The sequence below is a fragment of the Mycena indigotica genome (assembly GCF_014461135.1).
Source record: "Mycena indigotica strain 171206Taipei chromosome Unknown Mind.scaff0005, whole genome shotgun sequence".
NCBI lineage: Eukaryota > Fungi > Basidiomycota > Agaricomycetes > Agaricales > Mycenaceae > Mycena > Mycena indigotica.
Genome location: NW_023503004.1, coordinates 4,997,038 through 5,068,041, shown reverse-complemented (window position 1 = coordinate 5,068,041; position 71,004 = coordinate 4,997,038). Strand labels below are relative to the sequence as shown.

Sequence of the window (71,004 nt, the reverse complement as noted above, 5' to 3'; positions counted from 1 at the left end):
GCGGTCATTTGCGGATGCGTATCAGGCTCGGTCTGTGGATCTGCGCAGGTATTCTTTTGAGTTCGGGAGCATCAGCCCGAGGAGGGCAAGTTTGCGTTGCTACGTTCGGACCCGCGCTTTGAGGACCTTGTCGGGCTTTAGGGTTACTAGGTGTCCAAAAAAGTAACCGCACGCTGAATTCGGATATTGTGAACTCGCATTCTTTTGATGCAGGCACTACAGATACAACTTGTATGGGTACATATGACAAGTAATAAAGGGAATTTGTCCGAAATAGTGGTTAATAGCGGGTGTGGCCGCCCTCGGCGGCAATGACAGCGTCAACAATCTTGGGCATGCGATCGATGTATTTGTCGATGTCGCGCTGTGGAATTGCGTCCCATTCCTCCTTGAGTGCCTGTTTGAGCTCCTCATAGTTCCTTGGCTGTGGTGTGCGTGCTCGGAGACGCTTTTTTAGCTCCCACCAGCAAGGTTCGATGGGAGACACGTCCGGAGATGTCGCGGTGATGAGGGTGGATGACGGGTGGGGAGACCGGAGATGAGACCGACACTACACAACTAAAACTCAACAACAAAACAACAAATAGTCGTTCTGTCTGAGCGATAACCGTATAACACCGTTCCAAACGTCCAACAACCACCAATAACCGTCTCCTAATACGAGTGCAGAACCCTGGGAACAGAGCCTGTACACGGGTGTGCAAGGTTGTAGGGTAGATCGAATGAAATCTTGTTAAAGATTTGTTTTGTGGTTGTCCTTAAGCGTACTATCGACGAAATCCAGCAATAGGAAAGCGCCAATACGATGCCCAGAACCGTTTATACTCGTTTGGATCAGGAACTAACTGCCTTAAACCCAAGGAGTCGTCTCAAGTCAGGAACTAACTGCCTTAAACTCTCGACCGCCAACCGAAACCAAGTGTACGCCAACCGAAACTCTCTTATACGGCAACCGGAACCCTCAACTCTTTGATCACAACGCCTTTTTACTTGAATGAAAGAGCTAGCAGGATGATATTGACAAGCTAGATCCCCAGATGCACCTAGTAACGGGGCAATCCGTGAATCGCTCAAATACAGGACAGAGATATAAATACTAAAACAGAAAATGATAAGATCAGGTAAATCGCCACAACAGAATGATGGTCCATGTGCATAATTTGTAAGGTATCGTTTCGCCATAAGGCCCAGAGTCGAAAATCCAGGTCTAGATGACCGGTAGCGGTGTTTGGTGTCAATGACCTTTGTAAATCCTCCTTTATTGCGACCGTCTATGCGTTTTTGTGAACGGTCCGCTAACCGTTGTTGTTATCGTCGTGTTGCTCCACTTCCTAGCTTTCCATCGATATCCATGACTTGAGGTTAACCGCCAGACACCGTTAGGCAAATCTCTTAACGAGATAACCGCAATCTGTTGTCGAGTTGTTCGGTTGGACGGTTGCGGGTTAAGGTCGCCGCGATCTGCAGCCAAGCCCTCGTTTCCACTGAGTCATGCCTCCCGTTTAACCGCACCTCCACATGTCCTTATCCTTGCGTAAGTTCCGAAACCGCGTTCCAATGCTGTCAGGGACTGATCCGTTCAAGCCTGGTTGAACCTTCGTCGGAGCGTTCTGAGTTCGAGTCCCAGCGGTGCCAGACCGAATATGCCTTTTGGTTTACACTCCCTTTTGGTATATATAAAGGATTGGATGGATCCTCTATGTTGGTTGGGCTCTGCTGTTGTTTTTGGTTGTTGTAAGAGTCGTTCTGAACGGCCAGTTGCTATCAACAACGGTCGAATCGAAACGCCTCTTCGCAGATATCTCCCTAACTGGCCATTCGGGACTCATGCCAGTTCCTAGACGTGCGCTGTAACCATGAAACGAACAAAAATAGTGGTTTCCTATGTGTGTTCCAGAATGCGGCTTATCATCTCCCCCATTTTTAAATCCCGACTGTCCCCAGTCGCTTTTGCAATACTCGGCGGCTACATCGCTGGTTCCTTCTAGCCCATCACTCTCCTCTGTTCTGTTGTTCGAACGGGAACTCTTTCGTTCTCGTCCACGGAACCAAATTTCGCTTCTCACGTCACAACCTCATGCCTGCCAAGCAAAGGCGTTTCCGCAGATCCTTGATCCTCGCTCGAACAATGAATTGCTTCCGTTTAGTCTCACAGTGGCTCGACCCTGCGTGTCCGGGGAACCATCATTTTCCAATCGTCTTTTCCAAACAACGTCGACACGACTGAATAGAGCTCGTGTTTTTCCGCGGCAGTGTCCTTGAGCTAATTTTCCCCAAGTCCGGTTCGGCATTCAAAATTAAGCTTCAGAAGCTTCATTACAGTCACGTTTTCTTCCTCAGCGTTCTTTTTCTTCAACTGCGCGTCGACCATATAAAGACGGCCCGTGGTTTTTCTGCTCCTTTAATTTTCTTTCTTCCTCTCCTCTTTCCTCCATGGCTGCTCGTCGCCCTCCCCCTCGTAAACTCACCACCGCTCCCAAGAAGACTGAGGCTTCGACCCCTGGCCCTTCCTCCTCCGGCCCTGACTTGGTATATCCGGACTCCAACAACCCCTTGTGGGCGGCTTTCGCCGACCCCGAAGGCGCTCTTTTTCTGCGTTATCTTCGACACGCTACTAGTGACGACCCCCGCGTTTTCCGTACGAACGTAATTCCGGCCGAAGATATGGCCAATGCCTTCGACAAAACCCTCTTCCACTTCGTGCGCTGGTCTCTCTCCTTCATTGACCATTCCACTTATCCGTTCCCCAGCGCTATATTTTCTCTCGCACCGCCTGCTTGTCCAAAAGCGAGCCCACCTACGCCACGAAAGACATCGTTTTGCTCGTCGAATTAGCCATCCAAGTCCGGGATTCGTTTCCTCCCACTCGTCTTCACTATGACTGGCCGAACATGACACTCGAGCACGCAGCTATCAAGGTTCGTACACCCCCGTTCTGCTTTTCCTTCCACTCACTAACGCTGTTTTCTTTGTTTCGTTAGGATTTGGCCCCTTCTTTCTTGAAAATCGTTCGGGGTTTCCCAACGAGCATTTTCAAGAACCAGAAACAAGTCTCCCACCACAACCCTTCTTTGCACGGTTCTACCTCTAGACTCCTCGAAAAACCCTCGTTGTCAGACATTCACCAGGCTCCATCTGACGACGGTGAACTCAGTGAAATCGATTTTGGTTCCACCTCCATAACCCCAAAGAAGGAGAAAGGTCGTTTGCGCAGCTCTCAAGGCAAACGCGGCCCTCCCTCTGATGATTCCGACGAAAACGACGAGTTGGAGGCAGAAGAGCCCGAGTCCGAAGAGGACCGGAAGGATCGCAAGGGCAAAGGTATGCTCCTTGTTTTCACCTCTCTTTCACCCTTTTTCCTAATCGTTTTCTTCCAGGCAAACCTGCCCCCAAGAAACCCAAGATTAAGGCCGAGACCAACGACGACGAGGATGATGACGACGACGAACAGTCCGTCCTGACTGTTGCCGCCTTGGGTGGAATGGATCCCGAGCTCATTCCTGACGCTCGCGGTTATTTCCACTATCGCGCTCCCAACGACAAGGTTGCGTTCAACGCTGGGGTCCCCGCGCACACACATCGCCTCAATCGCAGCTTAATCAAGTTGATGCAGGGCACGACTGGCAACATGCGCGACGTCGTTACTTTGGCCCCAAACAACCGCGTTCGTATCGTCCTCACCGACGTTTCCAAAACGTTCTCCCCGAACCTCACCCTAGTCCAACTCGTAGTCTGTCGTTACCGTCAAAAACAAGCATTCCTGTCGTTACAGTAGCGTTTTGAAATGCCAAGGATGCGTTGTGCCTTGATTTCCTTTGTTCTGGCCCAACAAAATCTCGTTGATAAGGTACTTTTTGAAGATCTTGGTTTCCGGATATTACGATCGAACTCCTTTCAGCGATAGAGCATACGGTCGAGCTCCGGATATATCGTTCTCCACGTTATTTCACACCATAGTTGGTCCCTTCACCGGTAGTAAGGCGTTTTGAGGGTGAAAACATGATGTTAGTCGTTTTAAGAGCATCGCCGTTGGTGCGATTAATTCAATTGCGACCCACAACCATGCTTTCCTCGTCAAACGGCCACGCTGCGCTCCATCCGGACCACGTTGTGCCCATCTCCCCCATTTTTAACATCTTGCTGTCCCAGCAATGTAGCCCACCTATTTAGGATGCCGTGGTTAGACAACCCATTCCAGTTCCTCTCCGCTCTCTACCCCAGAACATTCGCTCCATATCTTTCCCCAAAAGTACGGTCCATCGATCTAGCGACCCGAATACTTGCGTTAACGAGCTTCCAGTCGTCCTCCAGTGACGAATCCATGGCTGACTCCGAACACGCGCCTCGATGTACGTCCTATCGTTTTACTCCGTTTTTCGAGCGTTTCCCTGATATAGAACACAGATTCTCGATCCTTGCAGTTCTTGCAAAGTTCTCAACCGTGATTGCGTTCACATCATGGCAGGAATTCCATGTCTCCCTTGCGGTCTGTCGCGCAATGATTCCTGCGACTATTCCACCCTTGAAGGCTTCTCCGTTCTCTACTCCTTCAACCGTGAATCGCATTTGGCGTTCCTTGGTTCGTTCTAACTCCCGTTTTCTTGTTTCGGTTGACCGTTTTTCAGATCACGACGATACCAAAAGCGACGAGGAGAAGATTGCTAAAACCGTCGCTCTACTCCGCAACTGGGATGAGCTTCGTTCCAGTGAGCATCTCGAAACATTCCTGGACTCTATGCGTCAAGGTCCAGAAAACGCTCGAATGCGGCATCCAAAGCATTTTCGGCACTCTCGATAACGATTCTCTCCAAGGCCTTGAGTCCTGTCTCGAAGGGAGCCCCAGCACCCAGCGACTCTCCAAACTCGCCCACTATTCTCGCATTCTCCTCGAAGACAAAGCTGAGATCCGTCGTGACCAGATCCGCAAGAAGATCCAATCTCTGAAAACGGAGTATTACGCTGCCTGCGAGTTGCTCGCTCGGCTCGATTCTGCTCATTCTCAGGTTATTCCTCCCGATGTCTCTGTTTTCTTTCGGTTCTCATTCCGTTTTCCAGGCTTCCCTTCATGGTTTCGTACAAGATAACGACTTCCTCACAGAGTACGGACACACAACGATCATGAACATCGCCGATATCGCGTCTTCCAGCAGTTCGTCGCTCACCAGTCTTCCTGACCTCGAGGCGGTATCCCCTGTCATTCACCAGACCGTTATCCGTAAGGTTCCTATGGGTGCCACCGATGCCCCCTGCGTCTCCTGCGCTCCAGGTAGCTCACACTCCTTCGGTTCCTGCCCTACCGAACGTCTCCCTTGATCATCCTCCACTAGTTCCTGGACGAGCTCTGAAAATCCGACTCCGCTTCGACTTTAACTCGATGGTCTCGGTTCTCCTTTTGCCCTGGCGATTCTTTCTGCGCATTCTCAATCCTTTTCGAATTGGTTGTCGATGAAAACGTTCCCCGCTTGGGTTGGAATGACACATCGTCGCTCCTTGTTAGGGTCGCGAATGGTGAGCATTTGATTCCCATTTCCAAAGTTTTCCAATTTTGACTCGGTAACGATGTCGAACGGTCGTCCCAACAACACCTCATACGCTACTTGGTCGATAACGTGGACTTGCAGATACACGGGTATGTCCCCAAACAAGAAACAAACGTTCCGCTAATCCAGCCGACTTCTTCAGTTGCCCGTTCGCTCTGCATGTAGATTTGCAGATCTGGATCCCAAGGGATTCCCAACCGCTCAGCTACCGATAACGCCATCGAGACTATCTGAGAGCCACTGTCTATAACGCATTCCACATGTTCCCTTGCTGCGATTAACGGCCATACAACTCGTAACGACGCAGAGTCCTTTCCCGAAAACACTTGTTTAGGCGGTTCTCCTGGGGATAACGAAGCGACATACTGCAGATAAGGGTCGGTGCTAACATAACACCCTTCCTTTATCCCGTATTGACGATCTTCCTCAGTCGAGATATAGAACGAATCAACCATTGGTAGTTCATCTATATCCACAGCATCATTTTGGAGTCGAGCTTCGACACCCTCGTCCTCCATGAATGGATATTCCGATCCTTCGTCAAGTTTTCCGTTAAGTAACACTGGCTTTATCGGTTGCCTCGTTCGATTCGTTGACTTCCTCATAGCTTTGGCATATTCTGGCGAAAGCGAGATCAAATCGCCCACGGTAATATCGTGTACGACTGTACTCTCCGTTTTCTCAACAATACGCTTAATAATATTTGGGTCATCGAACTTGGTAGCCAATTTATACGCCCGTTCCTCGCCGTTCTTACGTTTCCCCGTTTCTCGCCCTGGAGATTCCGAATGAGGAGCCATCCTCGCTGCGTATTCCAATTTCTCATCTTCCGAGTCTTCTCCTCTGAAACGCGCCTTTCGTCTCTTCTTCGGCACATCCTCTTTTTCCAACACTTCGGGTTCTGTTTCTTCTCCACTATCCGAATTCGACTCCTCCTCCAGTTCTCTTCGGTCCTGCCTCCGTTTTGACATTTCCTTCGCAACTTTAGATCGGTTCTCAAGAGACTTCGTTGCCTCGGAAGCCTTCTTTCGTTTGCTTCCGGTCTCCATCCTCGAACTATCTAAAAATTTTGGTTTCCGCCAGCCGAGTTGTCTTTCTGCGAACGTGTGTTCGCGTACTGCGACTCCATCGACTGTCCTCCCGATTGCGAACCCGACCCCGGCGAATTCTGCATTGCCTGAACCATGTTATACATCGTCAAGAACTGTTGAAAGTTCGAATCCCCTGTCGGCAAGCCCGGTTGAACGGGCGCTTGAATGAAGGAAGGATAAGCTTCGTTCCCAACTCCACTCTCCCCCATTCGCTGCTGCGTTCTTCCACCACTTCCGTTTTGCACCATGGGTTCCCGTTGAAGGATCTGTGGATAGGTCTGCACTGGTGCTTGAGGACTTGAAAAATGCTGCTGTTGGCCACCAGTCGACATGCTATTGGCTTGCACTTGCTTCGCCATAGCCGCCATCTGGGCCCGTAACGAACGGATTTCGTCTTCGCTTGTGTCATACAAGAGATTGTATTGCTCGTTCGGAGTATACTCGTTGAAGAACGACGATTGATAGTTCACTTGCGCGTTCCCAGTCGTTCCAGCTCCTCCTCCCTTGCTATACCAATCCAACACTCGTTGATAACGTGACACGTTCTCAGGATACTTGGGGATATAATATCCACCAGGTAATCGCAAACCCCCATTCTCCATAACGATCTTTCCTTGGTCCAATAACGCCCTCTTTTTCGGACAATCCCGCACCATATGCCCAGTCTCTTCGCAGAAATGACACTGTTCATTTCCTTGCATTCCACCATAGTTTCGCTCTCCACCCTGGCGATATTCTCGTTGAGGCTGCCCTTGGTGCTGGTGAGTCGCTGTTTCCTTCGATCTAGATTCAGTTGCTACATGCATCTGCTTCATAGTCTCAATCAACTGCTTATCCCGCACGGCCATGACGTCCTTTAACACATTTATTTCCAGCGCAAAACTCTCCATTTGGTCTCTAAACTCCGACTTGACCCTCGTATCCGAGGTTAACGGTCCTCCACTGAGATTCGACATCGAGATCGATGGTTTAGCATCATCCCTCGATACCGCATCCGCTTCTCTGCCCGACCAGTTGTTCGCAAGCCATGCCACCACCTTGAGAACCTCCTTGTAGCTCCAACGATCCCCTCTCTGAGTGTTTGCTGCGTTCTGATTTGCATTTGCGTTTGGCCCTAGAATATTCGCGATATTTGGCTGGTTCAGCGCCGCTTCGACTGCTGACGCGAAAATCGCTACGCAACGTATTCAAGATCAAGGACACCAACTCTTTGTTCGTGACCAACGAGGGAGGCAGGAGTAGTTTCTCTGCTTCTGGTACGAAGAACGCACAAAAACGAGTAACCAACCCCAAATCCTCTCGACTCGCCCCCTTGGCTTCCGCAAAAATCTCTCAAACGCCTCCTCGACCCTTCGTTCACCTCATCCAACTCTGGATACATCGACTTTATCGCCGTTTTCCACTCTTCGAACGTTCCTCCTCCATATGGCGTCAAGTTCTTCCACGCTTCCTTCACATATCGAGTATCCAAATACCGCAACACCGTCTCCTTCTTTTCCGCCGCTTCAGTAATACTTGCCTGGTCGATAATGCGATCACATTCGTCTAGGAATTTCTCCAACTTGCCAGGAGTCTTCCCATCGAAACTCGGACGACCCGAATCCCAGGTTTCCGGTACTTTAAAACGCGCAGCCGCTCCTCCCAGACCTCCATTATTTACGTTTCCGTTATCCCCCATGTTGTTGTTTTGTTCAATCGGTTGTTCGTTAATCCGATTTGTGTTGTGTTCACCTTCAGATAGGTCCGTTAAAGGCGAAGATGGTGTCGACGATTGCTGTTCTTCTTCGACTGTAGTGTTCCTTTCGGTTGTTTTGCGCTTTGTAGCTGGTTTTGTTGGTAAGCGCTTTTTGCTCGATGCTTGAATCGGTTTCCGCGACGAAGATGCTTGAGGTTTCGTCGATTTTTGTGGTGCTTCTCTGTTCCGAGCTCCTTGTGAGTTGAGCGTGGTTCTCGGTGTTGGTTTCTTCGTTAATTTGGGAACGAAAAGTGGTGTTGGTCGCAGTTCTCCAACGCCTCTTAACAATCCAGGGAAGTCGTTTGGTTGGGAATCAGTGAGATCTTTCTGTTTCCCTTTTGGTGGAATTTTGTACTTTGATCCAAGCGTGTGGGCGCTTGCTTGTCTTCTTTCTTGTCACAGCTGTTTTTGCACTAAACAGAGTTCTTTGCAATATAACACTCGATCACCCCTCGGGTGGGCTCCAGATGATGAGGGTGGATGACGGGTGGGGAGACCGGAGATGAGACCGACACTACACAACTAAAACTCAACAACAAAACAACAAATAGTCGTTCTGTCTGAGCGATAACCGTATAACACCGTTCCAAACGTCCAACAACCACCAATAACCGTCTCCTAATACGAGTGCAGAACCCTGGGAACAGAGCCTGTACACGGGTGTGCAAGGTTGTAGGGTAGATCGAATGAAATCTTGTTAAAGATTTGTTTTGTGGTTGTCCTTAAGCGTACTATCGACGAAATCCAGCAATAGGAAAGCGCCAATACGATGCCCAGAACCGTTTATACTCGTTTGGATCAGGAACTAACTGCCTTAAACCCAAGGAGTCGTCTCAAGTCAGGAACTAACTGCCTTAAACTCTCGACCGCCAACCGAAACCAAGTGTACGCCAACCGAAACTCTCTTATACGGCAACCGGAACCCTCAACTCTTTGATCACAACGCCTTTTTACTTGAATGAAAGAGCTAGCAGGATGATATTGACAAGCTAGATCCCCAGATGCACCTAGTAACGCGGGGCAATCCGTGAATCGCTCAAATACAGGACAGAGATATAAATACTAAAACAGAAAATGATAAGATCAGGTAAATCGCCACAACAGAATGATGGTCCATGTGCATAATTTGTAAGGTATCGTTTCGCCATAAGGCCCAGAGTCGAAAATCCAGGTCTAGATGACCGGTAGCGCGTGTTTGGTGTCAATGACCTTTGTAAATCCTCCTTTATTGCGACCGTCTATGCGTTTTTGTGAACGGTCCGCTAACCGTTGTTGTTATCGTCGTGTTGCTCCACTTCCTAGCTTTCCATCGATATCCATGACTTGAGGTTAACCGCCAGACACCGTTAGGCAAATCTCTTAACGAGATAATCGCAATCTGTTGTCGAGTTGTTCGGTTGGACGGTTGCGGGTTAAGGTCGCCGCGATCTGCAGCCAAGCCCTCGTTTCCACTGAGTCATGCCTCCCGTTTAACCGCACCTCCACATGTCCTTATCCTTGCGTAAGTTCCGAAACCGCGTTCCAATGCTGTCAGGGACTGATCCGTTCGAAGCCTGGTTGAACCTTCGTCGGAGCGTTCTGAGTTCGAGTCCCAGCGCGTGCCAGACCGAATATGCCTTTTGGTTTACACTCCCTTTTGGTATATATAAAGGATTGGATGGATCCTCTATGTTGGTTGGGCTCTGCTGTTGTTTTTGGTTGTTGTAAGAGTCGTTCTGAACGGCCAGTTGCTATCAACAACGGTCGAATCGAAACGCCTCTTCGCAGATATCTCCCTAACTGGCCATTCGGGACTCATGCCAGTTCCTAGACGTGCGCTGTAACCATGAAACGAACAAAAATAGTGGTTTCCTATGTGTGTTCCAGAATGCGGCTTATCAGCGGGATGGGGGAAGATGGGAATTTCGTGGTCAGCGAGCCATTTCTGGGTGATTTTCGCGCGCGCGCGATGTGAGGCTGCCCCATCTTGCTGAAACATCATTTCACCGTCGTCGAGCTGAAGATCAGCAAAAAAGTGCCGTAAAATGGGCTCGAGAACCTGGTCGCGATAGCGCAGCGCCGTCATCCCGCCACCCTTGCCCCCAGGATACTCCAGAATCACCAGGGGCCCCTTCTGCCCTTTCGCAATGCAGGACCAGACCATCGCTCGCACCGACGACTGCTTCGCAACCTCCACCAAACACTCCTCCAGCATCTCCTCCCCCGGCTTCCGCGTCACGTAGATGCGTCCTGGACTCTCGCCGAGGATGACATAGGCCTCGTCGGACCACAAGACATGTCCAAATTCGTCGTACTTGCACGCTGCGCGCTCCTTTGCCCACGCCAGTCTTCTCGCCCGGGTTGTCTTGCTCAGCGCGGGGACCTTTTGGACAACACGGCGATGGTAACCATCGGAGGCAAGCAGCAGGCGTACTGTCTCAGCGCCAACATCCGCGGAAACGTCGTTGGCAATGTCCCGAAGCGGTCGGCAACGATTCTCGACCGAGCCTGTCGATGCGGCAATCGCCTCCGGGAGTGTGTTCTCGTCGGTTTTGCGGGGTCGGCCGCCTCGCGGGAGCTCGTTTGTCGTCCCATGTGTCTGCCATTTGGACCACAGATCGCCCGCTGTTGACTTGGCAATGTCGTGCAGACGCGCGTTCTCAGAGATGTTCTCGTTGGCCATCATGGAGCCAATGAAGCGGTTCTTTTTGGGTGTATCGAGGTGCTTGGATGAGGGACGAGGTCTCCGATGAGACTGGGAGGACTTGGGCATGGTTGTGGTTGACTAGAGACCGCGTCGGGGCGGCCCCACGACTGATGTCATTTACAATTGAATCGTCCGGTTACTTTTTTTGTACACCGTGTATCAGAGTTTCCTCTTCTCCTATTGGCCGCGTTCCAACGAGGATCTGTTCCGCCGAAGTCCAACCCCCGTTGGGCCAGGAGCGCAATGACGGTAGTAGTGTCCATTCTGTTGCGGGTGTAGGGGGATCACTTAGATTCTGTCAGACTGCGGGTCGGGCCGTGCAAGGTCCTCTCCCAAGGACGCACGCCCGGAACAGAACAGACAGATAGTCGGGCCCGCGAGTAGGGCGAGCAGGGTAGATCGAAACCGAAAGGGCCCGTTAACTTGGTCCCTTGTCGTCGGTGATGGTCGAAGGTTCGAATCGGGTCGTGGCGGGCCTGATAAGTCGATGGCACCTCCTTGCACGAAGTAAGGTAGTTCTTCAGACGATCTAAGCGATAGAGTACATGGTACACTATCGCGCCTTATATACGCGGGCCCGGGAAAGGGGTAATCGGACACCCTGGCCTCCCCTCCTCCTCCTCTCTCCCGTTCCTGGCCGCAGAGGGGATGGTCGGACATCCCTTGCAGGCCAGGCGCTACTCCTAACCTCCTATCACTCCTCCCCAACCCCTGGTGTTGAGTTGGGCTCGGCAACGGCTCGACGCGTCGTTCTCGCGTGTGTGTTCCTCCTACTGAGGCGCATGTTCCCCGTCATCACATGCCGCATGTTATGGCCTGCAGTGGCCTGACCCAGTGCTGGAGCAGATGGGCTGGGTCTTATCTGTGACATGGTGTGGCTCTCTAGGTTCATCCATGGGATTGATATCTCCCTCTCCTGCAGTGGAAGGCTCCTCAGTGTGCTGCTGAGCAACTTCAAACTCAAGGAATGCTGATAACAGATGACAGACCTATCTGATCATACTCTTCAACTCCACGGCTGACTGCCAAGGCTGCTTGGGGAGCCAGAAGCCGCCGCATTTGCTGCATTGTGTGCTTGTGATCTGTATTGATAGTGATTTGTGTGATCATTGTGTGTTTTTTTCTTGGTTGGACAAGTGTGGTAGCAGAAGGCAAGAAGATTGATGACTTGCTGATGTGACATACCATCCTGGCAGGCCTGGGGACTGTGGATAGGGGGAATAGCAATGTGCTCGCCACGATGGACTGTTGCACGAGTACGCTGCTTTCCTTCGGAGTTGTTGTCCATAGTGAGTCAGGTTGTTGTTGTCTTGCTGTAGGCGGTATTCGAGGTTGATCAGACCCAGGGGTAACCAGCAGGCAGCAAGAGGAAGTTGAGCTTCAAAAAGATGTGGTAGAGAGCAGGTGATCCTTGTTCCAACACACAGATTGGGGCACCTGCCAATCTCACTGGGCTCATCATTCTAATTTGAAGAGATGACATGAAAAGGCCTATGTTGCAGTAAAGTACCAATAAAACTACTTTAAATGCAATAATTTGGGGACTTGACTTCATAATATGAGCAGAGTCCCTGCGCTACAATAATAGTGCCTATGCTGCTATTATAGCACATATATTACAGCTTTAAAAGAACATATAAGACTTATGCTGTAGCTGTAGTGCCTATGCTGCAACTTCTAGTACTTATGCTGCAATATATATTTGATATTAAAACAATCTAACAACTAGGTACATGCTCCACGTTCCTCCTCATCAATCCCCACACCAGCCAAATAGTAGACCAGCTCAGAGATATATTCATCTTGCTCATCATCTCCCATTCCCTCTGCATCCTCTTCATCTTCCGAATTAATATCATACATGCCATCAGGTGTGCCCTCCGATTCGATAAGTACCGTCAGCTCGTCGTCTTCCTCTATCTCTGCACTGTCTGATGGGTCGGCAGATGGTCGCATTGCGGTTTGCGAGACGCCGGAATCTCTCCATGTGTGCTTCATTGAATCGGTGGGGGGCGGACATGTACTCGACAAGTTGTGCTGCCATCAACAAATCGTCCTCAATCTGCTCCTCCGACTTCCCATCCGGCTGTCACAACTTTCTCTCCATCATTTTCAAGAAGGTGTCATCATCTCGGATCCATGTAACCACCCGGCGTATCTCCACATTCAACTGGTCGATCTCCTCATGAGCCTGAAGGATCTTGAAATACCGATGCATCAAGTTCCGGTATACCGGTCACGCCCAGCGTTGCTGTTGGACATTGCTTGTGCTGTCACACAGCAAGTCGAATTCGGAAAGGAAGGTATGCGCAAGGGCATCCTTCAGCTCGACTGTAGGCCTTGGCGGGTCTTGTAGCACGGCCAGCATATTGTACGTCTCAAGTACCGTTTAGACAGTTTTCGATCGGACTTGCAGAGATTTCGCCAAATGAGTGCGCATATTATATCCTTGGGGCATATCAGATCTTGTTCTTGCTCTGAAATTGAAACCACAGACCAAGGCCAGACTGGTGAAGCTTTGTTAGCTGCAACAGCCGTTGGACTACAAGAAGCTCCAATCGATCGATCGCCTGTCGATACTGGAACGCCAATGCATCGTGCTCAGCTTGTCGATATAGTGGGTCGTCCTTTCTCCATTGTTCAACAATCTCCAGCTGGACTTCGACCTCCTCAACAGCTTTCAAGTCCCGCTCCATTTGAGCCACAGCATGGCGCTCCGCAATCTCCACGCTTGATCTCCCTGGCATATACTCAGCATCATCAGCACGAGCGCGACGAGTAGTGCTACAGCATTCCTGTAAACGGGACCTGCACTACATAAGATAGTTGGTCAAGTGCTTAAAGGAGACCGCTTACATAGATGTTTCGAGCTTCTTCAGCTGTTCAATGTAGCGCGTCGTATCTGTTTCTGCTGGTTTGGCCTCTTCAACTCCAAAAGATACTCCTTCTCCTCTTCTAACGCTCGAAGGAAGTTGGAAACATCTTCAATCCCTTCTTGTGACATCATCTCTCGTAAGGTCCGCTCGCCATCCAGAATATCGAGTGCTTGACAATAATTATTGCAGAGGAATGTACCTAGTGTTTGTTAGGCAATGAAAAGTGGCTAGAAGACGAGCACATACTAAGATTCGCACTTGTTTTGAAAGTATCGACATGTTTGAAGTAACTTGTGATTTTCCTGTTGACGATGGAAGGCGCTTGCGTTGCGGCATGAGCGTGCGAGCGCTTTGGAGCGTGAAAAAAGCGCTCCAAAGTCTCCAAATCCTTGAGAACAAGGCCCTCGATGTAGCTCGCGAGAAACAACAGCTGACAAAAGCAGTTGTGCGGCGTGTCCGTGGAAGGCACCAACGAGACAGCGAAACCCTTTCTCGGCTGCCAAATCCGCCAGGGGACTATTGGCAATGGTCTTCTACATCATAGCCCCCACTGGTGTCCTCATCTTCTATAAGCCGAAGAATCATATCGATGACGGCAAGAGCATATTTAGATCTTGGAAGCATTATCAATACAATGACGAGAACAGGATAATAGGCACATACAATTCTCCGCTCTGCACCATATCTGCTGCTACGATGACATATCTGTGACGACAGAGCGAGAGGAAGATGCCGGTTTCATCGAACATACCCCACATTTTGGAGGTGGCATCGTTTTTGATGTTGTTCCAATGCTCAGCGCAAGGATTGCCATGGGCCTGCAGCACTGTCAGTGTTTAAGTTTCAAGGGAATATGAGACACTGACCTCGCCATCCATTGCAGATAGCCGCCCAGATGGTACTTTGGCAAAATTATCGACACGTGCGCAGGGAATATAGTAGCCGTTGCTGGCATCACAGTTGTCTGGGTGTTCCTTGCTTTGAAGGTGTTCCCCATCGTCACTCAGCTCCCTCCGCGCAACCCTCTTCAATGAATCGTTCCCATCCATCGCGAAAAGAAAGCCAAATTTAAGTTTTGGCTCTTCGCTGAGCTTATATGTACAGGCTGGGCAGATGTTCTTGATACGCCACGACCCGTTATTACGACCGAGTCGAAGAAGAAGTTTTGCTTTGGATCGATGTCGCAAGTCCATGAGAAGATTATATGCGATGGAAAATTGTTAGGTAAGGTATGGTCGAGGGGCGCCTTATCGACAGTGGAGATAAGTTAAGATAAAAAGGGGAAAGGATAGATGCACCCCATGTAAGTTATTCAAAGTTTGGACAAAAGCATTGATGGTGTATTGCGGACATCTTGCGTGAGCAACACAATAAAAATTGAGTGTTTTGAAGGTAATTGCCACAGTGGGAGACCATGGCGCGCAGGGAAACAACCCTTGTGCAATGAGAGCGGGTACGATGCCGCCTGCGTTTAGTGCCAGCCAGACCTCCTTGTTGGACCTCGTTTCTGGAGTAGTAGTTATGTGTGGAACGGGAGGCAGAATATAAATAAACCAAATATGTCGATGATGGTTATGCATGGAAGTTGACAAGGAGAACAACGAGACAGATGGAGGTTCAACTGATGGCGGTGGGAAGGCTCTTCGACGTCTCCAACGCTGAATGGGCAAGGAGACAGACCACCCTCAACCTCAACCTCAACCTCAACCAACATTCGCAGGTGCTGCTCGTGCTGGTGTGAACACTACCATCAACACACCGCATGCTTTTGTGATGGGCAAGAAGGGCAATGGTCCGCCAGGTACACGGGGCTAATACTACTCACTTCTCCATACCTGCATTTCTTTCTTACATCTTGAAACCTAGAATTTTGATGTCAACCAGTGGACTTTGAATAATCTACGATACCCTATGTTAGTTTCTTTAATAAACTCTTTGCTCACTTGTCTTGTGGGCTTGTCATTACTTCTATATTAAGCAGATGTCGTGTGAATGTATGCACATGTTTGGCACTGGCCTTAGCAATTCATTTGCTCCACATTCCTATTTTTAGGACCACTGCTGTTAAGGCCCCAAATTGGTAACAAAAGCTGTAAAATGTGACCAATCCTAATTGGGATACAAAGCTGTATATGATATGTTGAACCCAGTACCATAAAAACATTATATCTAGGGTAATTTACCACTGTAAGATTTTATTCAATTCAAATGGCCCCCGGGGCCGTGACACTTTGATGTCCAAAAAGATTCGTATGATCTTCCCCATTTGGTAATTTAGCGCGCGCGCGCGGGAATCCTGCGAAATTACCATTTTGGGAAGCTAAAATTCACTTTTTGTTGTGACATACGAAAAAATTTCGTATAAAATCGGCCATGTGACAGGTGACATACAAATTGAATAAATCTTACAGTATGGTATCACCTGAGTATATACTAAGTACTCTCAATTGGCCCACAAATCAACAAATAAATATATAAAATTTACTGACTTGAGTTGCAATCTACGTAGATAGTAGTCAACCAGACGTTTAAGAGGGTTATTATGCACCTGTGTGCTATTCTGTAATTAGTGGGATATTTCTTTAATTTAAAAATTCACTTTATCAAGTAATATTAAAAGCTGGGGCATAGCCCCAGCCCTGTCTAGTTCTAATTTAAAGAGATATTTGGGATTGGCAGGTGGATTGGGGAGAGTGAAGTGGTCGGCTTTGCAGGGGGAATGAATAGGATAACTGTAGGATTAACCAAGGTACTACTGACTACAGACAACTGGTATAAGTACTTGATCATAATAGCAACGGGTAGGGGAGGAAATGAAAGAGACTTAGTAAAGGAAATCTGAGATGCTACAGTTTGGTTATAAGAGGCATGCTCTGTATGTCATATCTGTCCTATCCTCCATCAACACCTCCTTCCTCTCCATCCAACTCAACATCAACATTATCATCATCATCATCATCATCATCATCATCACCATCATTAACAAGACCACCACCAACACCACCTTGTACACTATCAACACCAGCAGCACACTTCCCATCATCAACATCATCACTGATACCATCACACTCACACCACTTTCACCACCTCAACTTAGTCAGCATCATCTTGCTCTTATGGGTTGCAGCATGGATACACTTTCCATGGGGCCCTGAACAGACCTTGATTTGGGTATTTTGGTTGTTTGTGGAGTTGTTTCAGCATTCACCATTGCTCTCATTTCACATGTTTCACTACTTATGTACACTACTATCATGTGTTTACCATGCCTAATATGAGAGGCAATGATATCATACTTTAGTCATGCCTTTACATGCTGTCTACCTCAAGTCCAACTCCACGCTGTCAATCAACATCAACATCAACATCTGATGATCCGATCACCATCTTATCGTCCATCTTATCTCCTCTTTATCTTATCTTATCAACCAGGGCCAGAATAAAAGGTTTAAACAGCAAAGAAATGGGTTTCTTGAACCCAGGGTTTGACATTCCAGTTCGAAATAGTCAAACACCTCCACAGCAGCTATGTCCCCAACTGCTACCCTCCACCCGACTCTGGCAGTATGAATGCCAAGACATTCATTCGATAGATGTGACACTTCATATATGAGATTTGATGGCCCAAATTAGAGCCATAGTGGTAGTATTTAGACTAAAACCCTAGCAGTAGCCAGGCCGTCGTAAGCCTAAATACCTAACTCCAGTTAGTTTCCTGGCTGTAGTGGATATTTTTCTGTGGAACTTATATAGTATTTGGAAGTACTCCATACATATTTAGCATACATATAGCAGTTCCCTTCACCCATTTGGGATCACCAGAGCCGATTCAATCGTCCTCCAAAGACCGAAGTTAAGATACGAGGCAAAACATGAAACCCCGTTCGACACAACCACCACCAGGAAACGGTCTGTCTATGGAGTCCTCTACCATGTTCGTGTCACCCGCCATGGTGTCTGGCTTTTGTATGTGGGGGTGGTCAGCAAAGAACTGATTGATTTGGTTCCAGAACTCCGCGTTTTCGATAGGTGAGTTCGGAACATACACTCCGAGCACGCTTAGGGGGCGGGCGTCATGCGAGTCGATCTCGAGCAGCATCGCTCTTCCCGGTATGATTTCAGTTGTTCGCGCTGTTTCGGTCTTGACCAGTGTCTTGTTTAATGCAAAGGTGAGTTCTACTGTGTTAGTGGATTCTGGGTTTTCTGAGTTCATTACTCTTAGAACCCTGCCGAATAGGAATTCGACATTGTTGTGGCGCTCCCTGTCGAGGTGGGCTTCTCCCACCACCATCATACCAACCTTGTTTTCGTGCATATTCTGCCACAGGTGGAACCACTTGTTATCTGGGTGCCAAAAATTGATGTTTCTGAGGCCATTTATGTTGATCGCACCCAGCTTGATTGATGCTTTGGTTAGTTTTGTTGCATTCCTGGGAGGGCCCGGGAATTCCTCCTGCCTGCGTCGGAGGGGAGCTTGTCTTCCCATAGGTAGTGCTATGGGAGCACGGTCTTGTGCGGCCGTTCGGCCTTGCGCTTGGTCTTGCGCGAGCCGTTGGTCTTGGGCAAGGATTTCTCCTGCGGCTTGTCGTGCCGGCGGCTGGTCATGCCGCGGTGTCACCAAATCGGGCGGTACACCTATTGGGACCTGTTGGGTCAACGGCTGTTCGTGCCGGGGCTGGTCGTGCCCTGGTGTCACCAAATCGGGCGGTACACCGATGCGATTCTCGGTCGCTTGCGCATCCACAACCCCATCATTAACGTGTCTTGGGGTCTGCAGTTGTTCCCATTTGGGATCTGGCACCCTCGGCGTCTCCAGGGTGTCTGGTGCGCGGTCTTCTCCTCCTGCATGTATGTGGTCTTCGGGGTGCGGGTTGCCGGTAGTGGAGCTACCCTCCCCTCGGGCGTTCACACTCGTGTTGCCTGTTGCCGCTATTTGTCCCGGTAGGTTGGTAGGTTCTCTGACGCCGCTCAGGCCCTCTGCGCTCTACGTCGGCAGTTACAGACGACCAGTATATAGTTGGCACCCTAGGCTATCACCAAGTTATATCTAGGGTTATTTACCATGATAACACTGAAGTGTGTACTAAGTAAGTATTCTCAAATTGCCCACAAATCGAGAAATAAATACATAGATTTTACGGACTTGGGTTGCAATCTATATATACTAGCAACAATACTAGACCAGACATATAAAAAGGCTATTGAGCATTTGTGTGCCTTTCTGTAGTTACTGGCAATGTTCTTAATCTAGAAATTCATGTTATTCAAGCAACATTCAAAGCTGGGGCGTAGCCCCAGCCCTGTCTCGTTAGTACAACGCTCCAGAGTCCAGACTTGACTTGGCAAGCTGCTCACTGTCCCCGTCAGCGTGGACTATGGCTGACCAGCCCAAGTCCGTTGCAGTCTTGGTCTGGCCGGTTCCACCTCTGCTACACGGAACTGGAGTCGGATATGATGATATAAGCAGGAAGGAGGAAGGAGGAGGAGTAGAGAAATATGAGAAAAAGAGTTGTGGATGGGAGGGGAAAGAAATGAGTGGCTGTTACTTAACGCCCGAGTTGTGCGACGCGTGATATGCGCATGACCGTGGAGTCCACGTGGCGGCCACGGGGCACTACCACAGCGCAGTGGTGACAGTAAGTACTTGGGCGACCGCGTGACGCCGCCGTCGGTCACGGTCACACTTTCGCTGACGTGGCATCGCTCTCCCACGACAGCGAGCATTTCGGTCGAATCTGGGCGCCGTGGCACTGCTGTGCTGTCTTGAAGACACTTCACAAGGCTCACAAACGCCCTCTCTCCTCTCTACTCGTCGGACTCCTTGACTGCGGCGGCCCACGAATCCGATTCAGACGCGACCGGTTGTGCTAGACATCGATGTCTCTGCCTTGGCAACCAACGGCGACACCGTGCTTTCACCCAAAAACCACTCACAAAACACGCATGACCTCGATCCCCCGCTGGGCTAGCTCGCGCTCCGAGTCGCAGGCAACGCCGCCAAGCACTGGCTCCACCACGTGGCACGAGGTCCCAAGCGCGCTCTGTGGCAAGTACAACACGCCGTACGTCGCGCACCCCAAGGACGAGGCGAAGAACCACTCGCTGAAGTGCGTTCTCTGCTTACTATGAGATCGGGGTGCTGATGAAGGTGTGGCTGAACAGGATCAGGCGGAAAGGCGCGGTGCGTCTTCCGAGCCGTCTCGTTGCGGTGGAAGGTAAGGGTGCTGACTGACTAGTAGGGCGCGATAATAGATGCGGTACTCCACCCGAATGCAGTGGACGACCGCAAAGACGCCGTATGTCACTTCTTCCCTTCATATTCTCCTAGGACTGACAACCGCATTTCCTTGCGGACCTCCTCCACACCCGCCAAGAAGATCAGCGACGCAGCATTCAAGTTAACGCCGCTCCATAATCCGTGCGTCCCATGCCCCTCCCTTCTTTCCACCCTAGCCCATACTAAGTCGCTTGAGGCGGGCTTTGGCCCGGAACGCACGCAACGCAGGGAGTCGCCGCGGGCGGGGCGGGAACAACATATTGAGTCCAGACATTGGGCGGGCGGCACGCCGTATGCCCGCAGGTGTGCAGAGCCGGACGCGCGGCACTGGGCTTCCTGTGCCGCACAAATCGTGAGCGCTTTCCCCGTCGAGACAAGTTCTTTGAACTTTCGCTGATGAGGGACAGTGCGGCATACGGCCAAAACAACCGGCCACCCCGAAGGCGCGTATACCGAATCCGAGCTTCCTGATATGTCCGGCACGCTGTGCAACAGCACCTAGCTCTCCGTCGACGACGCCGAGTATAGCTTTGCGGCCGCGTCAGTGGCGTCACGGTCATACCTTCGCTGACATCGCAGCGCGCTCTCCCACGACAACGAGCATATTCGACCCACAGACGCCCTCTCTCCTCGCTACTCGTCGCACTCGGGCCTCCGCCGGGCATGGACTGGGCCGGCTGCCTCATTCTCCGACAGCTCGCACGCCCAGATGTCGGGCTGCTTTCTGGTAGGCCGTGACCCTGGGCGGCCTGGGTCAGTAGGTCGGTACCAGCACGGAGCTGAGCACGCTACTTCCACGCGTGGTGTGGCACGACAATGGCTTTGCGAACGCCTGGGGTCTCGGGCCCTGAATGCTCGCATATGTGCGCGAGGCATTACGTGCGTGTTCCATATCCTCTTCCATCATAGTTGCTGAAGCCGGTGTCTGGCGCGAATGCGTGAAAGACGGTGTCATCGGAAGTTGCTATTAAAGTTTACTATATATATCAAGTACATGCTCAGGCCGGCAGTACTAGTAAGTGCTACAACACATCTCCACCACCTACTCAATAACGCAATTCTCCAACGCCGACACAAGGTTCGGTGTTTGAAGCTTCGTAAGGAGGCTCTGGAAATTGGGGTTCCCACCCTGGCCCTTGGTGTACAGCGTCGACGTCAGCGCAGGGGCCTTGGGCACGTTCTTGCAGATGATATTCTGGTGCCGCGCGACCAGCCTGAGGCGCGAATCCACCGCAGCTTGATTGACGATCGTGTATTGCTGGAAGTCATCAGTCAGGTCTAAATCTGCGGATACGTATGAGCAGCGGGCCTAGCAAAACTTGAAGAGAAGACGCACCGACAATGTCGTTCATCGGCCCCGAAATCAGCACGTTCCTGTATATCGCCATGGCTTGGGCATGGAAAGGACTTGCTTTGTCCTCCTTGGTGGTATCGATATTGCCGTTGTACGCTTGAAACTGCAACAACATGTGGGTGAGTTGCTATGCGGTGAACATACGTATTACGCACCTGTTCCCACTCTAGTGTCTCCCCCGGAAACTCGAATACGGCAGCGCCAACTCCGTTCCAGGTGTACTCTGCAACGGAGGGTTCATACAATCAACGGCCCTTCAGCTCAGAGGGATCGAAACATACCGAAGACATCAACATTTACCGGCGGCGGCCGTGGAACTATTGGAGTGCCATAACACGCGAATTGTGCTGCAGCGATGACGCTGTCGGTGAGATAGAAGCCACCGGGCACCTCGGGCTTGTGGTTGAAGTCGCCGATTGGGGCGGTCTTCGCGAGGTTCACGCCGGCCACCAGGGAGGCAGCGTTGCTTGGAACGGTGCCGTGGAAGAGCGTGATGCGGCCCTTCGCGCTTGGGTGCACTACACCCGCGCGCGCCTCGTGGCGGTTTGGCGCGAATTCGGCATATCGTGCTTGCAACGCCTTGTCGATCTGTGCCTGGGAGCACGCTTTTTTGGGGGTGGCTTTCGTCGGAGCTTTTGAGGCCGGCGCTTTCGCGGGTGCCTTTGCAGGTGCTTTGGCGGCAGGTGCCGTAGCCGGTGCCTTCGCGGGGACGTTTGCTGGAGCCTTTACTGGCGCTTTGGCGGGCGCTTTGGCGGGTGCTTTGACCGGCGCTTTTGCTGGCGCTTGGGCGGGCGCTTTGACCGCCGCTTTGGCCGCCGCTTTGGCCGGCGCCTTGGCCGGAGGATTCGTCGCCTATGTACGAGGCAGTGAGCGGTATGGCTGACAAACACGGGATTACGCACCCGCTTCTTCAAAGCCGTGCCAGTGGCGGGTTCCTTTTGGCGCAGTCAGTAACAGGGCAGATGACCAGCGGCGAGCGACGTACGGGTTTTGTGGCGGCCCTGCGCGCTGCACGAGCCTCAAGCGCCTATAACGTAAGCCGTTTCAATGCGACGGAAAGATACACTGGAAGAGACAACTTGGCGCACCATTAGTTCGGCGTCGTCCGCCGCGGTAGGCCGCCCAAACGCGGGCAGTGTCAGGAGGAGCGAAACCAGGAGGCTTGTCGGGAAGCGCATCGTTTGGTCGGTAGCAGAGGGACGTCACGGTGGTATGAGTTAGCGAAGAAAGTTGCGATCTAGCGCAAACACAAGTGAAGGGAAGAAAAGCCGGTCTGGCGGCAAGAACTCGAAGGGAAGGAATAAGCCGGGGGAGTACTACTAGTAGGACTCGTTGCAGAAAGGAAGAACCGACGACGACCCCATTCCTAAACACCAAGTACATATACTACTTGGGGAATTACTCACAGGGGTTTCGAAATTTGTGCTGCGAAACCCGACATCGCCGGAAGAGCCAGTGGTTGGCTCAGATTGTCTTTCTCTCCCTATCTTCATCAAAGCTCGGGCTTCTCGTGCATCGAAATTTTCAAAATTCGATGAGCACACATTTTTGTCAAGGGTGCTGCGAAACCCGACATCGCCGGAAGAGCCGGTGGTTGCCACAGCCTGAGACTGTCCTCCTCTCTCTCTCTCCCCTCGAAGCTCGGGCTTCTCATGGGGTTTATTTGGCGCCTGCGGCATTACATGGCAGGGGACATAGCGCGTAGCTCGGCACGGCTTCCACGACCTCGTTCACCAATGTGGCGCAAGGATTAGAGGGCCGTGTGAGGGATTTGCACCAGCCATCGCGTTCCTGTCAATCTTGATGAAACAAAAGCCGACATCGTGCAGAGTTGTGCAGATCTAATGGTGGATTGCTGGCCTTGGCCTAAGGCTACAAAGCGATCAAGCAAATAATCGAGTTGCAGGCTAGCGGCTTTGCACATGTGGCGATCCGCCGGTGAATCCGTCGCCTGTACGCTGGATTCAATCGTCCTGACGACAGTGAGAGTTGGTGACGTGCGCGTGACGGCCACATCAGGAAAATGACAAGTTTAGCTTTTGCAGCTTTGTAAAGCAGTTAAAGCAACAAAAGCAATAACAGCTCTGAAGCTCTTTTGCAGCTTTTTAAGGTTATGTCCCTTCCTTTTTAAAGCTGAAAAAAGCTGAAAAGCAGTCTCAAGCAAGGGGGGCCCAACATTCAAATTATGTACATAGGGCTGAATGTTTTTTTTCTGGGCCTTCAGACCCCCCTCCCCCCCCTCCTGCCTTATATAGTAATGATCTCCCACGAAAACGTGACTGATGCGATCAAAATCGCATCAAAATGATCGATAGAGGTCTTGAAAATGGAAAATGTGATTAAATTAAATTGTAACTAGGCTATTATAATGTTCCTATGCCTTTAAATGAACTTTCATATAAAGTTGTATTGCTTCTTGCATCATGATGATATGTTGATGCTATCAAAGACTGTGACAAGTTTAGTCACTTCACCAAAAAAACTGGGTTTCACTGCATTCAAAGGTATCAAATGGCATTTAACATGGAAGATCTACGTATGAAAGGCCTCCTAAGGCCTCCTAAGTACCTCTTGAAGCATCCCTACACCAAACACAAAAGTTTTTTTTCTAGGCTCTGGACCCCCCCCCCCACCCCATAGCCGTGATAGGCATCTTGCGCCCCCCTTGGTCTCAAGTGCTATATCAAGTTTCACTCAAGCCACCAAAAAAGAAGCTAAATCTATCTTGTTGTTAACATAAACCATACTGTCCCATTTTGATCAACTGTCCGGGGCATGTAACACGTAACACAAGCTGTCCGCCAGGCAAGGTGTCTGGATTACTATAAAAGGCAACTCTGGCGTCAGCGAGAACACAAAATTGCCTTTTTAAGGCTGTTTTTGATCGGAATCCGGCCCCGAACACATAACAGAGGCCACAGGTGTCCGCGCCGCGACCGCCTGTAACACGTAACACGGACAGTTGATTGAAATGGGACAGTAGTTTGCATATCTAAACATAACAGTACTTAAATTGTACTAACAGCAGTCGGAAATTACATCGTTATCTACTCATCATCAGATGACAGCTCGATGGGGGGCGGCAGCCGCTGCCTCGTTGCGGGACTTGGCCATGGTACTGTCAGGGGAACCCCTGCTTCGGCCTCCTTGGGACCGACCGAGTGCATCCGAGGCACATCCGACCAGCGCCCCCTCGGACGCTCCGACCCACCCCGACCATCGTCCACGGCCTCCTTCGCCCGCACAATCACCGATCCGTCAAGACCCTCCCAACGATCACTTTGGGACAGAGCCTGTGACGCCGCTCAGGCCTTCTGCACTCTACGTCGGCAGTTACGGACGACCAGTATATAGTTGGTGCCCTAGCAGGCGGACCCTTAGAGTTTCTTCTCTTTGGATCCTCCCCTGCTAGGTCGGTCCCTCCGTGTATTTCCGTAGCTTCTATTCACGCTTTGGATCCTCCCCTGCTAGGCTTTCGTCGAAGTCTCCAGGGTTGCCCTTACAGGTACCAGTGACCAGGTTGGAGCTTCTTGATCAGCTGCTCAATCTTGGCATAGGGACGAACCGATTTGTTGACGCCGTTGACAAGCTGATGGGTATACACATAGTTGGTCTTCGAAAAGTTCCCACTGGCGCCAGCAACTGCGACATAGGCCCCCGAGCTGTAGAGATTGAAGGCCCGTTTAAGCTACCAAGAATTAGTGCATGATCATCAGTCTAAAACAACATACCGCCTGGATGCACATCGTCAATGCACCAACAGGATATGTTGATGAATCGGCCATATCGAATTGCACTTTAAAGCAGGGGCAGCGGTGACGAGCCGTAGTGGTAATATTTATGCTAAAAAGCTCTAGGAATAGCTAGAATAGCAGTAGCCTAGAAATCTAGATATTCTTAGTCCCTATGTTTTAGCAGTGTAATTACTATAATATTATTCTTTATTTATTTATTTTCTGCCTTTATATTGTCTTAATTTTGATGGGGATTGTGATCCTTGATATATATTATTGATGTGGAACGATTTTTGATGGCCATCAGTAGTTTTGATCACTGTGTCAAGCTATATCATTTTGGTCCCAATTAGGATAATCCTGAACACAGGCCTTCCCCAGTATATACCGGGTCATCGGCCTGAAGAAAAGGAGTTAGCATTACTATATATAGTATTTTTAGCATCAAATCTATTAATTTGATGTATTAATAAAAAAGTCTTCTTAGAGTTTTTAGGCTACCGCCATTCTAGCTATTCCTAGACCCTAGGCTAAATCTTACACCTACGGGTGTGGCAGGTTCGGCATCAGATTCGACATCCATGACATCGTTGGATTTGTCGTCATCGTGGTACTCATCACTGCTGCCTCGTCCATCTGAAAAGTCGACAAAGGCTAGGAAGAATATAGTGAGTAGAATCAAAATCAAAAGAAAGATGATGCCTTGGATTTCGTCGGGCATGGCAGGGACTGGCTCCGGATGAAGACGAAGCTTCTTGTGGCTCTGCAAGAATGGAGGATGGGCAGCTGTCTTGATCGTCTTCTGCTGTTCATGCATTGTTTGAGCCTCGATGATGTGGGCAATAGTGTTGATGCCTGAGGCGTATTTTGTGGCAGTTGCGAGCTTGTTGTTGACAGCAGCTTGCTTGCTTTGTGCAACTTCAGCGCTCGTGCGTTTGGCACCAGGCATGTTGGGCAGCCCGGGGTTTGTTGCGTGCCCAGGCCGCATGGTCATCTGGAGCCCGAATTAGTGCTAATCCATGGCCAGCTGTAAGACAAACCGTGAGGCGCTCCGGAAGTTCATCTTTGCTGTTGATTTGAGCGGGGTTGGCAGCAGAGGCCTGTTGAACAGATGATATGACTGCGAGAGTGTATGAAAACCAGACAAACCGGCTGGCCGGGCTTCATGCTTGACGTGTCTTTGATTTTTGTGGGTGCTTTTGCGGTTGCTTGGCTTTTTGACTTGGTTTTTTGCTATTCATGAAAATTAGCAGGTGCGGCATGGAGTAATGGGAGAGACGCACCTCAATAGCCGTCTGCGGGACCACACCAGACTTACGAGAATGACCTGCCATTGTTTAGTGGGGGGAAGCTTTTGCAGGCAAGACGTGTTACGCACCAGCTTTTAACCCACCCTCACATCGTCCGATCCTCAAGTTTTTCGTGGCCAAAACACGAGCTCAGCATGTGCGAATGCTGCTAAATGTCTTTGCCGTGTTTGTCGAGCAGGGTAAGCATACCACATAAATCCAATTAGTGCAGTATTTGAGCCTGCCAACGGGGTCAGCATTCCCACATCCCCTCTGGGGACACTGGCACATATGTGTCATGGCGGCTGGGGTGTGTAGAGATGGTGGGAGGAGTGAAAATTTTTACAAGCGGGACCATTAGAAGATGTGTCATGCGTGCTGACGCTACGCCGGTCCGGCGGCTGTCTTCTGAAGATTCGGACGCTGCGAGCTTGACTCTGGCTCTGGGCACGCTACTGGGCGGTGAGGCTCTGACGCACCTTGGCCGAAGCTTTGATGCTGACAACGTGCTTACAGGCCGCTGTTTACATGCCCTGCTTTTGACTGGAAGTCCCTTGCCCATCTTCCTGCAGACGCGAACCCGAAGCAGCTACCTCCCACTGCTGTTCGTCCCTGCCATCCACTCAAGCATACGATCTGCCTCAGGGAGCTCCACCACTACCGTTGGATGAACGCGCCAAGGACGACTGGGGCTCGTTCGACACCTGCGTTCAATTCGAGTTTGCGGAGTTTATCTTCAAGCGACAAGAGATGGCGGGCGACTCTATCAACCAACTAGCACAATTCTTGGCCACGCTGTACCCGCCCGAGGACCCGTTCTTCAACAACCACCGCCACCTCTATGTGATGATTGATGAGATTCAACAGGACGATATCCCTGGCAGTTGTTCTCTGTCCAGTACACCGGCACGTGTCCCGAGACAGGCCAAATCCCCTCGTGGATGACCCAAACCTATGAGGTCTGGTATCGGTTGCCGCTAGCAATCTTCGCAGTACATATAGCTACATCTATGCAAAAGATGTGGGTACTATCCCAAGGGGGTAATGCAAAAGATGTTGTGACAGATGTATTTCATGAATTTCTCACTGGAATTAAGAGATATGACTAATATCAAAATACATATAGGAAGAGAAATCACCTTTTCTTTGGGCCAAATATTCGTAATATTATATTTGGGACTTATAAGCCCAGGGACCAAAAAATTAATAATCGATTAAGTAAGGTTGATGTAGCAAGATGCAGTCATCAAAAGCTCTGATGGCAATCAAAAATCGTTCCACATTGATCAACATATCTACATGTCATTGATCCCATCACTGATACCTTGATATAGCAGCCACAAACAAGAAAATAGTGTTATTTAATTTAATTTCCAAGCAGTTGCCCTCATCTTTTGCATTACCCCCCTAGGATGCTACCCACAACTTTTGCATAGATGCAGCCATATGAGCTGATCTTCGAGCGACAGCTGGCCAACCCCGACTTCAAGGACAAGCTCGACTGGGCCCCGAAACATGTTTCTAAGGATGGCAAGAGGCAGTTTACTAACTTGATGTTAGGGAACTAAGCCTAGAGACAGGTGGCAAGTACTTCCGCTTCATTTTATGATCTAAGCTAATGTTTTCTTAGGATATTATTGGCAAAGATGACAAGACTCATGGCGCCATGTTCGTCCCCATTGTCGTTGGCAGCGCCAAGACCACAGCCTCGATTGGGACTGGGAATGTCGACTTCTGGCCAATGTATGGCGGAGTTGGTAACAAGAAGAATGGCGCACGACGCAGCCATGGTGATGGCATTGCCTTGCTTGCGTTCCTGGCTATTCCCAAAAGTACATTATTCTTTCATCTAGTTGATGAATGGTAATGCATGCTAGCAACATGACAATATGCTAACAGCAATGAATTCTGCAAATTCCGGTATCAGCTATTCCATTCGTCTATCCGCCGAGTCTTTGACTCTGTACGGCCCTACATGACGACCCCGCGTGTTACTCATTGCGCTGACCAATATTTTCGTCGGGCCATCTATGGCTTTGGCCCGGATATTGCAGATTATCCGGAGCAGGCGCTTCTTACAGGTATTGTCCAGGGCTATTGTCCCATGTAAGTAATTTGGATTCTTGTCCTCGCTAGCTCACTGTTGTTTCAGTTGTCTCTCTCCAGCAGACGACCTGGACCGTGACATTGTTGTCAGCTAATAATAATATTAGAATTGCTGTTGCCCCACCATTTCCAGAACTACGATATTTTCCTGTCGGGCGAGGCTTTAAGCAGTGGACGGGAAATGACTCAAAGGGTTTAATGAAGGTAAGTCAAGATCAAGAACTATATTCAGGACTGAAAGGAATATAAGGTCTATCTTCCAGCAATCATTGGCCAGGTTCCAAGTGAAATGGTTCAGGCGGTCACAGTGCTAATCGAATTCTGCTACCTGGTTTGCCGCTTGGTAATTGATGAAGATACCCTTCAGATAATTGACGAGATGATTCGGCACTATCATCACTACCGCGAGGCCTTCCGAGTTATATGTCCGCAAGGATTTTTGCTCCCTCGGCAGCATGCGCTGAAGCATTATATTGCTTGCATCATGGACTTCAGTGTTCCAAATGGACTTTAATCACGAAGTCGAAGCATATTTGGGCCGTAAAGCGGCCATACCGCCGCTCTAATCAAAATAAACCCCTTGGTCAAATGCTTCTCTCAAACCAACGACTTGACAAACTTGCCACTGCACGGGCTGATTTCGCTGCCTGTGGTATGCTATCTGGGTTGCTATTTACATCACCACTAGTGCCCGTAGAGGAGGAACCTCAACTAGTAGAGACCACTGTTGATGATGATGTGGAAGAAGGGGATGTTCCAGGCCCTACCTGCCTAGGGGAGGTAACCCTTGCAAAAAGCTGTGGTACTGTCTTCCTCCTATCCTTTACTACAGCATTTAATAAAGCCTTCCCAGTTCGAAAGGTGCCCTGTGACGTACACCAGCTGGCACATTATATACACCAGCCACGTCTTCATGAACTCATTCGACACTTTCTTTTTGAACAGCTCAATCCAGAGCGAGCAGCAACTGAGGACATTATCCCTCCCGATGACTGTCTAGACTTCGCCGAACGTGTCTATATCTACACCTCCGCCCGGGCAGTGTTTTATGCTCCTAGCGGCATCTGCGGAATTGGTGGGTGTAAGGGCAACCTCGCGAGGCTCGAAATCAGAGTCCTGAGCAGAGGGGGAATCCTTAGTGAAACTACTACAACAGAAAGGGACACTACAGACTCACCTGAGCAGAGGGGGAATCCTTAGAGAACAAGCCAAGGAGCCCTCTGCTCAGGTGCACTACTATATACTAGTGACCGGAGTAATGATAGAGTGACTGCATAGCGACAAACGACGCATGTGAGAAGTCAGGTGTTGCTAATGGACCCTAGGTGAGTGTCGAGTAGCCCTCGAAGCTCCGGAGAGGCAGGTTTGGGACCATGATGCCAAGGGAAGAGCCCAGGCATCCTTAGAAGGCCCAGGAAGGGCTTTGGAGGGTCCAGACTGCCTCTGGGCGTCTCCGCTTGTGACCGTGACCGTGACAACCGGAATCGGAATCGGAATCGATTCCGGGTGTGTGACCGTGACGTGACGGCCGGAAACGGAGAGGGGGGGCATGGAGCGGAGAGGGAAGGAGTCGGTCTAGCCCAAGGGCCGGGGAGTGTCGGAAAGGACCAATGGGAATGGCGGCCAGCCATGACCACTGGAGGGTAGCGACAGGAGGGTCACTCAGAGATGTCCCCGGACGTCTCCAGAGAGGTGGAGGTGTGAGGGCATGCAGCCTGGGGCGCTGCAGTAGGCACGAGCCTTAACGGCAGTAGGCCTCACCCAAAGGAAGACCCGATGACGGGGGCCGTGGTGGCGGAGTGGGGGGCGGAGCCATGGCGGGGCTCAGCCATCCGAACGTAAGCCCAAACACTGACATAGGTTGGGGACACCCAAGAGGTCCAACGGGTAGAGGTTGCAGGGGGACCTCGATGAGCGACAGCCCAGAGAGGCTATAAGGCTATAGGCTCGAGGTCTCAGAGGAAAGTGGTGCGTCCACATCTGGAGAGGTCTCCGATGGCATTAGTGATCCCTGATGGTGACTCCGGAGAGACTCCCAGAAAGGGGTGGCCATGGGAGTCAGAGGTTGGGGACCACTGGATGCGGGATGTGGTGGGAGAAGTGGAGGAGGAGCGTCAGGGTGCAGGAATACAGAGACTCGGGTGGAGACACGGAGACGCGAGTGGAGACGCGGAGACGTGAGCGGAGACGCGGCGCTTGATGGGATTAAGTGACGGCATCAGGGTCTCCCCTGACAGTGGGATGCGTCATGAATGAATTCTAGCCACCAAGTCATGGTACCGTGGTCCACCTCGATACGACTGTGCTCTCATCGAGCATGACACGGAAGCTCAGGGCTTCCGTGGCCTTCACGCTGTCCGTGTTCGGCTTTTGATGTAGTTCACATTCCGCGGTATTCAATATCCCTGCACCTTGGTTTATTGGTTCTCAGCTCATGGCGATGCCCCATGTCTGGATACTGGGATGTGGATGGTGAAGCCAGACTGGGTTCGGGGTTCTGCCTGCACACAACGCCTGCTAGCAGTTGTCCATCTTGATGCAATCTTACAGGGAGTATATTTGATTGCTGTGGCTGGGAAGGACTTTCTACCTTCTGATGACAAAGACCTGAGCTTTTCAGACTCTTTAGATGCATTTGAAGCATTTTATGTAAACAAGTATGCAGACTACCATGCACATGAAATATTATTTTAATTTTTAAAAAATATTATTTCCAGATATTCTATTATTTTCAAGAATATCCAAAGCTAAAAAAGTTTCAAAGCTTTTAAAGGAAGAAAGCTTAAAAGTATCACAAGTCATTCAAGCTGTCCATAAGGTTGGCACAAGTTCGCACAAAAGCTAAAACTGAATAAAGGACTACCCAAGCTATCAAAAAAGCACTTGTCATTTTCCTGATGGCATGCCCGCATCCCTTTGGTACTACTGGTGGGCGAATACTCAGAAGGCTCAGCACAGTTAGCAACACTTTTTAACCAAGAACATGCCCAGCGCACTCGTGAGTCATTCGGCTCTAAAAAGTTGATAAGAAAAGTAATTTTTATTTTACAGAAAACAAGTGGTTTCCGCAAAGGGAAAACTATCACACCGGGGATTTACGCAAAAAACAGGGGCCCCAAGTAGGACTTTTTTGTGGGAAAAGCAGCGCTAAACGTGGCCGTCCGATTGGATCCAAATCAAAGCTGCAGATTTTTATGCATGTGACCCGGTAATTTCTGAGACATGTACACGGAAATCAGGGCCCATGATTTCTGTGAGAATCGGCCCCTGTTATTTGGGCCTGTATCTGTCTCCAGCTTCGGGCCACCTTTTCCCCCTTAAACCCCGATGTGTATATTTAAACTGGTTTCGATTTGCGGAAACCACTGGTTTTCCATAAAATGAAATTTATTGTCTGGGGGAACCCTTACTTCGGCCTCCCTCGGACTGTCTGAATGCATCCAAGGAGGGACACAAACGAGGTAGCGATGGCCAAGTCCGGTTCGGTTCGGTTCTTGGCCATTTTTGGCTGAACACTGGACTGCCGGTTCAGTTCAAAATCAGGTTTTGCCGAACGTGAACACCGAACGGCGGTTTGAACTGGCCCTGAACCAGCTTTATTTGGCCCCAAATGGCTGAACCTGGCTGAACCAAGGGCCAGGTTCGGTTCGGCCTTTGCCGAACGCGCGTTCAGTCCGGTCCGGTTTGGGTTCGAACCGAAATCCCAAACTGGACCTGGCCATCGCTAGAATGAGGGCACACCAGTAACTTGTTGCGGGGGGACAAAATCCTCTGCTGGAGCCTCTGAATGCGCCTCTGCTAGGGCGGCCGTGTCAGAGTAGTGGGCGAAATTCTGCTAACATCTTGTTGCATAGTTGCTGGATTACCTCGTCGAGGATGCTTATATGGCGGACGTCGGTGGGGAGTGGGCAATCCTGAGCCAAGTGATTGGGGTCGCCGCATCTGAAGCAGGCTCGACAAGGGGCACCCCAAGCCCTGGTGCAATCCAGCTCCATTGGAATGGGGGCCCAAGGCACCAAGACGGGGGCACAGGCCATGAGTGGCGCTGGAGGAGCCACTGGGTGGATGGGAAACAGGGTTGCGGAACAGGTGAAAGGCAGCACGTGGAGCGCCTGCTGCGGGGTCATTCCTTTAATAAGCTTCACCTACACCAAGGCTCCATATTGTTGGAAAGCCCGAGTGCGCCAGCCCAGATAGTCACAGAGATCTGGGGGGTCATTTGAAGATGTGATACTGTTGTTGATCAAGGGGTCAAGTCCGTAGTGGTACTTTGTCACCTTGACCAGCGTGTCTTCAAATTGGGCAAGGTCTATCAAGTCCTCAAAGTCATCGGTATATCCGTAGATGTCCTGCGTTCCCATGTGACAACATATGCTTTCCAGCTTGATGAGCACAAGGTCCTGCTCATTCTCCTTGACGAACCGAAGGCAAAACTTGGAGAGGAATAGGGTTTTGCTCCCATGACGCTCTGCCCATTGCTGAGTAGGTCACTCCGCCATATAAGATGTGGTGTAGCAGGATTGGTGTAGCAGGATGGCCTTTTCTTCACTCAGCTCTCCATTGACCACAAAGGCCTCTGGGGCAAGCCGGGCATAAGTCTTGACCACATATAGGAAGGCACGGCCACATTTGCAATCTCCGTTAAACACAAACAGGGGTTTGGTCAGAGGACTAATTTTGAGGCGCCAGTAATCCATGTCCAAGTCGGGGGCATTCGGAGATGCTGAATGCGGTGTGGAGCTGCCGAAGGTGGTGCAGCAGCAGAAGCCCGGGAAGCAAGATTAGTGAGAATATTGGTGAGGTTGTCTAGTTTTGCCTCAAGTGCGAGGAGTATTGAAATTTCCTCAAGGGCGCCACATATCTGGTTGAGATTTAAACTGACCACAAGAACTTGAAGTACTTTGGAAAGCCACAGCACCTCAATTGTCAGCAAACCTAATGGTCGTTGTACCTTTCTAGGTTTGACTTCATGCTACACCACATCCCAGGTCGCCATATTGGCCGCCCTGATGCTCTCTCTGGTCGGCCTGACTACAGCATCTCTATCTACATTCGTGCGCTCGAAGCCGTCACTGTCTCTGGGCCGGGATTCGAATTTGTCTGCGACATCAAAGAAGCACTATCCAGTGAACCTGACCTAGAGGAGCCCGTCTCCCTTGCAGCCGGCAACTCGTGAAGGTCCAAGGTCAAGTTTAGGCCTCATTTTGGACAAGTGGGCTGTCTCGGGTGAGCTCTTGTACTTCTGCAGCAAAGTTGAAGTTCCTAAAGACAAAGACCTGAGAGGACTCATCATTCAGCTCTGCCACAATATGCAAGTTGCCGGGCATGCAGGGCGGTTCAAGACCTTGGAGCTAGTCTCGTGCAATTACTGGTGGCTGCAGATGTCTTGCCATATTGGACGCTGCTGAAGACTTCCGAGCTACACCCGACCCTTTGAAAGTCCCCCCCCCCCGAACACTGGCACACTGTCACGGTGGACTTTTTGTTAAGTTCCCTGAGGCACATGGGTTCAACATGGTTATGGTAGTGGTTAATGCTCTTAGGAAGTGCACTCACTCATATGACAATAGACGTGGTTAGAGCTGCCTACCTGTGCTATCGGAATATATGGAGGCACCACAGAACCCCCCGAAAAGTACATTTCAGAGTAGAGATATTGATCCTACCATTTAGGTATCCTTAGCTGTGCTTGAATTACCCCTGTAGCTGTTGGAGTCATTAAAATATCATCTCATCATTGAACTCATTCTCAACGCAAAGGCCTGCCAATTGCAAGGTATATCTGATCTCTCTCTCTCTGCTCAAACAGGGTGAACTCAACACATTTATTGAGGAAGGGCTCACTACAGGTGGAGATCCTGTTGTGGTGTAGTCTAGGTCTCATATCATATAGTTCTCCTTCCCCATCAGAGTTTCCCCCAGAGTTCAATATCTTTCCTCTTCTTTTTTTCCCTCTCTTGTTGTGGTTGCAGTTAGAGCAGTTCAAAAATCACAAGGAGCATCTGCTCCAGGAAACATTCGATGCTATTACAAAGCTTCGGCAGACAGTCAATCGTAATCTCAAAAAGTTTTGACAACAGCAGCTTTCGGTCTACCCCCATTTGACACTCAGGGCATAGTGATTTGTGTCATCACGTTTCATTGCACGTTTTTTTATTGTTTGGACAAGGGTGGTAGTAGAAGGCAAGAAGATCAATGACTTGCTGATGTGACATATCATCAAGATGTGACTCATCAGTATTGGGTGCCTACAAAAAGGCTTCGAAAAGCTCACATAGCAGCTGAAACAGAGGACAGATTTAGAATTTAGTGCCTAGATGACTACTGGACCACCTTTCCAAAAAGTGAAATAATGCCTGCTCCAATGCCCCCTACCCTATGTCACACGTGACATACTGTCCCGGCCTGCTGATCCGCGGGCCCCTTGGGACAGATTGCGCAAACCACTTGGCGGTGTTGGCCTCGTATTGCTCATTGATGAGTCGGACTTCGACACGCTCGCAGGCGACTCGACCAAGCGTCTCCTGCCACTGCTGGCAGATGCGCTGGTTTTGCGGAATCCAGCTTAGACCAGGCGGAGCCGCTAGTGGACTCAATGATCATATGATTTGCTTCATCGATACCCTCGCCGCTCGCCGCGTCACGCGCTCGCGGGTATATCCGCATGGGGCAAGGCGCGCCAAATCGGGCGGCGTGATGCGGCGGCGGTGGCGAAGGACCCCAGACACCGCACTGCGAGGCGATGATTAGCCGGTCGGTGCGGAGGTGCGCGGCGGAGGTGGGGATACGTCGGATGTCGTGCGCCAGAATCGATTCACCTATGATAGTTGTTATTGGCGGGCGGATCTAGCCAGAAGCGAAAGCAGTTCGGGACGCGGAGCAACCGCGGCGTTGGAGTGGAGTGGAAGGCGCCTGGCAACGTACGGTGACAATCTTGCGGCTGCCATTGGCTGCTGCTGCGCGATGGCCGCAGCTGCGCTCATGTGATTGGTGAATCTAGCCAACCATGTGTGTGTATGCGGCGGTGCGCCGATGGTCCACCGCTGCTCACGGCGTCAGCGATCGGGGCGGACCGGAAAAAAATGCTAGCGATCTGATGCGCTGACTCGTGATTGCCGACGTGAGTGTGACACTATTTCCCCTGGTTTCTTCCGCACGGCCACCATCGATGTTAAGCCGAACGTACCTAGTGCTGGCACTAGCGCTCGCGCCACAAGTCCCAGCTCGCCCCCAACAAACATCTCCGCCGTCTATCGCCACCCACGTGCCAACTCGCACGCGGGGCCCTTTCTTTACCCGCCCCGGCCGTTCTCTTCCCATGCCCGCAAACGAGTCTAACTGGCGCCGTCGCACACCGCGGGCAGCCGGCTTCTCAGAAGGCCCAGCGTAACTCCGAGTCCGCGGCGCAGCGAGCCAACCACACTGGCAGGCAGGTGCTAATGCCATGCTGCCCCCACAGAAGACTCGAAGGCATTGGCAGCAGACCACGCCCGACGCACGCCGATTCTGGCGCGAGATGCGTGTGCGGACAGGGTGGCCGCGCGCTCCCACAGATCGCGACGCGACGTCATTGGCCTCTTCGAATTCGATCCGAGTCATCGATGGAGAAACGCGGACACGTGCGCCCTGGCCTGCGAGGGTGCGGGCGCGTGGCTCGCGCACGGTCACACCTTCGCTCTCCCACGACAACGAGCATTTCGGTCGAATATGCGCCGTGCAGCACTGCTGTGCTGTGTCTTGAAGACACTTCACAAGGCTCTGTCCGTCGGACATGCCGCGGCCCACGATTCAGACGCGACCGCTTGTGCCAGATACTGTCTCAGCCAACGGCGAAGCGGTGCTTTCTACTGCTGGAAATCACCTATTGGCAGACGCTCAGGACGTTCAAGAGATCGCTTGCCGTTTTTCGATGCGGTCTCGGCGGCGGCGTCCGTGCGTCGGTCCCGCTAGGCGGCCTGGGCCACAGAGCAGATCGTGAGCACGCTACTTTCATCCACGCGTGGTGTGGCGCATCAAGCGAACTCTCTCTTCATCACGATGGCTTTGCGAACGCCTGGGGTGCCGGGTCCGGAAAGCTCGCATATGTCCACGAGGCATTACGTGCGTGTTCCATATCCTCTTCCATCATAGTTGCTGAAGCCAACACAGGCCTAACCCAGCCAAAACCGGCGTGAATGCGTGAAAGACAGCGTCATCGGAAGTTTTCTTTGAAGTTTACTATATACATCAAGTACATACTCAGTAAGTGCTACAACACATCTCCACCACCTACTGAAAAAAACAATTTTGAGACGTCGACACAAAGTTCGGTGTCTGGAGCTTCGTAAGGAGCTTCTGGAACTTGGGGTTCCCACCCTGGCCCCTGGTGTACAGCTTCGACGTCAGCGCATTGGCCTTGGGCACGTTGTTGCAGATGATGTTCTGGTGCTGCGCGACCAGCGTGAGGCGGAAAGTCACCGCTGTTTGATCGACGATAGTGTATTGCTGGAAGTCATCAGTCAGGTCTTCATCTGCGGATACGTATGAGCAGCAGGTCTAGCAAACTTGAAGAGAAGACGCACCGGCAGGGTCGTTCATCGGCCCGGAAATCAGCACGTTCTTGTATATCTCGATGGCTTGGGCATGGAAAGGACTTGCGGTATTTTCGCTGTCGAGATTCTGATTGCGGTTATAGACTTGAAACTGCAATAACATGTGGGTGAGTGGCTATGCGGGGATCACTGGCATGAACACACGCACATCGGCCCAGTCGTTCGTCTGCCCCGGAAACTCGAATACGGCAGCACCAATTCCGTTCCAGGCGTACTCTGCAACGGATGGTTCATATGTCTCAGCTTAGAGGGCTCGAAACAACATACCGAAGACATCGACACTTGTCGGTGGCTCTCGTGGAACTATTGCAGCTCCAAAACACGCGAATTGTGCTGCAGCAATGACACTGTCGGTGAGATAGAAGCCGCCGGGCACCTCGGGAAAGTGGTTGAAGTCGCCCCTTGGGGCGGTCGCCACTAGGTTCACGCCGGCTGCCAGGGAAGCGGCGTTGCGCGGATCGGTGCCATGGAAGAGCGTGATGCGGCCCTTCGCGCTAGGGTGCGATACGCGCGCGCGGACCTCGTGGCGGTTTGGCGCCGCGAATTCGGCATATCGTGCTTCCAACTCCTTGTCGATCTGTGCCTGCGAGCACGCTTTTTTGGGGGTGGCTTTGGTCGGAGCATTTGAGGGCGGCGCTTTCGCGGGTGCCTTTGCAGGTGCTTTGGCGGGTGCGTTCTTGGCAGGTGCCTGTGCTGGCGTGGTAGCTGGTGACTTCGCGGGGACTTTTGCTGGAACCTTTGCGGCGGCTTTAGCGGGTGCCTTTGCCGTTGGAGCCTTTACTGGGGCTTTCGTTGGCGCTTTTGACGGCACCTTGGCCGGCGCTTTGGCCGGAGCCTTCGTCGCCTACGTACCGAGGCAGTGAGCGGCCTGGCTGACAAACACGGGATTACGCACCCGCTTCTTCAAAGCTGTTGCGGGTTTTTTTGGCGGCTACATCGCAGTCAGTAACAGTTGGGGTAAAAGTGCAGATGACCAGCGGCCAGCGACATACGGGTTTTGCGGTGGCGGGCTTCGGCGTCAGCGGCACCTTGGGCTTCGGTGCCCTGCGCGCTGCACGAGCCTCAAGCGCCTATACCGTAAGCCGCTTCAATACGACGGAAAGATAGAGCAGAGGAAGCAACTCGGCGCACCATTAGTTCGGCGTCGTCCGCCACGGTAGGCCGCCCAAGCACGGGCAGTGTCAGGAGGAGCGAAACCAGGAAAGTACTTGTCGAGAAGCGCATCGTTTGGTCGGTAGCAGAAGGTCGTCACGGCGGGGGCGGATGAGTCAGAGAAGAAAGTTGCGATCTAGCGCAAACACAAATGAAGGAAAGAAAAGCCGGACTGGCGGCAAGAACTTGAAGGGAGGGAAAAGGGGGCCGGGGAATACTAGTAGTTGCGGAAAGGATGAACCGACGACGACGCCCGTTCCTCGACACCAAGTACATATAGCGTGCATATAGCCAGGGTGCTTGGGAGTAATTCCTGGGGCGGTGTGGTCGCGAAACACCGGTTTCGAAGCACCCCCACAGTTTCGAAACCGGCCGGCTACTCGGACCGGACCGTCCTGGTGGCAGGGGCCGGGCATTCCGGAGAAGCACGTATTCGCTGATGACATATTTGCCCACCAGTGAGTATTTTGGCCCAAAGGGACGCATGGCCGTCACGCGCACCCCGCCTGAGTCACCAACTCTCACCGCAGTCAGGACCCTGCCATTGAATTCGAATCTAGCTTAGCACAGCCGCAACCCTGCGACTCGATGATTTGCTCCATCGATGAGATAGCGCGTCCGCATGCACCTCAGAGCTCGCCGCTCCCCGCGCCATGCGCTCGCAGGGATATCAGAATAGGGTGTTGGCGGGCGGATCTAGCCAGCCTGGCCCAGAAGCGAAAGGTGAGAAGACGCGGACTCCGGAGCAAACGCGGCGTTGTTGTGGAGTGGAAGGGATCATGGCTCGAACTATTTTATTTCTGTTTGTGAAAATTTCAAATAAAATAGAAACATAAACATAAACATCAACAGTAATAAATGTTTAAAACTATTTATATCTGGTAATCAGACACAATTCAATGAGCAGTCTGTTCTCAAGTTATTCCATATACCTTATCTATTTTTATGGCCCAGTGTACATTCACAAAGAGGAAGCATGATCATTCAATCCAATACCAACATCAAAATCACCTTCCTGTTGATTATATTACCAAATCAGGAAACATAAAGCTTGTTGAATAGTAAGAAAATATGATTTGAGCTTTGGAGACATGAAATGTGATTTTCAACACGGTGTCAAAGTGTTTCTAAACTGCAGTGTTAATATTGATTTCAGTCTGCTAGAAGTGGAAACCATTTGAACTATTTATTTGTAGTTGATTTCTGTTTGCCCAAGTTCACAAATAAAATAGCCATTTAAATGTTTATTACCATTTGCAAATATTTACAAATGGCTGGCATGGACAGTGATACTAGTAGTACTGTCACACCGGAAAAGGAAAAATATCAGCTGGAACAGAAACTGTAATTGATTTTAGATCAATCTGTAGTAGAATTAGGCTGACTTGAATGCAAAATTTTAATTGGGCTACGTAGAATTTGAACAAATAGTACACAAATGAGCTCGCCAGGATTGACACCAGCTGTCATCCATATTTGGATGCAAATGGGCCATGCTGGGTCCAGAGTTCCTGGAAACCAGCTGGAGACCCCGCTAGCTGCCTTGGAGCTTACTTAATGTAATCCTCATGCTTTCAATGCTCTGCCTGCTGGGTTATTCAAAATTTGGCTCATGCAAAAAAAAAATGTGTTGAATTCAAAGACTATGCTACTGGAATGCTCGATCTGCCCTCTGACACCTGGTTATACTTCTTCTTGTCCCCCCCCCCCACCCGCCCCCGCTCCTGTGCGTTCGCATCGCCAATCGGCCACTCCACCTACTCCTACTCCTCCAGCGCCCCCCGCTCGCCCGGACGACCCAGCACTCGCATAGCACAACCACGCCTCTGTCCGCCAGGAAAACAAGTGGTGCCAACAATACTTACACGCAGCTAGCAGCGGCGCAATGCCAAGGAGCGCAATTTGGAGGGGAGGGAAAGTGAGCCAGGGGATGGGTGGGGCATGTATAGAGATGTTGGACCAGGCTAGAGCAGAAGGAAGTGAGTGCATATACCAGGAGCAGCAGCAGGGTACACACTTGAGTAGAAGCGCGAGGTCCAGAGGACAGCGGTTACGATACTGGCTGGTCGCTAGTCAGCTCAGACTGCCTAGAAACGTGTAGTAGACAAAGTGAGAAGGAGAGGAGGGAAGGGGGATGCACAGGGAGGCTGTTGTTGGAGAGCAGCGCAGTGCTGCTGGTCTTCTCTGCAGGTTGCCTGCAGCTGCTGGTCAGTAGTGGCGACGAGAAGGGGAAAGGTACGAACATAGCGGCTCAGCCTGTGGGTGTGCGACAGCACAGGTTGAGCACTTATTGGCGAGATGGGAGCAAAGGGAAGAAGAAGAAGAAATGTGTGTGTTATGCCGCATGACAGCAGCCAAATTTTCATGTAGCATCCAAATCAAATTATAGCATTGGGCGCTCAATTGTTGATCCCAACTGTCAGCTCACGCAGACATGCAAGTCTAGTCACTAGTGCTGGCCCTAAAGTCATCTTTTATATGTTTTGTGTTGGTAGATGCTTTTATGGATAGCAGAAATTTAGCTAATTCAACAATTCTAGAGTTTTATTCAGTCTGTATGAGACTATAACAAGAATGCTGGGATATATGCAAACATATTACCTGGATTCCAGCCGGAATTTCCAGCTGTGCAAATATGCTGGAAATCAGAGGGAACCCACCTGGAGCCATGTGATTCCTTAGATGGGAGCCAACTGGAACCTCCAGCTGGAATCTCCAGCTAGATAACAGCTACAGACACTTTGGTAGTGTAAGTGGTGAATGATGTATGGAAAGGGGGGGTGAGTAATTCAGAACTCCAAGGCAAATTTCTGCTAAGTCGAATAGCTAGGGGGTGAACAAAGGTGAATAATATAATACAGACCATCAAGACCAAGTTCCTTAAAGTTATATTATGTTACTTAGTAAAAGTTGTTTATATTATTAAAATATATAACTTTGATTTTGCAATGATTGTATTCTCATAGGACAAAAATTTCCTTTTATAGAAATTTGTCAATCACTCTATATTACAGTGTGGCACAGTTACCGAATAGTGGCTATTGACAAAAAGTTCCCTTTTTGGACACTGTGTCACATGTCACATAACAAGAGACAATGCAGAATGGGGGTAGATGTTACCATAGCACAGCCGTAGGTGGAATAGCATAGTAATACAAAGTTCCGCCTGATGCGGTTCTTCTAAAATACACGTCAGTCAGCTGGACATGATAGATGCAGATCTGACATGTACGTAGCCTGTTTGAGAGACGAACAGTTGGCCGTGCATGGGTATGTTCAGGTAGTTTGCATTGGGGAGGAATGAGGTGTTGCTGAGATGTGTGATGTGTTAATGCCCCAGCCTTAAAGAATCAAACAAGCTAATTGTTTTCCCTATTGGCATTATTGTGTTTGTTAGGGATACACGTGAATTGGCTCGGCGAGAATGATGGCATCGGCCGATGACTAATCCATCGGCCAACACTGAGACACGTGATCACGACTGACACCATCCTCCAAGGATTGTTTCCAGACTTTGACAGGGTTTAATTAAAGACAAACAGGGTTTAATTAAAGACAAAATGGCATGGATTTTATGTAGAAACAAGTGCGTGTATGCATATATCTTATGAAGACCACTGAAACTATCAGATAGGCAACTGAGCAACAAAACTAGACCTACTTGCACAGAGTTCATTTCGGCGGCACCTTGGCTTCTTTATCTGAGTTCGACTCACAAGCTTTGTCAGATTTCACCTTCTCCTTATATTTCTTAACTTTATTCTTGCAGAAATTGATCAGCACAGTTTCGATGGGCCACTGGGACTCGAATCTGTCCACCTTGGGGTATTTGTGAATTGTCTGCATGCAAACACGTATATGAGAAGGATTCATCAGTGACATGCATAGCAACGCATGTACTGCATTCATGATGTTCTTTACAAGCTCCTGGTCCTGCTGGTCATAAGAAAGGCTGTGGGCGAGACTTGTTGCACCTTGCTTCTAGACAAACTTCTAAAAGAAGGAAATAAGAACGACAACTTTTAATTTGAAAGTGATGCACGATGAGGGCTTTGATACAAAACTCTGGCCAGAGATAACCAGCAAGATACTGCTCTAGCTTGATGTGGGAAGCTCCTTTATGTAGGGGGGGCGACCTTTGGGGAGGCTGGATCAAAGAGCGGCATTGCCGCTGCAGCTACTGATGGCGCAGCGGCCGGCATGAAAGCAACTGTCTTTTTCTTTGACATGAGTGAATTACCAGGCTGGTCAAGGTCTTCATGCATGAGGAGTCTGGGAAAGATTGGTTTAGCCATGTCGGTATGGGCGAGCAGTAAGATAACAGGGGCGGGAGGTGGTTCGACAACGGCAATAAAGGAGTCAATAGACATGTTGTTTAGTGGGCCAAGAGTCCAGAGTCCTTGTTTTTATTGTGCAATGGAGTCATTTGAGGGCTATCTGTATCTTATCTCCGTTTGTCAGAAAAACGAGTTATAGAAGCTAAATCAGTCAGGATTATGTACGTCATTGTTCTCGTTTCTCTATTACCACTTACTGACGTCTTTCAAGGTTATAAACTGCATGCTCCCTTGTCGAAAGCAGTTCAAGTTCAGTCAAAAACTATACACCGTGCGCTTGAAACATTATAAAAAAAAGAAAAATCCCCCCCCCTCTCAGGCATGAAAAAATTCAAAATTGATGAACTTGTGGTCTAATTACTACAGTACTTAAGAATCTATATTGTCAATATTCTCTAGATGGCTCTGTGATAAAACTGGCAAAGGGGGGAGCAAAGTGCATAGGAAAGCCTATGGCTAGTATTATCCATCCTCTCAGATTTTTTACCATGTCAAAGAAAAAAAAACAGCGGCAGTTGAATGCAGGCCTCCGAGAATCACGGAGGATGAAAATCTGGCCCAGAACGGATATTCGCTGAGGGCACATTTGCCCACTAGTGACTATTTTGCCGAACTGCCGCACCAACTCTGCGTGCCATTGAATCCGGTTTAGCACAGGCGACGACACACCGGGGGCCGCTCGCCTGCGCGTGGATGATCTCCTTCATCGATAAGATCAGCGGCCCGCGTTGCGACGTCCGCATGCGCGTATCTGCATGGGGCAGGGCGCGCCCGATCGGGCGGCGTGATGCGGCGGCGCGGGGGAAGGACCCCGGACACCGCGCTGCGCGGCGACGATTCGCCGGGCGGCGCGGAGGCGGGGATGCGGCGGACGACGCGCGCCGCGTGGCATGTGTGCTGATAGCGGACGGATCGGATCTAGCCAGAAGCGATGGTGGGGTGGAAGGCGCGAAGGGAGGCAGATGGCTGGCAACGGACGGTGATAAGGGCGCGGCGGCCATTGGCTGCGCGCGCGTGATTGGTGGAGCTGGCGGGAAGCAGTCGTGTGTGTGCGGCGGCGCGCGCGGCGATGGGCAACCGCTGCTCACGGCGTCAGCGATCGGGGCGGACGCAAAAAACAATCGCTGATGTGATGCGCCGGGTCGTGATTGCCGACGGAAGTGTGACAGCATTTCCCCTGGTTTCTTCCGCGCGGCCAGCATCGAATGTTGAACCTGCAGTACCTGGCGTCAGCGCTCGGCGCCACAAGTCGCAGCACGCCCCAACAAGCATCTCCGCCGTCCATGCGCCAACTCGCACGCGGGGCCCTTTCTTTACCCGCCCCGGCCGTTCTCTTCCCATGCGCATGCCCGCGCGCAAACTCTATCTGGCGCCGCCGCGCACCGCGGGCGTCCGGCTTCTCAGAGTCAGAAGGCCAAGTCCGCGGAGCAGCCCAGCCAGCCACCCACCGAAGCCGCGGAGGCAGCAGACCGCGCAGATGCGTGTGCGGACAGGGCAGGCAACTGCCTTTCCCGGCCGCGCGCTCCCACGGATCGCTACGCGACGTCGTCCTGTCGTTGGACGGCTGGCCATCGATGGCGAATCGCGGACACGTGCGGTGCGGTGCGGCGCGGCTGGCGCGAGGCGCAGCGCGGGTGGGGACTAACAGACTAACAGTGTCCTGTGACCGCGGACTGGGGGCCGAAGGTCGGCGCTTCTGCGCTGCATCATTGCAGCATCAAGTCGACCGCGGGTGCATCTGCTGATCCCGATGCCCGACTGGGGCCACGCCCGACGACGGCCATTGGCTGGCCTGGGTCAACGTACACCCTGCCACCGGCGGCATGCCTCGCACTCCACGATCGAACACGGGCGGTTCTCGCACTTTGGCGTACGTCCACCTTCGATCCTCGCACGCTGCGGCGCCGCACTGGCAAAGCGCTCGAGTGCTCGGGCGGGGCCCCGAGTGGCTCGCGCGGCTTCTATGGTGCGGAATTGGGCCCGGGGTCCCTCTGCCTGACCTCGCCAGCGTCCTCTTGAGTCAGCAACACAGTACGTCCACCCCAGCTCCTTGTAATGTCTTCCGATGCCTGTCCGATCGTCGTTCTGACCGCGGGATCTGTTAGCTTAGCCCATTGGCGCCATGAAGCAACACGTTGCTCTCGAGAAGCTGCGGTCCAACAGTGTCGATTTCTAGCACCTTGTGTATGCTGCCATCTTCTGGAGAGGCTTGACCTGTCACAAACTAGTCCCGGAACCAGCACTAGATGACGCGGCACGCCATTGAACCGGCGGTCTTGCTGCTTACTCTCCCTCCGGACAGCGCAAGCTCAGGGAAAGTTGACGCCATTTCCCGCGCCGATTGTGTGCGCGCGGATGATTAACGTCGTGATCGCGAATCTCCTCCGGTCGTGGACTTGTGTTCAAGCATCTGCCCCGGGTGCGTGCGGGATCTGCACACTGTTATGGTATCTGAGTCCGGAGCTACGGCAAGGTACTTGCGTGTTCCACCGCGTCGAGGCTCACCTGCAGGAAGATCGAAGCGAGGCAAGGATTCGGACGCTGTCGTCCAAGGACACTTTGTTAACGTTCCACCGTGGGTAGGGCCGGTGGATAATTAGCGTTGCACTGATCACGATCGCGAAGAGAGCAGCAGAGTCATATTCGGGGCAGGCATCTGCCAGTGTACCGCGTGTCGCCGCATCCATCGCTCGACTCTGGAGTCTGCGCGGGCCTCCGCTGTCCCCGCCCGTTGCATTGCATTGCACTGCACTGCCCCGGGCCGGGGTGCGCAAGCATAGATCGAACTTCGCCTGCGCGGGCGCCGCCGAAGATCTTGGGGTCCATCGCGCACGGATCGCGAGCCTGCGCGACGAACTGGAGGACGTCTAATAGACATCGACAGCGATGACGCGGGGTTCTTGATGTTCTCCGTTGTTCCAGGGTGCACGTCGTGTCCGACGTCGCGAGGCGGTGCGCGATGCCGATGCGCGATGCGCGATGGATGCGCGCGAATCCGGGCGTCCGCTGCTCCGCAGCGCTGATCGGCGTTGTTCATCGCGGTGCTGATTGGGATTGTGATTCGCGCGAGGTCGGGCGCGCGAGGGGCGCTGCTGGCTCCGTCGGTATTGTATGTACCGCTGTGCGTCGGTACGCTGGATGCCAGTGTTCGGCGCCAACTGAGTCAAGAACTGAGTCTCGCGGGCCCGGGTGTGCGCGTGTGATACCCGGATCTTCGCTGTCGGTCGCACGCCCGGTCGCACGCCCACGCCCACGCTCCCGGGCAGCCGTCAGCGCCCGTCGCGACGGAGATCAGCACCTGCTGCGGTCACGGTGCGGTGGGCATCATAGAAGCCGCACGTCGGGCGTCGGGCATCGGCAGACGCCGGCCGGGGGGCGAACTGCGGCGTTTGCGCTAGCGCTAGCGCCCGAAGAAGGGAAGGCAGAGAGCCTGAGGGAAGGAAGGGGTTTGCGCTATTGGCGGCCGCGGCGGAGAACGCGAGGGCTTCTAGCGGGTGCGGCGGGCGGGCGGCCGCAGCGACAGGGCCACGTGGCGGCGCTTCATCGATGGGGCACGGTGGCACCGGGCCCCGGGTGCGTGTTGTTCCGCCCTGGATGGACCAGTGATGGACCGCGCGCGCGTGTGTGTGGGGGCGGTACGTCATCAGCGGGCCACCCGCGCATCCGTGTTGGCGTTGTTGCGTGTGGGCTTGGGAAGGGACACGCGGACCGATCAGCGCGCGATGGCGATGGCGATGGCTGCGGAGTTATAGGGGCGGCGCTAGGTGCGGGGTGGGCACGGGGCCCGCGCGCGCTTCTAGGCCCGCACGCGGCGGCGGGCACGCAACCGCATCTCATCGATGGCGGATTGCAGATCGGGGCGGCCCCCGGGCACCGCGGGCGGGGGCGTTAACTCCGTGATGCGGGGCCGCGGGCGTGTGGCGTGTGACACGCGCGCGCCTCGTGGCCGCTCGCACGGTGCCAGGTGGGCATGGGCATGGGCATGGGCATGGGCAGGGCTCCACGCCGAAGCCGCCCCTCCGCAGAGCACGTAGCCCCCGCTTCTTTTCTTTTGTGCCGCGACAGCTGCAGTGCCACTGCCACTCCCTCTTGCCTCCCCCCACGACCACTGCCGCTACGCTACGCTAGCGACCGCTGGCGCCCACGACGACGCCCACGACGACGACGACCAGGGAGCGGAGAAGAAAGGTGGGTGCCGCCAGACAGACGGACGGCACGCTGACCCTGCGCAGCTGCTCTTGCTAGCCGAGCCACGCCCACGCCCACACCCACACCCACCCATGCCCACACACACACCACCACCACCACCCCCATCCATGGCCATCGACGCCCCCGCGCTCGTGCCCCTCTCGCGCTCCCCCGAGCCCGTCGCCAACGAGCGCGACCGCGACGTCGCGATGGCGTCCCCGCCGCCCAAGCACCCCTCCCCCCGCACCCACAGCCACAGCCAGCACCCCTCGCCCGCTATGCCCCCGCGCCCGCCGCCCCTCCCCCCAATCCCCGCCCCCTCCACATCCGCGTCCGCCGGCGACACCCCCGCCACCCTCGCCGGCCTGCTCGCCGCGGCGCTCAAGGACGCCGAGGGCCTGCGCGACGAGCTCGCGCGCACCGCGCGCCGCGCGGACACCGCGGAGCGCCTCCTCGCCGCGTTCGACGCCGCCGCGCGCGCCAACGGCGACGCCGAGCACGCGCCGGGCTCGCCCGGGCCGGCGCTGGGCCCCGCGGCGGCGGTGATCCGCGCGCTGGACGAGCGCACGGCGCGCGCGGAGGCGGAGCGCGATGCCGCGGTGGCGCGGCTGCATGCGGTGGCCAGCGCGTGGACGCAGGTCGCGGAGCACCTGGCGCTCGCGGACGCACGGGCGCATGATGCGCGCGCGGGGTTTACGAGGTTGGTGAGGGAGGGCGGCGGGCCGCTGGTGTTGGCGGAGGCGGCGCCGCAGCTGAGTGTGCGGTATGAGGTGCTGCACCAGGGGGAGAACCGGGAGAGGAAGGAGAAGTATCCCGCGGGCCCGGGCCAGCCGGGCGTGTTGAGCGGCCCGCATATCATCACGCAGCAGGTGCCCGTGCCCGGACCCACGAGTCTGGGCAAGCGGCCCCGCGCGGAAAGCATGGGCTACTCGCCTGTGTATGGGTTCAAGAAGCCCAGAGAGGGGGATTATGATGTGTGTATCCTTTCCTTTCCGTGTTTACATAATAAAACCTTACTCATGTTGTTTCAGTATGGCGCGTACCCCCCGCGCTCCAATGTTCCGCCGCCGCCGACGCGGCACGCGACGCACCCGCAGCCCGAGCGCGAGCGTGCGGCCTACGCGCCCGAGCGGCAGCTCTCGCAGCCGCACCCCGGCGCGCATCCGCACCACCGCGAGCGCTCGCAGTCTGCGCAGAGCGAGGACGTGGACGCGATGCTGCTCGAGAGCGCGGGCACGCGCCGCGCGAGCGACTGGCGCGCGGGCCGGAGGGACAGCTCCAAGGGTGAGTATTTTAGTCTCTTTTTCCCTTCTTTTGCTCTGGGGTACTTGGAGGGGCGGAACTTCAGCGGGTCGCGTGGTCAGTGGGACTCCCGCCCACGTTGTCGATCGCACCTTTTCTCCCCTCGTTCCACTCCTTCCCTGAACTGTTCCTCGTGTTGTGGTTTTTCTTTTTTTTTTTCGTTGTTAGGTCTCGTGATGAGTGGGAGCCACGTCGTTAATCGGCGCTCGTGATCTGACGGGCCGGGATGTGCCTTGGAATTCCAAGGCGTGGAAGCCCGAGCCTCACGCCCGCTGAAGGCCTGGCCCGGCCCGAATGAACGCTCGGGCTGCCCGACCCCGGGCTGGGCCGGGCTTCGGGCTCCAAGCCCGCCGCGGCAGACCACTATCAATGATCGCACCTTTTCTCCCCTCGTTCCACTCCTTCCTTCTCGTGTTTTTTTTCTTCTTTTTGTTGTGTTCTGAAGGTCTCGTGATCAGTTTGATCGCAACTGTTCTCCCCTAGTTCCATTCCTTCCTTCTAACTGTTTCTCGCGTTTTGGTTTTAATTTTGTTCTGCCCTCGTTCCACTCCTGCCTTCTGTCGACTAACTCTTCCTCAGACAACTACTACGCGCAACACGCGGTGCCCCCTCCACCAGTCCCCGCCGCGCAGCCTCAACCTCAGTCCGCCGCGCAGCCGCTCGCTGCGCAGCCCACGCTCCCCGCCCCGCTGGCCACGCCCGCCGCGCCGGCACCCCCCCGCGCCGGCCTTCCCGGCCACCAACGCGCAGAACCAGCGCATCTGCCGGCAGTGCGGGATGGCCGGGCGCTACAAGGACGGGAAGTGCGTCGAGAAGTGGGGGCCGGGCCCGCTCGGCCCGGGCACCGTGTGCGACCGCTGCCGCAAGAAGATGAAGCGCGTCGAGCGCCGCGGGACGGCGGAGGGCCTCGTCGGGAGCCAGGGGCAGATATTGCAGCCGCCGCCCGCACCACAGGCCCAGCAGCAGAGGGTGGCGAGGAGCGATACGGTGTTGAATGTTTCGCCGGGGCGCCCGGAGAGAGAGCGGCATGCGCATGCGCATGGACATGGGCAGGAGAGCGGGCTGCGGTCGTCGCTGTCCGGCCCGGCGCAGGCAAGGACGCAGCACCGGCCGAGCCCGCCTGCCCCGCCGGCGCACGTGCCTTCCCGGGCCGCGCACCGCGAAGTCCAGGCACCGGGGATCCTGCCCCCGCTCGCGCTCTCGATGGGCGGCGCGGCGCGCACGCGCAGCCCGGGCACGATCGAGCACGGGGCGCGGCATGGTCGGTCGCCGAAGCACCAGCGCGACCCGTACGCGGACGAGGAGGAGGAGGAGGATGCGGAGGCGGATGCGGAGGCGGAGACGGAGGAGGTGGACGAGATCAACGACGACGGGGAGCCCGGGCCGGCCGCGGAGATGGACAGCGAGCTGCTCGACGCGGTGGACGCGGCCGAGGGCCGGAGACGCTCCGTCGAGTCGCATGCGAGCGGGTCGCGGTCTGGTTCGGGGCGCGAGGATTGATTAAGAGGGGGTGATATGTTTTCTTTTTTTGCATTCTGCTGTTGGATAGTATAGTATGGTGTCTGTGTATAAGTCTGAGTTTGTTCTGTAGCAAGTATATTATTTTGTCTGGTTGTGATACTTGTGGGTTCTGTCTAGTATTGATAAACTCTCAGGCGAACTCCGCACGACCAAGGACGCACTCCCGCGCGCATCCCTCGGCGCTCCACTGAGGTGACGCGGCAAGGCTTTCTCACAGACGGCCGCACTGATCCAGCCCAACCTCGGACAAGCGGCATTGGCCATATATAGTTCCAGAATATTGTGTAGATATGTGTGGCAGATGGTGTGCAATATATGATTTTGTCTGAATTTAATTCAGAGTGCTATATTAGATGTAAGCAACACTCTCTATTGGTGTAATCAGTAGTTTGCCCACATCTAAATTGTCAACAATGGCCAATCATTCAAGAATGAAAGAATCAGTAGATAACTATTAGTTCTCACAAACTGACCCTGAGATCAATTTGGTACAAACACTATTGTATCAGATTGACATTGTTAAGTTTGGCACATTATTGTATTCACATCTGCTTACATAAGCCGCTTTTTCAAGATGTACTAAGGCTTAGAATAAACAGATATATGTTGGGCTGGCTGCGAACCTGGCCGAATTGAGGGCTAGGTTTGGTTCGAATGGCCTTTATGCCGAACACTGCATTCAGTCCGGTTTGACTAGACCTGGACATGTATCAAGTTCGACACACATTTGTAGGGCTTTCAAGTCCCTTTCCGACCATATAGGACCCATTCAGAAATGGTAGAGATATAACCTTAATACTGTTCTGAAATTACATTTTGTTCTAGAAAGCCAATTCAACATTCATTTTGTAGTCAATGAATTTGTAATTGAAGACCCCATTATAGGCCTTTGAAATACCTTTCAAGACCCATTTTAAGAGCTTTAGAAATGACTGAGATACAGCCCTAATACTGTTTGGAGTACTTGTGATTTTGTGAGTCGATACAGTCAACAACTGCCACTTTGTATCCCAATAAAAGTCAGTCAATTTGTATGGAACACATTTCCAGCCAAACACAAATTTGTAGCCCTTTCAAATACGTCTCTGACCATATAAGAACCATCTCAATCCAACCAGAACTCATTGAGAAATAACTCTAATACTGTTTGTATAAACTGGCATTCAGGTCCTGGAAGTGTCCCAATAGACTGGCACCAAAGTCAATTTAAGGCAATATAACTGAGTTAATTTGTATTTGTAGCCCCTGGAATTCCCTTTCTAACCATATAGAAACCATCCCAAACCGCCCAGAACTGACAGAGATATGAGCCTAATACTATTTTAAAAGAAGGTCAATTTCAGTCAATACAACTGTCATTTTGTAGTCAACAAATTTTGAGTTGACCACCATGTTATAAGCCCTTCAAATACCTTTCTGACCATATGAAAACCATCTCAATCCAACAAGAACTCATTGAGATAAAGCCTAAAATCAACTTGAGTCAATACAGTCAATAGCCGCAGTGTCAATGGATTTGTGATCAACTAAACATGAGTTGAATACAAAGTTGTAGTCCTTCTAAAGACCTTTCTAACCATATATGAACCATCAAGAAATTCAACAGTTTAACCTTAACTGCCACAGTGTATCCTAATACAAGTCAGTCATTTTGTAATCAACATATTTGCAGTTGAGGCCATATTTGTAGACCCTTCAAATACCTTTCTGACCATATAAGAACCATCTCAAACCGACCGGAACTCACAGAGATATGAGCCTATTACTGTTTCAAAAGACTCTGGATTGGGTCAGTAATTTGCATTTTGCAAGGCAAGTATTGACTTCAAGCCAAAGTGTAAACTGAGCAGTTAGGTCTTGGAAGTGCCGCTACAGACTGGCACCAAAATATGCACAAGTCAATCTGAGTCAATACAGGCAACAACTGCCACAGTGTGTTGTAACAAAAGTCATTAGATTTGTAGTCAATCAAGCAAAAGTTGAATACAAAGTCGGATTCCTTTTGAAGACCTTTCTAACCATATACAAACCATCCAAAACTATCACTATATAACATTTACTGCCACAGTATTTTCTAATAAAAGTCAGTCAATTTGTAGCAAACATGTTTTCAGTTGAAGACTAGTTTGTAGGCCTTCAAAATACCTTTCTAACCATATATGACCCATCTCGAAAGCTTCAGAACTCACTGAGATAAAGTCCTATTACTGTTTCAAAAGACTCTGGATTGGGAAAGTATATTGCATTTTGTGAAGCAAGTATTGACTTTAAGCCAAACTGTAAACTGGGAAGTTAGGTCTCAGGAGTGCCGCTATGAACCCACACCAAAATATACACAAGTCAGAATGAGTCAATAGAGTCAATGGCTGCTGCAGTAACTACTGATAAAAGTTCTTAGATTTGTAGGAAAGTGACAATGAGTTGAATACAAAGTTAGAGTCCTTTTAAAGGCCTTTCCAACCATATACAAACCATCAAGAAATTCAATAGTGTAAGCTTAACTGCTACAGTATCTTGTAGTAAAACTCAGTCAATTTGTAGCAAACATGTTTTCAGTTGAAGGCCAGTTTGTAGGCCTTGCAAATACCTTTCTGACCATATAGAAACCATGGTCAACAGATCAGAACTCATCGAGATATAAGCCTATTAGTGTTTTGAACCTGGCCCTAAAAGACACTCGTGATTTTTCAATCTTTTGCATTTTCCAGCCTAACCATTCAGAAATTGACTATAGTCTGAACTGAACCTAACCTTCAATTTGTGATATCTACAACTTTGTCTGCCAACTTCCACCTGGCAGTTAAGTGAGACTGGCCCTAAAGTGCTTAATTACTTAGTCTTGAAGTGTCAATGGCCCTGGCAGTAAGTTAGTAGCGGTCAGTAAGGTTCAGTCCAAGTGATCCACCAAGGCAGCCCTAAAGTCAGACTCAGTCAGTCTCAACTTATCTCCCCTAAAGTTGGCAGTAGCAGTCTAAGACTCAGTCAGTAGCGGTCATAGTTCAGTCAACCTAATTTACTAGGCTGGCCCTAAAGTAGTCTGGCAGTTAGAGTCAGTAGCGCTCAGTCTCACTCAATATAACACAAGAATATAATAACAAGAATATAATAACAAGAATATAATAACAAGAATATAAGAAAAAAGAGGCAATGAAGGAGCCGGCCCTAAAGTGGAATGGGTCCAAAACCCGATCCTTCAGCAGGCCCTAAAGTAGAGCTGCAGAAAGAAAAAAAAATTGTTGTTCTTCTTCTTCTTTCATACCTTTCACTCTATGAATCCATGTCATTCATACAGTCAAAGATATCAAAGAAGAAGAAAGAAGAAGAAGGTAGGTAGTAAAGGGGGGTTAAAAAATAGCTTTGAGTTTTATTGACTTCACTGTCACACCAGGCTGCAGTCCTGGATTTTTGTTTATAGACTTGTCAGGGCGTCCCCCAACAGAGTCTGGCTGTAAAATCCTAGAAAAAGTTAGAATTAAATGTATCCCCCAGAACCCATGAATACAAGAGGACAAAGTCCAAAGAATAGGCAAGCTCCACCAAGTTACAAGTTCAAGTTACTCAGAAGTTGACTGTAAACAGTGCTATGATGACTTCTGTCCTTCACTCTCACAACCCTTGGTTCGATTCAACAGCTACTCCCAATCAACTGAAGGAGATCACCCTTTCACCAGTGGGGAGGCCTCTTCTCAATGCCTAAGCATGAGCCCACCAATTACTCAAATGACCTTTTTCCCCTTGTTACAGGGTATTCAGCCAACCTCTTTCACTGCCAAAATGTGGTCCCATGTTAATCCATCTTTAAACAGTAGTACTGCTAGACAAAAGAACACTCAGCACCCAGAGGTCTTCCTCCTTACAGTAGGAAACTGAGGTGCTCAGCCAACCCCAGGAACAAATTTCAAAAAAGCGTGAAAACTGCTGTCCACAATTTCGCGCTCGAAATTATTTCCTTTTTGGGAAATTTCATTACCCCTCCACAACTCTCAGTTCTTATCCTCCTGCTTCTCATTTCAGCTTTTTAGCATCTCCAGCTCAATATCTTTCAATCCCTCTCTTCACTTTTCCCACAACTGAAATTACTTTGCTAACTGCCAGCGGACTTGCCGCGGAGGCCGCTAACTGCCAGCAGTTAATTTGCCGCGGAGTCCGTCACGCAAGATTCGGACTCGACTACAGTCACGCGCGTGACTCTCTCTCTTCTGTACCACCACCATCTGTGGCAACACAACCTCTCCGCGGCCTCTCCGCTGCTTCAGACGGCCCCGGGCCACGCGGCTCTGGTCTGCAAACTAGGCAACAACTGGGGTGGAATCTGGCGACAATGGCTCACCTCTGGGGCGGAAACACGCCACCGCGGATCGACGCGGAAACGGACTCAAGGCAACCAACTCACAACTGGGACTTCTGGCCGGAATCTCGCGAAAGCACGGCCCCACACCGCCTCAGATAGTCCAGAGCCGACGCCCAAGGTGCGCAAACACTCTTCCCCGCCGTTTTCATGGCCCCAATTCAGCACAAAACAGTCTACCGCGCGCGATCGCGACCGCCGATCGACGCGGAAACGGGCTCGAGAAGGGCCGCCGATGTCCTCGTCACGATGCTGGACTTTGGCGGCGATCCACCGGCCGGATGCGCGCCAGCAACGCGCCGGAAACTGCTCGTTTCGCGCCGAACAGGCCGTCGGCCACGTCCGGCCACGTTGGGGAAGACGGAGGGGACTTGACCCAGCCTGTTCGGCGCATCTAAGGCCTCTGCGGCGGGCTCCATCCGCGAGACTCGGCGTTGGCCGCGTCTTCCACAAAACTCAACAGCGCTGGGCGCGTTTCCGGCGCGTTTCGCCCGAGATTCTCAGGGATGCGAGGGGCAATATACCGCTCCATCTTCTGAGAGTTTCGAGCGGAACGAGCCAGTCGTTGGCCCTGCGCGGACCGGCCTCTGTTTCTGGAGGTCAGCGGCGTCCCGGCCCGTCTGCCGCGCGTTCGTAGCGAAAGCGCGCGCCCGCGTAGGGCCCATAGGTCTCTCCAACCCCGGCCAATCCCGCGCGAGACAACACCGCCGTTGTCGCGCAATCCCCCCTCTTCTCTCGGCCAGGATTGGCCCAATCTTGGCCCGTTTGGGCCACGAATGGCCTCGGCGTGCGTCCGCCGCGTCCAGGAAGACTGGGGGGACATATCCCAGCTGTCTCGGCGGGTCTCGGCGCTGTGCAACGCGCTGAACGGGCCGCGGTCGTTGTTGGCGGTGTTCCCCACAAGAACGGTGAGCGCTGAGCTCAGTTCTTGTTCGCGGCTTCTGAATTTCTTACCAGAGGCGGCGCCAGTGTGGTTCTCAAATCCCTGAAGGTTTCAAGAGGAACGGCCGAGCGGCTAGCTCTGCGCGCAACGGACGGGCCTGTTGCAAAAACCCGGAGCGGCGGGCCGAGTTCTCACGCGGCACGCTCGAGGCCGAGATGGTGGGAAGCGCCATTGGGCCTCTCCGCCTCCTGCAAATCTCAAGAGAAACGGCCCAGCGGTTGGGGATCTGCGCGCAGGACGAGCGCACGGCCTGCGCGCAGGCAGAACGCGATGCCGCGGTGGCACGGCTGCATGCGGTGGCCAGCGCGTGGACGCAGGTCGCGGAGCACCTCGCGCTCGCGGACGCACGGGCGCATGATGCGCGTGCGGGGTTCACGAGGCTTGTCAGGGAGGGCGGCGGGCCGCTCGTGTTGGCGGAGGCGGCGCCGCAGCTGAGTGTGCGGTATGAGGTGCTGCACCAGGGGGAGAACCGGGAGCGAAGGGAGAAGTATGCCGCGGGCCAGTCCGGGGCCGCTCAACACGCCCCGCATATTATTACGCAGCAGGCGCCCGTCCCCGGGCCAACAAGTTTGGGCAAGCGCCCCCGCGGAGAGCATGGGCTACTCGCCTGTGTACGGGTACAAGAAGCCGAGAGAGGGGGACTACGATGTGTGTATTCCTTTTTTTCTCTATCTATTAAGCTTACTCTTTTCAGTATGGCGCCTATTCCACTTCCACGCGGTCAAGCGCCGGGCACATCCCGGCACCGCCGACGCGGCACGCGACACACCCGCAGCCCGAGCGCGCAGCCTACCCGCCCGAGCGGCAGCTCTCGCAGCCGCACCCCGGCGCGCACCGCGAGCGCTCGCAGTCTGCGCAGAGCGAGGACGTCGACGCGATGCTGCTCGAGAGCGCGCGGGCACGCGCCGCGCGAGCGACTGGCGTGCGGGCCGGAGGGACAGCTCGAAGGGTGAGTATTTTAGTCTCTTTTTCCCTTCTTTTGCTCTGGGGTGGCGGAACTTCAGCGGGTCGCGTGATCAGTGGGACTCCCGCCCACGTTGTCGATCGCACCTTTTCCCTCCTGGTTCCACTCCTTCCCTGAACTGTTCCTCGTGTTGTGGTTTTTCGTTTTTTTTTCGTTGTTAGGTCTCGTGATGAGTGGGAGCCACGTCGTTAATCGGCGCTCGTGATCTGACGGGCCGGGATGTGCCTTGGAATTCCAAGGCGTGGAAGCCCGAGCCTCACGCCCGCTGAAGGCCTGGCCCGGCCCGAATGAACGCTCGGGCTGCCCGACCCCGGGCTGGGCCGGGCTTCGGGCTCCAAGCCCGCCGCGGCAGACCACTATCAATGATCGCACCTTTTCTCCCCTCGTTCCACTCCTTCCTTCTAACTGTTCCTCGTGTTTTTTTTTTTCTTCTTTTTGTTGTGTTCTGAAGGTCTCGTGATCAGTTTGATCGCAACTGTTCTCCCCTAGTTCCATTCCTTCCTTCTAACTGTTTCTCGCGTTTTGGTTTTAATTTTGTTCTGCCCTCGTTCCACTCCTGCCTTCTGTCGACTAACTCTTCCTCAGACAACTACTACGCGCAACACGCGGTGCCCCCTCCACCAGTCCCCGCCGCGCAGCCTCAACCTCAGTCCGCCGCGCAGCCGCTCGCTGCGCAGCCCACGCTCCCCGCCCCGCTGACCACGCCCGCCGCGCCGGCACCCCCCGCGCCGGCCTTCCCGGCCACCAACGCGCAGAACCAGCGCATCTGCCGGCAGTGCGGGATGGCCGGCCGCTACAAGGACGGGAAGTGCGTCGAGAAGTGGGGGCCGGGCCCGCTCGGGCCGGGCACGGTGTGCGACCGCTGCCGCAAGAAGATGAAGCGCGTCGAGCGACGCGGGACGGCGGAGGGCCTCGTCGGGAGCCAGGGGCAGATATTGCAGCCGCCGCCCGCACCACAGGCCCAGCAGCAGAGGGTGGCGAGGAGCGATACGGTGCTGAATGTTTCGCCGGGGCGCCCAGAGAGAGAGCGGCATGCGCATGCGCATGGACATGGGCAGGAGAGCGGGCTGCGGTCGTCGCTGTCCGGCCCGGCGCAGGCAAGGACGCAGCACCGGCCGAGCCCGCCTGCCCCGCCGGCGCACGTGCCTTCCCGGGCCGCGCACCGCGAAGTCCAGGCACCGGGGATCCTGCCCCCGCTCGCGCTCTCGATGGGCGGCGCGGCGCGCACGCGCAGCCCGGGCACGATCGAGCACGGGGCGCGGCATGGTCGGTCGCCGAAGCACCAGCGCGACCCGTACGCGGACGAGGAGGAGGAGGAGGATGCGGAGGCGGATGCGGAGGCGGAGACGGAGGAGGTGGACGAGATCAACGACGACGGGGAGCCCGGGCCGGCCGCGGAGATGGACAGCGAGCTGCTCGACGCGGTGGACGCGGCCGAGGGCCGGAGACGCTCCGTCGAGTCGCATGCGAGCGGGTCGCGGTCTGGTTCGGGGCGCGAGGATTGATTAAGAGGGGGTGATATGTTTTCTTTTTTTGCATTCTGCTGTTGGATAGTATAGTATGGTGTCTGTGTATAAGTCTGAGTTTGTTCTGTAGCAAGTATATTATTTTGTCTGGTTGTGATACTTGTGGGTTCTGTCTAGTATTGATAAACTCTCAGGCGAACTCCGCACGACCAAGGACGCACTCCCGCGCGCATCCCTCGGCGCTCCACTGAGGTGACGCGGCAAGGCTTTCTCACAGACGGCCGCACTGATCCAGCCCAACCTCGGACAAGCGGCATTGGCCATATATAGTTCCAGAATATTGTGTAGATATGTGTGGCAGATGGTGTGCAATATATGATTTTGTCTGAATTTAATTCAGAGTGCTATATTAGATGTAAGCAACACTCTCTATTGGTGTAATCAGTAGTTTGCCCACATCTAAATTGTCAACAATGGCCAATCATTCAAGAATGAAAGAATCAGTAGATAACTATTAGTTCTCACAAACTGACCCTGAGATCAATTTGGTACAAACACTATTGTATCAGATTGACATTGTTAAGTTTGGCACATTATTGTATTCACATCTGCTTACATAAGCCGCTTTTTACAGATGTACTAAGGCTTAGAATAAACAGATATATGTTGGGCTGGCTGCGAACCTGGCCGAATTGAGGGCTAGGTTTGGTTCGGAATGGCCTTTATGCCGAACACTGCATTCAGTCCGGTTTGACTAGACCTGGACATGTATCAAGTTCGACACACATTTGTAGGGCTTTCAAGTCCCTTTCCGACCATATAGGACCCATTCAGAAATGGTAGAGATATAACCTTAATACTGTTCTGAAATTACATTTTGTTCTAGAAAGCCAATTCAACATTCATTTTGTAGTCAATGAATTTGTAATTGAAGACCCCATTATAGGCCTTTGAAATACCTTTCAAGACCCATTTTAAGAGCTTTAGAAATGACTGAGATACAGCCCTAATACTGTTTGGAGTACTTGTGATTTTGTGAGTCGATACAGTCAACAACTGCCACTTTGTATCCCAATAAAAGTCAGTCAATTTGTATGGAACACATTTCCAGCCAAACACAAATTTGTAGCCCTTTCAAATACGTCTCTGACCATATAAGAACCATCTCAATCCAACCAGAACTCATTGAGAAATAACTCTAATACTGTTTGTATAAACTGGCATTCAGGTCCTGGAAGTGTCCCAATAGACTGGCACCAAAGTCAATTTAAGGCAATATAACTGAGTTAATTTGTATTTGTAGCCCCTGGAATTCCCTTTCTAACCATATAGAAACCATCCCAAACCGCCCAGAACTGACAGAGATATGAGCCTAATACTATTTTAAAAGAAGGTCAATTTCAGTCAATACAACTGTCATTTTGTAGTCAACAAATTTTGAGTTGACCACCATGTTATAAGCCCTTCAAATACCTTTCTGACCATATGAAAACCATCTCAATCCAACAAGAACTCATTGAGATAAAGCCTAAAATCAACTTGAGTCAATACAGTCAATAGCCGCAGTGTCAATGGATTTGTGATCAACTAAACATGAGTTGAATACAAAGTTGTAGTCCTTCTAAAGACCTTTCTAACCATATATGAACCATCAAGAAATTCAACAGTTTAACCTTAACTGCCACAGTGTATCCTAATACAAGTCAGTCATTTTGTAATCAACATATTTGCAGTTGAGGCCATATTTGTAGACCCTTCAAATACCTTTCTGACCATATAAGAACCATCTCAAACCGACCGGAACTCACAGAGATATGAGCCTATTACTGTTTCAAAAGACTCTGGATTGGGTCAGTAATTTGCATTTTGCAAGGCAAGTATTGACTTCAAGCCAAAGTGTAAACTGAGCAGTTAGGTCTTGGAAGTGCCGCTACAGACTGGCACCAAAATATGCACAAGTCAATCTGAGTCAATACAGGCAACAACTGCCACAGTGTGTTGTAACAAAAGTCATTAGATTTGTAGTCAATCAAGCAAAAGTTGAATACAAAGTCGGATTCCTTTTGAAGACCTTTCTAACCATATACAAACCATCCAAAACTATCACTATATAACATTTACTGCCACAGTATTTTCTAATAAAAGTCAGTCAATTTGTAGCAAACATGTTTTCAGTTGAAGACTAGTTTGTAGGCCTTCAAAATACCTTTCTAACCATATATGACCCATCTCGAAAGCTTCAGAACTCACTGAGATAAAGTCCTATTACTGTTTCAAAAGACTCTGGATTGGGAAAGTATATTGCATTTTGTGAAGCAAGTATTGACTTTAAGCCAAACTGTAAACTGGGAAGTTAGGTCTCAGGAGTGCCGCTATGAACCCACACCAAAATATACACAAGTCAGAATGAGTCAATAGAGTCAATGGCTGCTGCAGTAACTACTGATAAAAGTTCTTAGATTTGTAGGAAAGTGACAATGAGTTGAATACAAAGTTAGAGTCCTTTTAAAGGCCTTTCCAACCATATACAAACCATCAAGAAATTCAATAGTGTAAGCTTAACTGCTACAGTATCTTGTAGTAAAACTCAGTCAATTTGTAGCAAACATGTTTTCAGTTGAAGGCCAGTTTGTAGGCCTTGCAAATACCTTTCTGACCATATAGAAACCATGGTCAACAGATCAGAACTCATCGAGATATAAGCCTATTAGTGTTTTGAACCTGGCCCTAAAAGACACTCGTGATTTTTCAATCTTTTGCATTTTCCAGCCTAACCATTCAGAAATTGACTATAGTCTGAACTGAACCTAACCTTCAATTTGTGATATCTACAACTTTGTCTGCCAACTTCCACCTGGCAGTTAAGTGAGACTGGCCCTAAAGTGCTTAATTACTTAGTCTTGAAGTGTCAATGGCCCTGGCAGTAAGTTAGTAGCGGTCAGTAAGGTTCAGTCCAAGTGATCCACCAAGGCAGCCCTAAAGTCAGACTCAGTCAGTCTCAACTTATCTCCCCTAAAGTTGGCAGTAGCAGTCTAAGACTCAGTCAGTAGCGGTCATAGTTCAGTCAACCTAATTTACTAGGCTGGCCCTAAAGTAGTCTGGCAGTTAGAGTCAGTAGCGCTCAGTCTCACTCAATATAACACAAGAATATAATAACAAGAATATAATAACAAGAATATAATAACAAGAATATAAGAAAAAAGAGGCAATGAAGGAGCCGGCCCTAAAGTGGAATGGGTCCAAAACCCGATCCTTCAGCAGGCCCTAAAGTAGAGCTGCAGAAAGAAAAAAAAAATACTGTTGTTCTTCTTCTTTCATACCTTTCACTCTATGAATCCATGTCATTCATACAGTCAAAGATATCAAAGAAGAAGAAAGAAGAAGAAGGTAGGTAGTAAAGGGGGGTTAAAAAATAGCTTTGAGTTTTATTGACTTCACTGTCACACCAGGCTGCAGTCCTGGATTTTTGTTTATAGACTTGTCAGGGCGTCCCCCCAACAGAGTCTGGCTGTAAAATCCTAGAAAAAGTTAGAATTAAATGTATCCCCCAGAACCCATGAATACAAGAGGACAAAGTCCAAAGAATAGGCAAGCTCCACCAAGTTACAAGTTCAAGTTACTCAGAAGTTGACTGTAAACAGTGCTATGATGACTTCTGTCCTTCACTCTCACAACCCTTGGTTCGATTCAACAGCTACTCCCAATCAACTGAAGGAGATCACCCTTTCACCAGTGGGGAGGCCTCTTCTCAATGCCTAAGCATGAGCCCACCAATTACTCAAATGACCTTTTTCCCCTTGTTACAGGGTATTCAGCCAACCTCTTTCACTGCCAAAATGTGGTCCCATGTTAATCCATCTTTAAACAGTAGTACTGCTAGACAAAAGAACACTCAGCACCCAGAGGTCTTCCTCCTTACAGTAGGAAACTGAGGTGCTCAGCCAACCCCAGGAACAAATTTCAAAAAAGCGTGAAAACTGCTGTCCACAATTTCGCGCTCGAAATTATTTCCTTTTGGGAAATTTCATTACCCCTCCACAACTCTCAGTTCTTATCCTCCTGCTTCTCATTTCAGCTTTTTAGCATCTCCAGCTCAATATCTTTCAATCCCTCTCTTCACTTTTCCCACAACTGAAATTACTTTGCTAACTGCCAGCGGACTTGCCGCGGAGGCCGCTAACTGCCAGCAGTTAATTTGCCGCGGAGTCCGTCACGCAAGATTCGGACTCGACTACAGTCACGCGCGTGACTCTCTCTCTTCTGTACCACCACCATCTGTGGCAACACAACCTCTCCGCGGCCTCTCCGCTGCTTCAGACGGCCCCGGGCCACGCGGCTCTGGTCTGCAAACTAGGCAACAACTGGGGTGGAATCTGGCGACAATGGCTCACCTCTGGGGCGGAAACACGCCACCGCGGATCGACGCGGAAACGGACTCAAGGCAACCAACTCACAACTGGGACTTCTGGCCGGAATCTCGCGAAAGCACGGCCCCACACCGCCTCAGATAGTCCAGAGCCGACGCCCAAGGTGCGCAAACACTCTTCCCCGCCGTTTTCATGGCCCCAATTCAGCACAAAACAGTCTACCGCGCGCGATCGCGACCGCCGATCGACGCGGAAACGGGCTCGAGAAGGGCCGCCGATGTCCTCGTCACGATGCTGGACTTTGGCGGCGATCCACCGGCCGGATGCGCGCCAGCAACGCGCCGGAAACTGCTCGTTTCGCGCCGAACAGGCCGTCGGCCACGTCCGGCCACGTTGGGGAAGACGGAGGGGACTTGACCCAGCCTGTTCGGCGCATCTAAGGCCTCTGCGGCGGGCTCCATCCGCGAGACTCGGCGTTGGCCGCGTCTTCCACAAAACTCAACAGCGCTGGGCGCGTTTCCGGCGCGTTTCGCCCGAGATTCTCAGGGATGCGAGGGGCAATATACCGCTCCATCTTCTGAGAGTTTCGAGCGGAACGAGCCAGTCGTTGGCCCTGCGCGGACCGGCCTCTGTTTCTGGAGGTCAGCGGCGTCCCGGCCCGTCTGCCGCGCGTTCGTAGCGAAAGCGCGCGCCCGCGTAGGGCCCATAGGTCTCTCCAACCCCGGCCAATCCCGCGCGAGACAACACCGCCGTTGTCGCGCAATCCCCCCTCTTCTCTCGGCCAGGATTGGCCCAATCTTGGCCCGTTTGGGCCACGAATGGCCTCGGCGTGCGTCCGCCGCGTCCAGGAAGACTGGGGGGACATATCCCAGCTGTCTCGGCGGGTCTCGGCGCTGTGCAACGCGCTGAACGGGCCGCGGTCGTTGTTGGCGGTGTTCCCCACAAGAACGGTGAGCGCTGAGCTCAGTTCTTGTTCGCGGCTTCTGAATTTCTTACCAGAGGCGGCGCCAGTGTGGTTCTCAAATCCCTGAAGGTTTCAAGAGGAACGGCCGAGCGGCTAGCTCTGCGCGCAACGGACGGGCCTGTTGCAAAAACCCGGAGCGGCGGGCCGAGTTCTCACGCGGCACGCTCGAGGCCGAGATGGTGGGAAGCGCCATTGGGCCTCTCCGCCTCCTGCAAATCTCAAGAGAAACGGCCCAGCGGTTGGGGATCTGCGCGCAGGACGAGCGCACGGCCTGCGCGCAGGCAGAACGCGATGCCGCGGTGGCACGGCTGCATGCGGTGGCCAGCGCGTGGACGCAGGTCGCGGAGCACCTCGCGCTCGCGGACGCACGGGCGCATGATGCGCGTGCGGGGTTCACGAGGCTTGTCAGGGAGGGCGGCGGGCCGCTCGTGTTGGCGGAGGCGGCGCCGCAGCTGAGTGTGCGGTATGAGGTGCTGCACCAGGGGGAGAACCGGGAGCGAAGGGAGAAGTATGCCGCGGGCCAGTCCGGGGCCGCTCAACACGCCCCGCATATTATTACGCAGCAGGCGCCCGTCCCCGGGCCAACAAGTTTGGGCAAGCGCCCCCGCGCGGAGAGCATGGGCTACTCGCCTGTGTACGGGTACAAGAAGCCGAGAGAGGGGGACTACGATGTGTGTATTCCTTTTTTTCTCTATCTATTAAGCTTACTCTTTTCAGTATGGCGCCTATTCCACTTCCACGCGGTCAAGCGCCGGGCACATCCCGGCACCGCCGACGCGGCACGCGACACACCCGCAGCCCGAGCGCGCAGCCTACCCGCCCGAGCGGCAGCTCTCGCAGCCGCACCCCGGCGCGCACCGCGAGCGCTCGCAGTCTGCGCAGAGCGAGGACGTCGACGCGATGCTGCTCGAGAGCGCGGGCACGCGCCGCGCGAGCGACTGGCGTGCGGGCCGGAGGGACAGCTCGAAGGGTGAGTATTTTAGTCTCTTTTTCCCTTCTTTTGCTCTGGGGTGGCGGAACTTCAGCGGGTCGCGTGATCAGTGGGACTCCCGCCCACGTTGTCGATCGCACCTTTTCCCTCCTGGTTCCACTCCTTCCCTGAACTGTTCCTCGTGTTGTGGTTTTTCGTTTTTTTTCGTTGTTAGGTCTCGTGATGAGTGGGAGCCACGTCGTTAATCGGCGCTCGTGATCTGACGGGCCGGGATGTGCCTTGGAATTCCAAGGCGTGGAAGCCCGAGCCTCACGCCCGCTGAAGGCCTGGCCCGGCCCGAATGAACGCTCGGGCTGCCCGACCCCGGGCTGGGCCGGGCTTCGGGCTCCAAGCCCGCCGCGGCAGACCACTATCAATGATCGCACCTTTTCTCCCCTCGTTCCACTCCTTCCTTCTAACTGTTCCTCGTGTTTTTTTTTTCTTCTTTTTGTTGTGTTCTGAAGGTCTCGTGATCAGTTTGATCGCAACTGTTCTCCCCTAGTTCCATTCCTTCCTTCTAACTGTTTCTCGCGTTTTGGTTTTAATTTTGTTCTGCCCTCGTTCCACTCCTGCCTTCTGTCGACTAACTCTTCCTCAGACAACTACTACGCGCAACACGCGGTGCCCCCTCCACCAGTCCCCGCCGCGCAGCCTCAACCTCAGTCCGCCGCGCAGCCGCTCGCTGCGCAGCCCACGCTCCCCGCCCCGCTGACCACGCCCGCCGCGCCGGCACCCCCGCGCCGGCCTTCCCGGCCACCAACGCGCAGAACCAGCGCATCTGCCGGCAGTGCGGGATGGCCGGCCGCTACAAGGACGGGAAGTGCGTCGAGAAGTGGGGGCCGGGCCCGCTCGGGCCGGGCACGGTGTGCGACCGCTGCCGCAAGAAGATGAAGCGCGTCGAGCGACGCGGGACGGCGGAGGGCCTCGTCGGGAGCCAGGGGCAGATATTGCAGCCGCCGCCCGCACCACAGGCCCAGCAGCAGAGGGTGGCGAGGAGCGATACGGTGCTGAATGTTTCGCCGGGGCGCCCAGAGAGAGAGCGGCATGCGCATGGACATGGACATGGGCAGGAGAGCGGGCTGCGGTCGTCGCTGTCCGGCCCGGCGCAGGCAAGGACGCAACACCGGCCGAGCCCGCCCGCCCCGCCCGCGCCTTCCCGGGCCGCCCACCGCGAAGTCCAGGCGCAGGCCCCGGGGATCCTGCCCCCGCTCGCGCTCGCGCTGTCGACACGCACGCGCAGCCCCGAGCAGCACGGCGCGCGGGCGAAGCACCAGCACCACCGCGACCCGTACGCGGACGAGGAGGAGGAGGAGGATGCGGAGGCGGATGCGGAGGCGGAGACGGAGGAGGTGGACGAGATCAACGACGACGGGGAGCCCGGGCCGGCTGCGGAGATGGACAGCGAGCTGCTCGACGCGGTGGACGCGGCCGAGGGCCGGAGACGGTCTGTGGAGTCGCATGCGAGCGGGTCGCGGTCCGGCTCGGGGCGCGAGGATTAACCGTGGAGGAAGGGGTGTTATGGGTTTCTTGATTTTTTGCGTTCTCCGTTCTGCTGTCGTATAGTATAGTATGGTGTTTGTGTATAAGTCCTGCCTTTGTTTGTAGCAAGCATATTATTTCGTCTGGTCGTGATGTGCACTTCGTCTATTACTACAATTCCCGGACTACCGGCCAGCTGGACACTTGTTGCAGCCGGCGCCGATATCACCACGATAGTTATTGAATACCATTTGTTGCTTCTTCTGACTTGTTTCGGGTGATGTTGAAGTCAGAGAGACAGCTTGAGGTTTCTAGGCATTATGCATGATTAGTAATATAGCACTGCTCCAAAGTCATCAACTAGGTTATTGCTTTATTACAATGTCAAGCAGTGATGCACCGAAGGCCTTAATAAATGGCCTAGCTATATGGGAAGGCCTTAGCCCTTAGCCTAAGGCTTACCCCTTAGCAAGGGCTAAGGTCTTAGCATCCCAAAAAGGAAATTTCCGTCACAACAAAATATATAAAATAAATGTACTTTACGGCTGGAAAACCTCATCATCGTCAATCTCAATTGCCCCATCATCAACCGTATCATCCTCTGCATCCAGCTCCGCCATAACCTGCATATACCGCTCTTCTTCCTCACGTGCCCTCCGGGATACCCGAGTGCGAAGTGACTCTTTGAGTGGTGAGGTGCCAAAGAGATTGCGCAAGATGAGCTTGCGCCACTGTCGTGGGCGACGCGGGAACTAATCGTCAGCCAGGATAACAGCATCATCATTATTCTCCACATCACCTGGAGCCACATCGTCACCTGCTTCCTCCACTGCCTGAGCCGCCTCGCGTGATTCAGCAATCCAGCCTGCCATTGCTATTCGCCAAGCTGAGCGGGACTGCACAAGCGCCCGTCCGCGCTCTGATGGGTCTTCATCATCTTGGTCTTGCAAAAGGTTGGCATAGCGTGGGATGGCAAGAAGAGCAGCGACATCCTTGTGGTTAGCACGTGCACGTCGCTCCTTGAACAGTCCTGCCGCCTGATGCTCTGATCGAATTTTTGAATGCACCTATATACTGTCAGTTCAGAATCCGATGTGAAGTAGGCAACAAACCAGCAACAACTCTTTCGTCTTGTCCAAGCCGAGGCGGTTTCGACGATCCTTTGTTGTCTCCTTCACAAAAGAAAAGACCCGCTCAACGGCGGCTTGGTTCACAATGATCCCAAAGATGACCAGCGCTAACTCGGCAAGATCACGCGCATCAGTCTTAAGGTATCCGTTCCACCATTGATTGGTGTCCCGAGACTAAAAGAGTAGCAGTTAGCGTGTTCATTGAGGTCAGGTATAATGGTACCTCATCAATCGCATACTTGTCTCCACGTGCAACGTGCTCTGCCCATGCCTTGAAGGCGTTGATACCTGAAAGATAATCGCCGACAGCATCTGAGACCCGCTTCTCCCCTGCGACTGTAGCAGTTGAGCCTGGACGGAGCGCAAGACGACAGTACATCTGTGAGAAAGTCAGGAGGGAGGGAGGGACCAGACACCACACACCTGAACGACAATATCAATAACTTTGAAATGGTCCAGATTGGCGGTGTCGCTGAAGCACGATAGCTGCTCCCAGGGATTCAGTATCAATGCAACCACCTACCAATTCCATTTATCCTTTCATATTAGAATGAACGGCCCGCTGGGCTGCGCATTCTAACATGAAGGGATGATCCCAAATGCCCTATGCTGCAATAAATACTCCAATAATTCTGCAACATCTCTAAGTTCTCAAGTCCCTTAGCGCTAAGTCCCTTCTACGCTGCTAATGCTGCAATAATCCACTGCTATCTAAGTTAGTTTCCTAAATTGGCAAATATGACATAAATAGTGATAATAGTCATACTTTCTCTACTTAAGCAACAACTTGAAAGTATACTATATGAGAATGTCAGATCCTGTTGTCCTGGTCACAATGTCACATAGTATAAGTATAATGTATGTGACAAAATCCTTCAAAATGAAACTTTGTCAGCCGGGTCTTATCCGTGACATCACCCCCTCCCTAGGAACGACTCGTCTCGAGTCGGCGTGGCTCGGTCGCCCCGGTTTCTAATTTTGACTTTAGCTCGTCCTTCCAATCGCAATTTCGATCCAGCCCATAAGCTTAAGCTAAGCTTCGGCTGCGCGTTTTAATCTCCCGCGGCTTCTAACGCCTCGTGGCGTGCGCAGATCAATTCTTCCTGTCCATCAAGTGTTTCACCGCAGTCACGTGCAGTGCTGCATTTTGTGTTGCCAATTCATTTCGCGTCCTTTGTCCTTTCCTTGCTATTTTGGGCGCCCTCGGGGCGTCTCACTTGGCCCTCCTTTTCGCGAGGGTTTCCATATAGAATATTCCCTGTTTCGGGCCATATATAGGCTGCGTCGAGTCTCCTTTTCCGTCGTTCTTCGTCGTCTCCCCGTCATGGCCCCCCACTACTCTTTCGTCGACGAAACGCTGCCGCCGTACTCTAGTGCTGTCCTGCCGTTACAGGTAACGCCTGGCCTTCTCCTGGAACACTTCCTCTTTCTTGACGCTCTGGCCTTCCCGTCGTTTGCCCCGACCAGCGATCCCCAACATTCTTTGTTCCCCGTCCAACAGTCGGGCCTTGTCGATTTGGCAGACCTTCCCGCCCGTCAGGTCTCCCGCCTCCCCGTGCATGGGGTCGACCTTTCGTGTGTCTTCATCCGGACCCACTTCACGCGTCGCCCGCGCCTTCACTATTCTCGCGCCCCCCGCTTTTCACGCGGGTATTTCCGGGATCCTGCATATCGGCCGAAAGCAAGTCTGAACAAATACGTGAACTCCTGTGGATACGTTCGGAGAAGCCGAAGGCGATAAGGCTTAGAACGTGGGGAGGAGTCGGACGAGAGCGGAGAGCGAGGCAAGAAACGTTAATAACGAAACTGAAGTACAGGAGTGTAAGGTACGAGTATTTATACTAAGTGGTAAGCATAAGGCATATGACCTCACAGGGAGATCCGATGTGGTCCGCAGGATCTCCCTGCGGGTCAAGTACAAAGGCATAGTAAGTAAGGGGAACGAGAAGACATACACGAGGCAAAGGAAACAAGGCGAACACCTAAAGGATATAAGTAAACAAACGCAAGTCCAAATGGGTAAAGATCTGAGTTGATCGTCGGAGGGTCCGAACAGGTCCGAGAGAGTCTGCGTGCAGATTAACTGTTTGAAGGGAAACGCTCAGATACCTTCATCGCGTAAAAACCCTGTTGCGCTCCAAGGATAACCTCGGAGCGTCCGAAGATGCACGGGATATAACAGTACTCCCCCCGTTAAGACTCTCGCCCCGAGAGTCATAGAACCATCTAGAACAAAACGTGACCTGCCGGTGATTGCCGAAATTTTCACCATATAAGGCGGCGGAGAAACCGACCATTGCCATCAATTTCCCCCATGTCGTCCGCAGCACCCAACCATCAGCCGCCCAACAAAAACACCCAAGGGCCGAGCAAAAAGGCCGCCCCAAAGAAGAAGTCCCGCAAGGGCAAGGAGCCGGCTAGGGAGGAGGCACCCAGCGATTCGGACGGGCCGAACGAGGCCGAATTGCCACCAGTCGGTGCGTGGCGGAACATCCGAAGTGGCCATACTAACCCAACTCGACAGCATGTAAGCGTTGCAGTTGTCGGCCAACTGCGGACCAGGAGCAGGAGCCCTGCGCCCCAGGACCAGGCCCTGCGTGCCGTTGCCAGAAGCAGAAATGCGACCTGCGCGATGCACAGGAGGCCCGCCGGAGGCTCCTCGAACAGAGGTTTGCCTCTGGTGGCGGGTCTCGTTCGGAGCTTGCGCGGCTGCGCCGACGGGTGCAGGACTTGGAGGATGGGTTGGGAGCGTATGGCGAGGGGGTAAAAAGCATGACGTTGGAGTTGAACGCGACGCACAAGTCGCTCGCAGGTTTCAACCAAGCGATGGTGCATTATCGGACCTCAACGGAATATCCGAAGTACTAACCAACCTTTTAGCGCGACAACGAGGACGATATCGACAACTTGTTGTCGTACGCGCACGGCAATCAAAACGCCATCTTGGTGTTGGCGCGCAACCACAGCGACAAGAATGTGGAGAACACCGCCTACGAAGTTCGTCGACTACGACGTGGCGTACCGAACCAAGGTCGCGGGGCGGGTTCGGCAACACTCGGAGGAGCCCGAGCACCAGTTGCAAGAGGCGTACGAGGCGCGGAGGTCCCGAGTGCGGGCTCGGCTTTACCGCAACCAGGCCGACGTGCGCGAGCGGTTGAACATAACCGACCGAGAATACGACGCGAACTGGCGCGATAGGTTGGATAAAGCAAAACGGGAGATGGAGCACAAGCGCCACAAGGCAAGGAGGCTTGAGGACGAAAAGGATGCAAAGCGCCAGGAGAAGCCGGCGACCCCCGAACCCAAGGCTGAGCAGCCTCCAAAGAAAAAGAAGAAGAAGTCGAAGAAGAATTCGGAGAAGGGCGGAGAGGCCGATAAGGGTGAGGGGTCGTCCAAGGGACCAAGACAAGGGCAGTAAATAGAATAGCCCAATGTAAATAGAAGACCGCAAGAAACCAAGTGCCGAAAAGACCAGAGTGACCAAGAGTAAGAAGTCGGAGTAAGACGGAGAGTCCGAAGGGCATTAGTAGTCAGGCCCAGGTTTCTGAGGATACTTCTTGTGAAAACTCTCGATAAGGTCAGGAGCATCCGCGATGTCGTCAGTGCCAACCCAGGAGTATTGCTCGTCAGTGTTTTCGAAGCCAAGCCATTCGACATAGTAGCGGAGTCTAACCCGGCATCTCCGATTGATCTTAGAATCGACAATCTCTTTAACCTCCCATTGTTCTTCACCATCTACCTCGACCACGGCCGGGGGCTCCGGTTCGCGATCAGGGAAGGGGTTAGGAATGGAAGTTTCGAGCACGTGAAAGACTGGGTGAATAGCTCGCATATTTTTTGGAAGACGTAGCGTATATGAAGCAGAACTGGGTTCCGCAATGATTTTGTAGAGGCCGAGGAATTGTTCGGAGAACTTCGGAGTTGGTCGGGTCGTCCGAATGTACTTCGCTAGGACATAGACTGAGTCGCCAACTACCAGATCAGGTTGGGGAATCCGCTTTCGATCAGCAGTCTCCTTATATCTTTCCTGAGCAGAAGTGATTTGTTCGCGTAGGAACTCGTGAAGCGATTGAAGTTCGACAGTGTAGTCTCTAGCGGGAATGTTCGGGAACGTCCAAGTCAGCATTGACTGTAAGGGTTGGATTATAACCCTTGTTAGCGAAGAAAGGTGTAGTGCATCTCCATGTTCAAGAGCATAGCAAGAGATCGAAAGAATGCTGAGACAAATTCTCTACCTCGGTCCGAAGTGACGTGTTCGGGGATACCGTGTTTCGAAAAAACATGGATAAGGAAAAGCCGTGCCAGCTCCGGGGAGTCGATGTGTTTATCGCAGGGAATGAAGATCGCTTGCTTAGATGCGCGGTCAACAATAACCAGGATAGTATCGTACTTGCCAGATTTGGGTAAGCCTTCAATGAAGTCCATGGAAATAGAATGCCAAGGGCGAAGAGGGACAGGTAACGGCTTGAGTAAACCATATGGCTTGTGTCGAGGCTTCTTGTTGCGCTTGCAAAGAACGCAAGACTGAACATAGACTCGGACGAAGGTTCGGAGCTCCGGCCAAGTATAGTCGCGCCGAACAAACCCATTTGAT

General features: G+C 52.4%; 5 protein-coding genes across 5 annotated transcripts; 4 read left to right on the top strand and 1 right to left on the bottom strand.

Annotated features, from left to right (window-relative positions):
* Positions 1-26,953: 26,953 nt before the first annotated feature.
* Positions 26,954-27,527, top strand: MIND_00648900 (uncharacterized protein; the record flags this gene model as incomplete). Its single annotated transcript, XM_037363220.1, has 3 exons — positions 26,954-27,088; positions 27,133-27,186; positions 27,228-27,527. The coding sequence occupies 3 exons, from the start codon at positions 26,954-26,956 to the stop codon at positions 27,525-27,527; spliced, it is 489 nt and encodes a 162-aa protein (XP_037221141.1).
* Positions 27,528-28,248: 721 nt separating this feature from the next.
* On the top strand, positions 28,249-28,783 carry MIND_00648800 (uncharacterized protein; the record flags this gene model as incomplete). Its single annotated transcript, XM_037363219.1, has 3 exons — positions 28,249-28,445; positions 28,482-28,688; positions 28,735-28,783. 3 exons carry the CDS (start codon positions 28,249-28,251, stop codon positions 28,781-28,783), a joined length of 453 nt encoding a protein of 150 aa, XP_037221140.1.
* Positions 28,784-36,289: 7,506 nt separating this feature from the next.
* MIND_00648700 (uncharacterized protein) lies at positions 36,290-36,862 on the top strand (the record flags this gene model as incomplete). Its single annotated transcript, XM_037363218.1, has 3 exons — positions 36,290-36,448; positions 36,500-36,788; positions 36,837-36,862. The coding sequence occupies 3 exons, from the start codon at positions 36,290-36,292 to the stop codon at positions 36,860-36,862; spliced, it is 474 nt and encodes a 157-aa protein (XP_037221139.1).
* Positions 36,863-36,956: 94 nt separating this feature from the next.
* Positions 36,957-38,503, bottom strand: MIND_00648600 (uncharacterized protein; the record flags this gene model as incomplete). The annotated part of the gene is made up of 7 exons (XM_037363217.1): positions 36,957-37,198; positions 37,250-37,370; positions 37,428-37,495; positions 37,547-38,123; positions 38,175-38,210; positions 38,272-38,349; positions 38,411-38,503. 7 exons carry the CDS (start codon positions 38,501-38,503, stop codon positions 36,957-36,959), a joined length of 1,215 nt encoding a protein of 404 aa, XP_037221138.1.
* Positions 38,504-54,903: 16,400 nt separating this feature from the next.
* Positions 54,904-57,539, top strand: MIND_00648500 (uncharacterized protein; the record flags this gene model as incomplete). Its single annotated transcript, XM_037363216.1, has 4 exons — positions 54,904-55,035; positions 55,085-55,718; positions 55,765-56,019; positions 56,620-57,539. 4 exons carry the CDS (start codon positions 54,904-54,906, stop codon positions 57,537-57,539), a joined length of 1,941 nt encoding a protein of 646 aa, XP_037221137.1.
* Positions 57,540-71,004: the final 13,465 nt, after the last annotated feature.